Source organism: Hordeum vulgare, chromosome 2H (assembly GCF_904849725.1).
Source record: "Hordeum vulgare subsp. vulgare chromosome 2H, MorexV3_pseudomolecules_assembly, whole genome shotgun sequence".
NCBI classification, from domain to species: Eukaryota; Viridiplantae; Streptophyta; class Magnoliopsida; order Poales; family Poaceae; genus Hordeum; species Hordeum vulgare.
The window spans coordinates 428,038,537-428,110,625 of record NC_058519.1 but is presented as its reverse complement, the minus strand read 5'-3'; the positions used below and the strand labels follow the sequence as shown (position 1 = coordinate 428,110,625).

Genomic DNA, 72,089 nt, shown 5'->3' with positions numbered 1-72,089 from the left:
TATATTATATGATTTTTCAAAGATTTAAAAAAATAGAAATTTAATAAAAATAGAAAATAAAAGTGAAATTGTTATGGGTACACACACAGTGTACCCAGCTATTGCATATGAGGCTGACAGTGGGTCCAAGTTGACTGCCCACTCAGCAGTCAACTCGAGACGTTGACTCGTCATAGGGTCTAGTGGACCCCACATCTCATGGACTATTTTTTGTACTAAAGTGCTAAACATGTTTAAAAGTGATGGGTCCCTCATGTCATTGTCTATTAGACTAATTAACACTTATTTAATTAGTCAACTAATTAATCCTATTAATTATTTTTACAATTCTTTTATTTTATTTTAAATATTTCCTTTTAGGGCTGGCCCCACCTATCGGTGGCCCACTCGCCACACACTCACACACTAAGCACACACACAGAAACACTGCTCGGCTAACAGCAAGTGCAGCAGCAGCCGCCGGCGAGCGCGGCATGGCGGCAATCATCGGGCGGTAGGGGACGGCCATGGCTGGGCGGGGGCGGGCTTGGCCACAGCAAGAGGGGGTTGCGACATGCGCGCGTGGCGCGGGGAAGCAGCCATGATGGCAGGCAACACGCGGCGCGACGAGGCCGATGCGCGTGCAGGGGTGGGCGGTCGCTGGGGCGAGTGGCCAGGACATGGGCGATGCACGTGCAGGGGTGGTCGGGCGTAGGGACGCGCGGCAAGGCGCAACTAGGGGCACTCCGAGGAGCAGCGGCAGCTAGCGCGGGCGGAGAAGCGGCGGGAGGTAGTGACGGCGAGTGGCGCACAACAATGGGAGAGAGAGGAGGGAAGGCCGGGCCTCACCGGCGGTACAGGGAGGCAGGCGCGGCGAGGCTCGAGGGCGCCGCTGGGGAGGAGGATGAGGAAGCACGACAACCGGGGAGCAGCGGCCATAGCAACGGCTCAGCCGCGGGCGGGCTCATGCCGCACTGGCACAGAGCGGGCGAGGGGAGAGGGGAGGGGAACGTGGATGGAGCTAGGATTGAGGGGGGGCTTCATCCGTTGGTGTTTTAACGGGAGGGACGGCCGCCGATGGCCGGCGCGTGGCCGGGGGTCGCCGTGGCGGCCATCCCATCCCCTGGCCATTGTAGCAAGAGAAGGGAGCAGGGGGATGTAGGTGGGCCGGCCTAGTGTCCTAGTGGGCTACGACCCACGGGGAAACAGGGGATCGTCTTTTTCTTTTATTTAATTTTTGCTTTAGTTTTCGCTTTATTTATTTCTACTGCAATTATTCTAACACCAATTCTCTTTTTTTAAATAAGGCACGTAGTCAAATATTCATGTGGCAATATTAGACTCTGGCCCAAAAAGTTTGGGGACCAACTCAAATAGTTTGTAATTCCTATAATTTAAAAGGCATTTAAATAATAGTTTTGGCCTGTCTTATAGTTGTTTTGAGGCACTATAATAATTTATAAAAAGTTGGTTTCCATTTTTTAAATACTTAGGGAATATTTGAAAGCCAATCATGATTTTAGTTTTCATGTTTGCCAAAAGAATTAGTCCACTTATTAATTGAATTTTAAACTTCAAAAGGAATTTTAAATGAGATATGATTCCAAATGTGATCAACCACTATTTAGAAAAAATGTCTTAGCTAAATCTTGGCTATCACTGTAGCTTGATTGCATGGATTACTGTAGCTGGTAGCCACGGGTGTCACAACTCTCCACCACAAAAATAAATTCTCGTCCTGAGAAATTAAGAGGTAGAAGTAAAGGGAAGAATTTGGTTACGAAAATCTAACGATAATTCTTGTCTTCGTTGCTCTTCCTAAAGAAATTGACCCCTTACATTGGTGTCTTCAATCCTATGTTTCAGGTCATCCCGATGAAGTAGTCATCCTTCCTTCGGGATCTCCATCGTCCTAACAAAACGATAAGAGGAAAAACTCTGGAAGAACGTATCTCCACCGATTGGGCATCTGACCTTAATTTAGGAAAGAAGACATGAATTATTTCTTGAGTTGTAACTCGGGGAATTCGTTGGGGCCAAAAGCGATGGTACAAAAGTTTCAATGGGTAGGCAATCATTCGATGCCTTATTAGAAGGGGAAAGGGGTTCAGAGCAACGAGAATTAAATATTGCGCATGTTAATATAATAGATCATCCCTTGGATGGTGGGTCGGGAATTACCTACGAAGCCAAGTGCAAAATACACTTGGGAAAAATATGTACAGGAGAGTCAGGTTTCGATCCTATGGAACTGTGGGTTATGGGGCCATCGTGTGGGTAAGAGAAGGAAGAGGGGTGACATCTTGCATGGTCATGGTAGCAAGACAAGTAAGAGGATAGCCTATCAGTTATGTTGGCAACAACGTTGGTACCAAGGGTGTGGGACGAATAGAACTATTTTCATGGTCGTTGAAACTAGGTGGACCAATAGGCAAATTTCTCGTCCACTCGCGACTACCGAAATGTTATCCATGATAGTAACAGGGTCTTATTGACAGAGTTGTACACCGAGCTTTTTCCTAAGCAGGGAATTACCACTTCTCAGGTAAGTGAGATTACAAGAAAGGTTAAATATACCAATGGGAAGGGGAAATGTGTTCACACACAACTATTAGAATATAACTTTCCCAAGGAAAAACAAAGCATGGTATACATGATAGGTCACCAAATACATAACCATTTAGATAAAGGGCAAGGAGAAATGATGTTTACCCATACAATATTGTTTTGGTAATTGATCTAGAACATTTAGCACTGCGCTTCCAATGTTCCTGTCGACATTTGAAGTACCACGTTCGTGATTTGGGGTAGCATCGACATGGTCATCAGGTAAAGGTCGGACTTTGGGCACACAAAGGATCCATGAAGAACAACTTATAAAATAAGTCATATAATTTCCTCAAGGGAGAATCACTAACCTTACTAAGGAAGATAATATAACAATAGGTCCTCTGGCCAGGTGTTCTAGACAAGTCACCACCGTACCGGGTTACTTAAAGATCAAGGTTATAATTATTGAAAAAAATGTTCCAACCATCATATATGCCCGAGATTCATATCTCATTGGTGCCAGGATACCTCAAATGCAGGATGCTTGAGAAGAAAAAGGGGGCAACAAAAATTGACGAGACGATGATGCAAGATTCTCGGGATATGAACTATGGAAGCAAGTCTTGAATCATGAGTTGGATTGTAAGACACATGAACACAATGTCAAGACATTCGTGACCACATGGAATTCTTACAACAAAATGCAACCGAGTTCTTATTTGGGAACCATCATCGAGGATATCAAGGTCCTTGTGTAAGTTTGGATTAGCTCTTATGAAGGAACTCCTTTTCCTTGATAAAATTAGTCAGTGGCTTGGGGTGCTAAGAAAATTATATGAAGTGAAGATAGCAAATCTAAAAACCACATAACACTTCGCACATGCGTGAATGATTTGGGATGATCCCAACGGAAGCAAAACAAAACTTACTCATATTCACGGTGGCAAGAATGCACGTGAACTTTGGGAAAACACTTCTTCTATCAAACATATTCTTCATGAGCTGGGCACGAAGATAATGCCTTCAAAAGCTTCATCATGAAACATGGAGACATTAAGGGTGTGGCCGATGGGATCAGCGACAATCCCTCAAGATTTTGATAGTGATGAATTTCCAAAATTATAAGAACAAGGAGATAGAATTCATCAGATCAAATGATATAATGATGTGTGCTCGAGGAAAAATCAACAATTAAACATTGATCGGAGGGTGCACTCAAAAATACGGACTGGGTAGCACTACCAATGTTGAAATGGTGAGTTAACAACTAAGACATTAGGAATGAAACTATGAGTCATTAACTTCAAAGCAATAGGGTTGCGAGAAGTATTGGAATCACATATCAGAGTTCAGTCGGTATTCCGGTTAGAAACAACACGGGGACCAAGAAATGAATGGTGATGGCGAGAAGTATCACTATATCAAGAATTCTTAAGAGGTGCAACAATTCGCACAACATTCTTGACATAAAGGATGGTAATACTCCAAGGTAGAACATAACATAAGCTGAATAGCAAGGAACTCAAGGGACAACACAAAACATGAACAAGTTTGTGTTCTAGGGAAGGTAATAAGGTTGTCGATGATAACACGGATCATCGAGGGGCAAGGATGGTATTTCTCATCATGAATTCGACTCGTATCGTGGAAGAGCTCAGAATGCTGATCACGATCATGACACATTTGTCGAGAAGTTCCATGAAGATATAATTGTTCAGCGACGACATCAAGCAAAGGAATGGTGAAGTGAAATGTTGTCGGAATCACACATTAGAGTGCTAGCTTAGAATTGAAATTTCCTTTCAAGACAACCGACATGATCTTGAAAGCTCGACGTATGCTTAGTGCACTATTGGAATTGTGTTCCGAGGATGAAGGACATAGATAACATGGTCAAGCTCTAGCATAACGATAATGATGTAGCCTAACAGGTTGCAAAGACATGATCGAGTACAAACTCATAAGCAAAGAAGAATACTAAGAGTTGTTGAAACGCAATGCATACTTGATTCAGAATTCGGTTTCCTTGAGTGTCCAGTAACTTAGGGCACAAGGAAAAATGAATCAGCGAAATATCATAATTGAAGAGGAGCTCATAAGAAGTTACATAGCTCCATATTATTCTCGAGATACCAGGGATAATACTCGGAGGTAGATCAGAATAGGGGTTAGACTAGTGTATTGATTTGTGGAAGACAATCACTTTAACTTATCTGAGAATGAAATCAAAGTAGAACACCATGGTCGGAACCACGATTGCAAAGGGCAAGATCACAGATACCACATCAAATTGTATTGAGGGAATTTTAATGTTATGAGACTTTTCCATGCTAAGACATACACCGGTTCCATGGGCATGAACACAAATTTGAAGGTCGACTCCCACTTCATCAATGCATCACCTTTCATTTACTCCTCGCTTTTGATGAAGTAGTAGTGTTGAAATTTAACGGGAAGCACCAGTAGAGTGTGACCCGAAGAAGTTTCCAGGCTCACACACATTAGGGAAAGCCTTGGTTCACCCCATCGGGGCATCTTAGGAACATATACCACAGACTTCAAGAGTAATTAACGCATGCTTGAAGAGCATGGCTCACAAAATCATAGGATACCACTTATCAGAGGGAGAAGACATGATTTACCTATGGCATCATGTATCAGGGGAAGAATATGAATGTGAAGGATGCTATCGGATAACAACCCAACAGTGGGTCTGGCGGTCCACAAAGGACCTGATGTACAATCGGTACCCAATCAGAGGAAGGAGAAATGCAAGACATAGGATTATAGGACATATTAATAATATTGATACTTAAATACCAAAGGAATTATGATTTCCATGTTGGTGTATCAGAATCAGAAGCTCCGATCAAATACAAGTAAGTTGAATGGACTTAGATGGATAATCAATCAAGGTTAATTCGCCGAGAACGAGATCCTGTTTGGAAAGACGTCTGAGGCGGACAAATAAATTATGAGGATCAATTCATGATTGCATGCATTCACACACATGTTGAATAAATAAGATCCAAGGACAATCACAAAGGATTTTAATGGAAGTTGCTAGATATATGGAATTAACCATAATACAAGAAGGTGAGAAAGGTCAAGAGACAATAGGCTACTGAGGATTTCGGAAGATCGAGTAGCAGTTCGAAGGACTTGCGAAACCCATGAAAACTGAGTACGAACGAATCTCCGGTAATATAATTCGATATACTTGTAATAACAAGAGCCACTAGAAAAGAAAGTATGAACGACATTTGTATGTAGTCATTGAAATGGGTTGACGGAGTAAGGGAATCGCAAAAGCGATGAGCACAAGTTCTCGGGAGAACATCAGTGAGTATCTTCGGAGTCTTCTAATGAATCAAGCCATCATATGTATGAGGGGCTCTCCGGGTGGAAGTAGTTACGAGAACCTAGAGTTTAGAGTTAGCAAAATCTTTAACCCGAAATAGAAGAGAGATCAGAACCAGGAATAAGGAAGAGAAGTAAAAGATCCTAATACCACCCAATTAAGATGTGGGCCCCCAAGCCACACAACAATGTTAGTAAGGTTTTTCAATTACTAGACTCAACTTTGGCCAAGGAGTTGGAAGGGGGCTAACTACAGACAGCCGGCTCTGATACAAACTTGTGACGCCCCCAACTTAATAGTATGCTAATCATACACGCAAATGGGTATGACCAAGATTAGGGAGTCGTGGGAAGATATCACAACACAACTCTAGACACAAATTAAAGTCATACAAGCTTCATATTACATGCCAGGGACCTCGAGGGCTCAAATACATAAGCTCGAATACAAATGAGTCAGTGGAAGCACACAATATCTGAGCACACAATAAGTCATCAAGTTTTGCCTTAAGAAGGCTTGCACAAACCTAACATTGGATCGAAAAGGCAAGGCTTCTTTTCTGGGAGCCTCCAAACTACTCAGCGGTCTCCCCGTCGTAGTATGCTCCATCGGGGTAGTAGTTGTCGGCGGGATCAGCCATCTCCTAGACTCTGTCATCTGGTCGTGACAATCGTATCAAGAGGTAAAGGGGGTGCAGAGCAACGGTGAGTACTCATCCAAAGTACTCGCAGTACTGACATCATAACTATGCTAAATATGCATCAGTATTAAAGGAATGGGGCTATATCTTTGGATAGACTGATGAGGACATCTATACCATTGTTACACCTGCTATACCTATTGGACTAGTTACTAGAGCTCGCGCACGCCAATTGAATTACCAGGTACTTTCGTTTCTTGGAAATCCTTCTAATGTTCATGAACATATAATGCTGCCTAAATTAGATACTATTGTTTTGCTTATGAATGGAGGACCTAGCATGGACAAGGAGGATGACCATTGGAGCAGGATCAATCATGGAGGGGAAGGTGCACACACGGGAAAGAACATGGGAGCTTCTAGTGGTGATTTTTGGACTTTGAAGTCGCCATAAGGAAAGCATGAAGGCTTGGACGAAATATACAAGATGTCACTTCATAAATGTCGTCCATAGGCTATTATATGTGCTACGTCACCTTATTTTTGGGCCAAGCCCATGTAATTTCTAAATACTACCACATAGGATGTTTTCAGAGTCTGTACGTGTGGGGGAAAATCCCTCTCTATTCACTCATATATATACAGCCTTTTGGGCACCGTTTAGACTTGGGTTTTATTTAGATTACAAGTTCGCCATAGCTGCAACATCGCCTTCTTTGTTCGTGTTCTACGACCACACCAAGACGTCACAGAATCCCACTTTCATCAATAAAGCTTTCCTCTTATACTCGCAATATCCAGATTGCAATTTGAGTTTCTTGCTTGTTCTTTGTTTGTGTGCAGGAAATAGACCCTCGTGGTCAGGTTGATCATGCTCCGGCATATTCAATAACCTCTCGGAGTTTGTTTAGAAATTGCTAAGGCGCGACGTCTTCGCACGTTCGTAGTCAGATCGTCAAAGTCTACTCTACCAAAAACGTTAGACACCCTTTCATCAAAAGACACGGACAACTTCGCCTCTATCAAGTGGTATCAGATTTCCACGTTGCTCGGTGAGATTTTACTAGTTTTCGTAGTTTAGATCGCATATGTTGTTCATACCTATAGTCCACAAAAAAGACAAAAAAATTAGGGTTAGTTCATCCTATCCGAACCAATCTAAGCCTTTTGCAATTTTTTGTTCAGTGTTTTTCTTTGTTGAATTTACGGTTGCATCATCGTGTCGAGTTGCTGGTCTAAGAGTCTAGTCTTTTAGAGTTTTGAGTTATATTCACAAGTTATCACGCTGCCGCCGCACTATCTTCGATTTCGCTTCCACCCATCACTATAAGCCGAATTCTTTAGTTATTCAATTTGATCTCGAGATTCTTTTGTTTTCGGTTTCTTGTTTCCTTACCTCAGTAGGTTTCCAAAAAAAATTCCACAAAGTTTGGACCCAAAAAAATTCCGCAAAGTTTTGTGGCCAAAATTCCGGTGGGTGAAAAAAACTTATGCATGTATTTTTTTATTCTTTCGAAAGAGTTTTGAGATACTCGCCATTATAGTGATTTTCTGGAGAAAAAAAAGAGCGCAAAAGACAGAGTGTCCTCTTCCTTTGATTACGTGTAGCGTCATGATTTTTTTTGTGTTCTAGGCTCGCATCTCTAGTACGGTCTAGCCTAGGACCAGCACAGTACCGTCGTTGAGAATCCTTTCAACTTTGCATCTCTAAATTGATTATTGCTGACCCTTTTTGCTACCATATTATAAGCCTTCCCAGCTTCACATACACATACATCGTGTGTTTGTTACCACTTGGCAATAGCTCTATCCAAGATTTGAGAGTTTTGACTACGTCGGTTGCCGATCACCACGTGCTGCTGGGTAAGAACTGGTAAGAATTTGAGATTTGCTTGAGTGATTTGTGACACACCACCACCACCACCACCACTTCCTAGTAGTATGTAGGTGCATATTCTTATGTGTTCCTATTCCAGCTAACCATGCCAGCATCACAAGCCAGCAAGATCGACTAGGAGAGCATGACCAACCAGGAGCTCCATGATAAATTTCAGCAAATGATGGCTGACCAGGTACAAGACTTCGTGACCAGCCTTCGAGAGGCCATGGAGAAGCTAGACGGTTTGGAGAAGACATTCGATACCAAGATGGACGGCAAGTTCAATGAGGTGTGTGCCCTCTACCACCACCACCTGCAGCTTCTGTCCCTCTCCAACAACAACAACTCTGCCCGGATTTTGTGGGACGAGCGCGACGTGTGCCTACCAGCCAAGTCCAAAATTTTGGTGTTGTTGCTCTTACTACTACTACTGTTGTTGCTCCTGCTGCTACTACTGAGGTTTCTGTGGCTGAGCAGAATGAGGATTATGATGGTGATTATGATGATGAGGGATGGGTTGCTCCAAATCAACTCCAGGGACAACAACCACCACCACAAGCACCGGGTCATCCACATGGATACAATCGCAATGGTAGGGCTGCAACAGCCCCTCAGGTATGGGATCATGACCATCTCCCTAAACTTAAATTGGATATTCCTACATTTGATGGTCGATATGTTCCTGATATTTGTCTTACTTGGGAGTTAGAAATAGATCAACGTTTTACATGCTTACAATTTTCCGAGGATATACGTCTTGCCGTTGTTGTTTGTTCATTCACTAGTTTTGCTTGTGTTTGGTGCTATGAACATTGTAGAATACATCATGCTAATATTCCAACTACTTGGGATGCTTTGAAAACTGCTATGCGTACTCGTTGGGTTCCACCATCTTATCAATGTGAATTACTTCAAAAATTGCAGCATCTAAGACAAGGAAAAAATGTTGTAGAAAAATATTATCAGGAATTAGAAACTGGCATGATTAGATGTGGTATTGTTGAGGACAATGAAGCTATGCTTGCACGTTTATGGGTGAACTAAGCAGAGATATTCAGGCTATTTTAGAGTCTAAGGAGTATAACACTATCACTCGTTTGTTCCGTCTTGCTTGCAAAGCTGAACGTGAAGTGCAGGATCGACAGGCATTGGCCGGAACTAATTTTTCTATAGGTCGCACTTCATCATGCCACAAACCTCACCTACTTCTACATGTCCTGCGGCGGCACCACCTATTTCAGCCACTAACGCTAGCCGAGATAGCAGGAAACATGCACCTGCCCCACCTTCTGCCAAGAGCACACCTTCCAGGTCTGCACAAAGCGCGTCTTCATCCGTTGCGTCCACAAGGCAAACACATGAGGTTATATGTCGTCGCTGCCAGGGTGGAGGTCACTATGCGAGAGACTGCCATCCAAGCATGTGATGATTGTTACTAAGGATAGTGGATATGACTCCGCTAGTGATTATGATGGCGAGACTTTGGCTCTTCTTGCGAGTGACTAACAGGGTGTTCACAATACTCAACAGGAAACACAATACATGGCCGCTGACTACGCTGACACGTATGAAAGTTTAGTTGCTCAACATGTTTTGAGTGTGCAGGTAACACAGGTTGAGAAAAATCAGCGGCACAATTTGTTCCATACAAAGGGAGTTGTGAAGGAACGTTCTGTTCACATCATCATTGATGGGGGGAGCTGCAACAACTTGTCTAGCATGAAGATGGTGGAGAAGTTGTCTCTCACCACCAAACCACATCCTCATCCTTATTACATCCAATGGTTCAACAACAGTTGCAAGGTTAAGGTAACACGTACTGTTCGTGTGCACTTTAGCATTGCTACATATTCTGATTATGTTGATTGTGATGTGGTACCCATGCAAGCATGCTCTGTTTTACTTGGTAGACCATGTCAATTTGATAAAAGTTCTATACACCATGGTAGGACAAATAAATATACTCTTGCTCATAAGATTCACAATAAAACTTTGCTTCCCATGTCTCCTGAACATATTATGAAAGATGACGTTGCTAGAGCTAGTAAAGAAAAACAGGAGCTAAATAAGAGTGAAAATCAGATTGTGGACAAAAATGAGCAACACAATAAGCCTAATAAAACATCATCTAGCGTTGCATTTTAAATAAAATTAAAGAGTGGATGTTTGCTTGCTACTAAATCTAATATTAGTGATCTGGATTTAATTGTTGGAAATATGCCCTAGACGCAATAATCAAATAGTTATTATTATATTTCTTGTTCCAAGATAATCGTTTATTATCCATGCTAGAATTGTGTTGAATGGAAACTCGCATACATGTGCGGATACATAGACAACACAACCCCTAGTAAGCCTCTAGTTGACTAGCTCGTTGATCAAAGATGGTTAAGGTTTCCTCGCTATAGACAAGTGTTGTCACTTGATAACGGGATCACATCATTAGGATAATGATGTGATGGACAAGAGCCAAACTTTGAATGTAGCATGTGATCGTGTTATTTTATTGCTACTGTTTTCTGCATATCAAGTATATATTCCTATGACCATGAGATCATGTAACTCACTCACACTGGAGGAATGCCTTATGTGTATCAAACGTCGCAATATAATTGGGTGACTAAAAGGTGCTCTTCAGGTATCTTCGAAGGTGTTCGTTGAGTTAGCATGGATCAAGACTGGAATTTGTCACTTCGTATGACGGAGAGGTATCTCGGGGCCCACTCGGTAATACAACATCACAACAAGCCTTGCAAGCAATGTGACTAAAGAGTTAGCCACGGGATCTTGTATTACAGAATGAGTAAAGAGACTTGCCAATAACGAGATTGAAATAGGTACAGAGATACCAGTGATAGAATCTCAGGCAAGTAACGTACTGATACGTCCATTTTGCATCATGTTTTCATGTTGATATTTATCGCTTCTTGGGCTGTTATTTCACTTCACGGTACAATACTTATGCCTTTTCTCTCTTATTTTGCAAGGTTTACATGAAGAGGGAGAATGCCGGCAACTGGAATTCTGGCCGGAAAGTTGAGCCAAGTTGAGATACCTATTCTACGCAACTCCAAACACCGTAAAAATCAACGAGGATTTTTTCTGGATTAATAAAAATACTGGGCCGAAGAAGTGCCAGAGGGGCGCGTGCAGGTGGCCACAAGCCTGCACGGCGCGGCCACCCACCAGGCCACGCCATGAGGGCTTGTGGGTAGCCTGCTGGCCCACTGGGCCCCCTCTTCTGCTATGTGAATGGTTTCGTCCAGAAAAAAAATCAGGGAGGAGCTTTTTCGTGGATTCACCGCTGCCACAAGGCGGAACTTGAGCAGAACCAATCTAGAGCTCCGGCAGGACGATCCTACCGGGGAAACTTCCCTCCCGGAGGGGGAAATCGTCGCCATCGTCATCACCAACAGTCCTCTCATCGGAGGGGACTCGTCACCATAAACATCTTCATCAGCACCATCTCATCTCCAAACCCTAGTTCATCACTTGTAACCAATCTCCGTCTCGCGACTCCGATTGGTACTTGTAAGGTTGCTAGTAGTGTTAATTACTCTTTGTAGTTGATGCTAGTTGGATTATTTGGTGGAAGAGTTTATGTTCAGATCCTTGATGCTACTCATTACCTCTCTGGTCATGAATATGATTATGCTTTCTGAGTAGTTACTTTTGTTCCTGAGGACATGGGATAAGTCATGCTAATAGTAGTCATGTGAATTTGGTATTCGTTCGGTAATTTGATGTGTTGTATGTTGTTTTTCCTCTAGTGGTGTTATGTGAACGTCGACTACATAACACTTCACCATAATTTGGGCCTAGAGGAAGGCATTGGGAAGTAGTAAGTGGATGATGGGTTGCTAGAGTGACAGAAGCTTAAACCCTAGTTTATGTGTTGCTTCGTAAGGGGCTGATTTGGATCCACTAGTTTAATGCTATGGTTAGACTTTGTCTTAATTCTTCTTTTGTAGTTGTGGATGCTTGCGAGAGGGGTTAATCATAAGTGGTATGCTTGTCCAAGTAAGGGCAGTACCCAAGCGCAGGTCCACCCACATATCAAACTATCAAAGTAACGAACGCGAATCATATGAACATGATGAAAACTAGCATGACAGAAATTCCCGTGTTCCCACGGGAGCGTTTTTCCTCCTATAAGACTTTGTCCAGGCTTGTCCCTTGCTACAAAAGGGATTGGGCCACTTTTCTGCATCGTTGCTACTTTTGTTACTTGTTTCTTGCTACAAATCATCTCACCACACAATCACTTGTTACCGACAATTTCAGTGCCTGCAGATTTTACCTTGCTGAAAACCACTTGTCAGATCCTTCTGCTCCTCGTTGGGTTCGACACTCTTACTTATCGAAAGGACTATGATTGATCCCCTATACTTGTGGGTCATCAAGACTCTTTTCTGGCGCTATTGTGGGGGAGTGAAGCGCCTTTTGTAAGTGGAACTTGGTAAGGAAACATTCATATAGTGTGCTGAAATTAATTGTCACTTGTCACTTGTCACTATGGATACTAATCCTTTGAGGAGCTTGTTCGGGGTATCTTCACCTTGAACGGAAGCACAAATAGTTGCTCCTCAACCTGCTGCACCTACTGAAAATATTTTCTTTGAATTTCCTTCGGGTATGCTTGAGAAATTGCTAGCTAATCCTTTTACAGGAGATGGAACATCACATCCACACTTGCATCTAATCTATGTAGATGAAGTTTGTGGTTTATTTAAGCTTGCAGGTTTGCTCGAGGATGAGGTCAAGAAGAAGGTCTTTCCTTTATCTTTGAAGGATAAGGCGTTGACATGGTATAGGCTATGTGATGACACTGGATCATGGGACTACAATCGGTTGAAATTGGAATTTCATCAAAAGTTTTATCCTATGCATTTAGTACATCGTAATCGGAATTATATTTACAATTTTTGGCCTCGTGACAGAGAAAGCATCGCTCAAGCTTGGGGGAGGCTTAAATCAATGCTATATTCATGCCCCAATCCTGAGCTCTCGAGAGAAATTATCATTCAGAACTTCTATGCTCGGCTTTCTCATGATGATCGCACCATGCTTGACACTTCTTGTACCGGTTCTTTTATGAAGAGAGATATTGACTTCAAATGGAATTTATTGGAGAGAATTAAACACAACTCTGAAGATTGGGAGCTTGAAGAAGGTAAGGAGTCAGGTATGAATTTCACATTGATTGCGTTAAATCCTTTGTTGAGACAAATACCTTTAGTGATTTTAGCGCTAAGTATGGACTTGACTCTGAGATAGTAGCTTCATTGTGTGAATATTTTGCGGCTCATATTGATCTCCCCAAAGAGAAGTGGTTTAAATATCATCCTCCTTTAGAAGTCAATGTAGTTAAACCCACTCCAGTTGAAGAGAAAGTCATTTCCTAGAATGATCCTGTTGTTCCCAGTGCTTACATTGAGAAACCACCTTTCCCTGTTAGGATAAAGGATCATTCTAAAGCTTCAACTATGATACGTAGAGGCTACATTAGAACGCCTACACCCCTTGAGCAAATTAGAGTTGAACCTAGCATTGCTATTATCAAAGATCTTCTGTCCGACGATGTTGAGGGACATAATATTCACTCCTGTGAAGATGCTGCTAGAATTGCTAAACCTCACGTTAGAGACAAAAATAGGCATGTTGTTGGCATGCCTGTGGTTTCTGTTAAGATAGGAGATCATTGTTATCATTGCTTATGTGACATGGGTACTAGTGTTAGTGCAATACCTCAATCCTTATACGATGAAATCAAAGATGAGATTGCACCTGTTGAGATAGAACCCATTGATGTCACTATTCAGCTTGCCAATAGAGATACTATCTGCCCTGTGGGAATTGTTAGGGATGTTGAAGTCTTGTGTGGTAAAACGAAGTATCATGCTGATTTCCTCATTCTTGCTACCGCACAAGACAGCTTCTGTCCCATCATATTTGGTAGACCTTTTCTCAATACTGTCAATGCTCATATTGATTGTGAGAAGCAAACTGTCACTGTTGGCTTTGAAGGTGTGTCACATGAGTTCAATTTCTCTAAGTTTGGTAGACAACCTCATGAAAAGGAGTTGCCTAGTAAGGATGAAACTATTGCCTTAGCCTCTATTGTCGTGCCTCCTACTGATCCCTTAGAGCAATACTTGCTTGAGCACGAAAATGATATGCATCTGGATGAAAGGGATGAGATAGATAGAGTTGTCTTAGAACAATATCATATCCTTAAGAATAATCTGCGTGTTGAACTGCTTGGGGATCCACCCCCACCAAAGGGTGATCCTGTGTTCGAGCTTAAATAGTTGCTTGATACTCTTAAGTATGCTTATCTTGATGAAAAAGAGATATATCATGTTATTATTAGTGCTAGCCTCTTAAAGCATGAAGAAAAGAAGTTACTAAAAACTCTGAGGAAGAACCGTGCTGCTATTGGATATACTCTTGATGATCTTAAGGGCATTAGTCCCACTCTATGCCAGCACAAGATTAAAACTGATCCTGACTTCAAACCAGTTGCTGATCATCAAAGGAGATTGAATCCTAAGATGGAAGAAGTAGTAAGAAAAGAAATACTATAGCTCTTGGAAGCAGGTATCATTTATCCTGTTGCTCACAGCGATTGGGTGAGTCCGGTGCATTGCGTCCCTAAGAAGGGAGGTATTACCGTTGTCCCTAATGATAAGAATGAATTGATCCCACAGAGGATTATTACTGGTTATAGGATGGTGATCGATTTTAGGAAATTGAATAAAGCCACTAGGAAAGATCATTACCCTTTGCCTTTTATCGACCAAATGCTAGAAAGGCTGTCCAAACACACACACTTTTGCTTTCTAGACGGTTATTCTGGTTTCTCCCAAATACCAGTTGCACAATCTGATCAGGAGAAGACCACTTTCACCTGCCCTTTTGGTGCCTTTGCTTATAGACGTATGCCTTTTGGCTTATGTAATGCACCTGTCACCTTTCAAAGATGTATGATGGCTATATTCTCTGACTTTTATGAAAAGATTGTCGAGGTTTTCATGGATGACTTCTCCGTTTACGGGTCTTCCTTTGACGATTGCCTCAGCAACCTTGATCCAGTCTTGCAGAGATGTAAAGACACCAATCTTGTCTTGAATTGGGAGAAGTGCCACTTTATGGTTAATGAAGGCATCGTCTTAAGACATAAAATTTCTAAAAGAGGTATTGAAGTCGATAAGGCTAAGGTTGATGCAATCGAGAAAATGCCATACCCCATAGATATCAAAGGTATAAGAAGTTTCCTTGGCCATGCTGGTTTCTATAGAAGGTTCATCAAATACTTCTCTAAGATTTCTAGGCCTCTTACCAATCTCTTACAAAAGGATATTCCTTTTGTTTTTGACGATGATTGTGAGGAAGCCTTCGAAATACTTAAGAGGGCTTTGATAACTGCACCTATTGTTCAACCACCTGATTGGAACTTACCTTTTGAGATCATGTGTGACGCTAGTGATTATTCTGTTGGTGTTGTCCTAGGGCAAAGAGTTGATAAGAAGTTGAATGTTATTCACTATTCTAGTAAAACTCTAGACAGTGCCCAAAGAAACTATGCCACTACGGAAAAGGAGTTTTTAGCAGTCCTGTTTGCATGTGAAAAGTTCAGGTCTTACATAGTTGATTCCAAAGTCACTATTCACACTGATCATGCTGCTATTAAGGAACTCATGGAGAAGAAGGACGCTAAACCTAGACTTATCATATGGGTTCTCTTGCTACAATAGTTTGATTTGCATGTTGTCGACAGAAAGGGTGCTGATAACCCCGTAGCAGATAACTTGTCTAGGTTGAAGAACGTTCTTGATGACCCACAACCTATTGATGATAGCTTTCCCGATGAGCAATTGAATGCCATCAATGCTTCACCGTGGTATGCTGATTATGCAAACTATATCGGTGCCAAATATATACCACCTAGTTTCACGTACCAGCAAAAGAAGAAATTCTTCTTTGACTTAAGACATTACTTTTGGGATGATCTTCACCTTTATAAGGAAGGAGTAGATGGTGTTATTAGACGTTGTGTACCTGAACATGAATAGGGACAGATCCTACAGAAGTGTCAGTCTGAGGCCTACGGAGGACACCATGCGGGAGATAGAACTACACACAAGGTATTGCAATCAGGTTTCTATTGGCCCACTCTCTTCAAGGATGCCCGTAAGTTTGTCTTGTCTTGTGACGAATGTCAAAGAATAGGTAATATTAGCAAACGTCAGGAAATGCCTATGAACTATTCACTTGTCATTGAACCATTTGATGTCTGGGGCTTTGATTATATGGGACCTTTTCCAAAATCCAATGGGTATACTCATATCCTAGTTGTTGTTGATTATGTCACTAAGTGGGTAGAAGTTATCCCCACTAGTAGTGCTGATCACAACACCTCTATCAGGATGCTCAAAGAAGTTATCTTCCCTAGATTTGGAGTCCCTAGATATCTAATGACCGACGGTGGTTCACACTTCATTCATGGTGCTTTCCGTAAAACGCTTGCTAAGTACGATGTCAACGATAGAATTGCGTCTCCCTATCACCCTCAGTCCAGTGGTCAAGTAGAGCTAAGTAATAGAGAGATTAAACTGATTCTGCAAAAGACTGTCAACAGGTCTAGAAAGAATTGGTCTAAGAAGCTCGATGATGCACTGTGGGCTTATAGAACTGCCTATAAGAATCCCATGGGCATCTCTCCGTACAAACTGGTGTACGGTAAAGCATGTCATTTACCTCTTGAGCTAGAGCATAAAGCTTATTGGGCAATCAAAGAGCTCAACTTTGATTTGAAACTTGCCGGTGAGAAGAGGTTATTTGATATTAGCTGGCTGATGAGTGGAGAACTCAGGCATATGAGACTGCCAAGCTATTCAAAGAGAAGGTTAAGAGGTGGCATGATAAGAGGATACAAAAGCGTGAGTTCAGTGTAGGTGATTATGTCTTGCTATATAACTCTCGTTTAAGATTCTTTGCAGGCAAGCTTCTCTCTAAATGGGAAGGTCCCTATGTTGTTGAGGAAGTATATCGTTCCGGTGCTATCAAGATCAACAACACGGAAGGTAATTGTCCGAGAGTGGTAAATGGGCAGAGAATCAAGCATTATATCTCAGGTACTCCCATAAATGTTGAAAGCAATATTCTCAATACCATACCTCCGGAAGAATACCTAAGGGATATTTATCAGCCTGTTTCAGACTCCGAAAACGAAGAGGTATGTGATTCGGTAAGAAAACAGAGTCCAAAATTGGAAGTAGTCAGGAAAGTGCGCGAGGAGGCGACAAGCCTACACGACGCGGGGCCACCCCCTGGCCGCGCCGTGAGGGCTTGTGGCCACCTCGTGCGCCTCCCAGACTCCGTTTTCGTGCGGGGTACTCCTTCTGGACTGAAAAAAAATCATTATATATACTCCCGTTTGGTCTGACACCTGCATCACGCGGATTTCCTCTATTTTTTGTTTCGAGCCTGTTTTCTGCCGCAGATCTAGGTCAAGATGTCGTCTCGGGATTCAGAGGGGGAGAGCTATGTGGCTGATTACCTTGCTAACCCCAAGGTCTATGGGGACTTGGATCCTTATGGCTGGACAACTGATGAGGAAGAAGATTATGATCCGAAGGGGAAGGAACAAACAAGTTCTGATGAAGAGGAGGCTCCTCTACCTCAACCTGGACACACTCATGTGGAGTTCAAGAAGTCGAGCCTCCCTGACTCAAGGAAGAAGTCTAAGACTTTGTTTATCCCTTCTCGTTTCTTGCAGGAGAGTAAGCAGGAATTATGCCAAAGGGTGTTGAAGCTTGAAGAGGAAAATGATGATCAGAGGGAGCAGAATTTTATGCTCAAGTGGAAATTAAACAAGCTCAAGACCTCTGCAACAACTCCTCCACCATCACCACCAAAGGAAGACAACTGAGCATTGGTATGGGCAATCCCCTTGGCTTGTGCCAAGCTTGGGGGAGTTGCCCCGGTATCGTATCACCTTCACATCTTTTGCCTTTACCTTTGTTTTAGTTTGTTCCTTTTCAGTTTTCTCTTTCTCTAGTAGTTTAAAAGTCTTAGTGTTTTAGTCTTGAGTTTTGCTTTGTGTCACCCCCGATGTATTCGAGCTCTTGAGCCATATAATAAAGAGTGTCTTAGTTGAAGGTTTGTGCCTCTTGCCATGATCAAAATAGTGAGAAAAGAACAAAAGCATGAAAGATCATGTAATGATCTTATGGGAAGTGATGGCTTCACATATAAAAGGAATGATGATTGAAACTTGTTGAGGGTAGACAAACGTAGACCTTGGTCATTGTTGCAATTAATAGGAAGTGATAAAGAAGGAGAGGTTCACATATAAATATATCATCTCTGACACCATCTATGATTGTGAACACTCACTAAACTATTACATGCCTAGAAGTAGATGTTGGACAAGGAATACAACATAATGAATTGTGTTTGCTTGGCTCCGAGCAATGTTATATGATTAGAGATCCCTTAGCATGTGACGATTGCTTCCACCTCATATTAGCCCAAACCTCCCGCACTAAGTAGAGATACTACTTGTGCATCCATAAACCGTCAACCCAGTTTTGCCATGAGAGTCCACCATACCTACCTATGGATTGAATAAGATCCCTCAAGTAAGTTGTCATCGGTGCAAGCAATAAAAATTGCTCTCTAATATGTATGATCTATTAGTGTGTGGAAAATAAGCTTTATACGAACATGTGATGAGGAAGACATAAAAGCGACAGACTGCATAATAAAGTTCTCTATCACAGGAGGCAATATAAAGTGACGTTCCTCCGCACTAAGAGGACACGCATCCAAACCTCAAAAGCGCATGACAACCTTTGCTTCCCTCTGCGAAGGGCCTATCTTGTACCTTTACTTTTTTTCCTTGAAAGAGTCATGGTGATCTTCACCAATTCCCTATTTCGCCTTTCTCTTGGCTAACGTCAAATGCTTGGGAAAGATCTATATTCATATGTCAACTTGGAGGTATGTATTCATGAATTATTATTGTTGACATTACCCTTGAGGTAACCAGTTGGGAGGCAAAACTGTAAGCCCCTATCTTTCTCTGTGTCCAGCTGAAACTTTGATCTCATGAGTACCATGTGAGTTGTAGCAATTGTAGTGAACGAAAGAATGATTAAGTATGTGGATTTGCTTTACAAGCACTTATTTGACTCTTTCTGATGTTGTGATAAATTGCAATTGCTTCAATGACTAAAGGCTATCGGTTGTTACTTCTCGGTAAGGTTCTTGATCCATGCTTTACTTTGTGAAGGAATTATCACTTTAGCATGAGAGATTATATGTTGGTATTGTTGTTCTGATCTTGATCATGATGCATGCATGTTCGTATCTTGTTTTGTCGACACCTCTCTCCATAAACATGTGGACATATTTATTGAGCTAGGCTTTCGCTTGAGGACAAGCGAGATCTAAGCTTGGGGAGTTGATAGGTCCATTTTGCATCATGTTTTCATGTTGATATTTATCGCTTCTTGGGCTGTTATTTCACTTCACGGTACAATACTTATGTATTTTCCCTCTTATTTTGCAAGGTTTACATGAAGAGGGAGAATGTCGGCAACTGGAATTCTGGCCTGAAAGTGGAGCAAAGTTGAGATACCTATTCCGCGCAACTCCAAACGCCGTAAAAATCAACGAGGATTTTTTTTCCGGATTTATAAAAAATACTGGGCCGAAGAAGTGCCAAAGGGGCACGTGCAGGTGGCCACAAGCCTGCACAGCGCGACCACCCCCAGGCCGCGCCATGAGGGCTTGTGGGCAGCCTGCTGGCCCACTGGATCCCCTCTTCTGCTATATGAAGGGTTTCGTCCAAAAAAATCACGGAGGAGCTTTTTTGTGGATTCGCCGCCGCCACGAGGCGGAACTTGAGCAGAACCAATCTAGAGCTCCGACAAGACGATCCTGCCGGGGAAACTTCCCTCCCGGAGGGGGGAATCATCGCCATCGTCATCACCAACACTCCTCTCATCGAAGGGGACTTGTCACCATCAACATCTTCATCAGCACCATCTCATCTCCAAACCCTAGTTCATCACTTGTAACCGATCTCCGTCTCGCGACTCCGATTGGTACTTGTAAGGTTGCTAGTAGTGTTAATTACTCTTTGTAGTTGATGCTAGTTGGATTATTTGGTGGAAGAGTTTATGTTCAGATCCTTGATGCTACTCATTACCTCTCTGGTCATGAATATGATTATGCTTTCTGAGTAGTTACTTTTGTTCCTGAGGACATGGGATAAGTCATGCTAATAGTAGTCATGTGAATTTGGTATTCGTTCGGTAATTTGATGTGTTGTATGTTGTTTTTCCTCTAGTGGTGTTATGTAAACGTCACTACATAACACTTCACCATTATTTGGGCCTAGAGGAAGGCATTGGGAAGTAGTAAGTAGATGATGGGTTGCTAGAGTGACAGAAGCTTAAACCCTAGTTTATGTGTTGCTTCGTAAGGGGCTGATTTGGATCCACTAGTTCAATGCTATGGTTAGACTTTGTCTTAATTCTTCTTTCGTAGTTGCGGATGCTTGCGAGAGGGGTTAATCATAAGTGGTATGTTTGTCCAAGTAAGGGCAGTACCCAAGCGCCGGTCCACCCACATATCAAACTATCAAAGTAACAAACGTGAATCATACGAACATGATGAAAACTAGCATGACAGAAATTCCCGTGTGTCCTCGGGAGCGTTTTTCCTCCTATAAGACTTTGTCCAGGCTTGTCCCTTGCTACAAAATGGATTGGGCCACTTTGCTGCATCGTTGCTACTTTTGTTACTTGTTGCTTGCTACGAATCATCTCACCACACAATCACTTGTTACCGACAATTTCAGTGCCTGCAGATTATACCTTGCTGAAAACCACTTGTCAGATCCTTCTGCTCCTCGTTGGGTTTGACACTCTTTCTTATCGAAAGGACTACGACTGATCCCCTATACTTGTGGGTCATCACGTACCGAAGGACAAAGCGAATGTTATATGGGATTAACTGAATCCTTGGCATAGAGGTTCAAACGATAAATATCTTGGTAGAATATGTAGGATCCAATATGGTTATCCAGGTCCAGCTATTGGATATTGACCGGAGAGTGTCTCGGTCATGTCTACATATTTCTCGAACCTGCAGGGTCTGCACACATAAGGTTCGGTGGCGTTTCGTTATAGTTGAATTATTGATGTTGGTAACCAAATGTTGTTCAGAGTCCCGGATGAGATCCCGAACGTCATGAGGGTTTCCGGAATGGTCCAGAGATGAAGATTGATATATAGGAAGTATCCATTTGGCTTCTGGAAGGATTTGGGGCATTACCGGAAAAGTACGGGGAGTGACGAATGGCTTCCGGAGTTCCACCGGGAGGGGCCAATCACCCGGGAGGGAACCAAACATGCGCAAGGGTGGTGCACCAGCCCCTAATGGGCTGTTGGACAGCCCAAGAGGGCCTATTCGGCTGAAGAAAGAAGGAAAGGAGACGTGGGACCAAACCAAATTGGAGAAGGGGACTCCTCCTCCAAACCATATTGGAGGAGGAGGACTCCTCCTCTCTTGCGCCCGCCGAACCCTAGGGTTAATCCTTAGGGCACCACCCCTCCCCTCCCTCCTATATATAGTGGAGGTGAGAGAGACTTTTGGCACTTCAAGCCATGTCGCAGCCCTCTCTCCCTCCACCACTTCGTGACATCTCGTAGCTAGTTCGATACGGTACGGCGAAGCCCTGCCGGAGTAGCTCCACCACCATCGCCGTCACACCATCGTGCAGCCGGAGAATTAAGCTACCTCTTCGTCTCTCTTGCTATATCAAGAAGGCGGAGATCATCATCAAGTTGTATGTGTGTTGAACGCGGAGGTGCCATCCGTTCGGTGCTAGATCGGGACGGAGTTTGTGGGACGGATCGTGATTGTATCGCGAAGACGTTCGACTACATCAACCGCGTTTCTTAATGCTTCACGCTTAGCGATCTACAAGGGTATGTGGATCTGATCTGCCCTCTTGTAGATGATTATCACCATGGATAGGTCTTGCGTGTGTGTAGGAATTTTTTTGTTTCCCATGCAACATTCCCCAACAGTGACATCATGAGCTAGGTCTATGTGAAGATGACATCTCGAGTAGAACACAAAGGAGTTTGTAAGCATTTATATTCATATTGTTGTCCTCCTTAGTCTTTTCTTGATTCAGCGGTATTGTTGGATGAAGCGGCCCGGACCAACATTACTCGTACGCTTACGAGAGACCAGTTTCATCAACTAACATGCAACTTGTTGCATGAAGATGACTGGCGAGTGTCTGATTCTACAACTTTAGTTGACTCGGATTTGACATAGAAACTTGCATATCACCGTTGTGGTTTTGTGTAAGTAAGATGCGATCATACTAGTTGCCCATAGCAGCCACGTAAAATTTGCAACAACAAATTGGAGGACGTCTAACTTGTTTTTGCAGGGTATGTTGTAATGTGATATGGACAAAGACATGATATGATATATTTGATGTATGAGATAATCATATTGTAATAATTAAATATCGACTTGCACGTCGATGCTACGGCAACCGACAGGAGCCATAGGGTTGTCTTTAATTATTTTGCGCTTGGTGATGCTTTGCTTTATCGCTGGTGAGTAGCTTTAGTAGTAACAACATAGTTAGCATGATAACGTCGATGGCAGCACAATGATGGAGATCATGGTGTGGCGCCAGTGACGATGGAGATCATGCCGGTGCTTTGGTGATGGAGATCAAGAAGCACAAGTTCATGGCCATATCATGTCACTTATGATTTGCATGTGATGTTAATCCTTTTATGCACCTTATTTTGCTTAGGATGACGGTAGCATTATAAGGTGATCCCTCACTAAAATTTCAAGATGAAATTGTGTTCTCCCCGAGTGTGCACCGTTGCGACAGTTAGTCATTTCAAGACACCAGGTGATGACTCTACGTTCACATACAACGGGTGCAAAATAGTTGCGCATGCGGAACACTCGGGTTAAACTTGACGAGCCTAGCATGTACAGACATGGACTCAGAACACAAAAGACAGAAAGGTCGAACATGATTCATATAGTAGATATGATCAACATGGAGATGTTCACCATTGAAGCTAACTCAACTTACGTGATGATCGGACTTGAGTTAGTGAATTTGGATCATGTAACACTCGAATGACTAGAGGGATGTCAATTTTAATGGGATTTTATTAGTAATATGATTAACAAAACTCAATTATCTTGAAAATAGTCTAAGTAATCTTTGCAAAATTTTATGTTGTACATCAATGGCTCGTGCAATAGCAACCTTGAATTTTAATGTGTTCCTAGAGAAAGCCAAGCTGAAAGATGATGGAAGCAACTTTGTTGACTAGGCCCATAATCTGAGGCTTATCCTCACGGCTTCCCAAAAGAAATATGTCCTTGTTGCACCTCTAGGTCATGAACCACACCAACCGGCATCGCCAGAAGTTATGAACATCTGGCAAACGCGTCAGGATGACTACTCATTAGTTCAATGTGCAGTTTTGTATGGCTTAGAACCGGGACTTCAAAGATGCTTTGAACGTCATGGATCATATGAGATGTTCAAAGAGTTGAAGTTTATCTTTGAGAAGAATGCCCGGATCAAGAGGTATGAAACCTCCGAAAAGTTATATGCTTGTAAGATGGAGGAGAACGAGTCTGTCAGTGAACATGTGCTCAGAATGACTGGGTACTCTAACCGTCTGGCTCAGCTAGGAATTGCTCTCCCACCAAAGCCTATCACTGAAAGAGTTCTTCAATCACTGCCACCTAACTATAAAGGCTTTGTGTTAAACTACAACATGCAAGGGATGAATAAATCACTCGTCGAGCTGTTTGCGACGTTGAAAGTTGCTGAGTCAGAAATCCAGAAAGAACATCAAGTGTTGATGGTCAATAGGACCGCCAGTTTCAAGAAAAAAGGCAAGGGTAAGAAGGGTAACTCCAAGAAGAGTGGAAAAGATGTTGCCCCTCCGACGAAGAAACCCAGGTCTGGACCCAAGTTGGAGACTAAGTGTTATCATTCCAAGGGGACTGGTCACTGGAAGCGGAACTGCTCCAAGTATCTATCCGATAAGAACGCGGCCAACGCCAAACAAGGTATATTTGATGTACATGTTATTGATGTGTACCTCACCAGCTCTCATAGTAGTGCCTGGGTATTTGATACCGGTTCTCTTGCTCAAATTTGCAACTCGAAACAGGAACTCGGAATAAATGAAGGCTCGCGAAGGACGAAGTGACGATGCGCGTGGGAAATGGTTCCAAGGTTGATGTGATTGCCATCGGCACGCTCTCACTTCAATTACCGTCGGGATTAGTGATGAACCTAAATAATTGTTCTTTAGTGCATGCGTTAAGCATGAACATTATATATGGATCTTGTTTATTGCGAGACAGTTACTCATTTAAGTTAGAGAATAATGGTTGTTCTATTTATATGAGTAATATCTTTTATGGTCATGCACCCAATGTGAAGGGTTTGTTCATGTTGAATCTCGATAGTGGTGACACACATAGCCATAATATTGAGGCCAAACGATGTAGAGTTAATAAAGATAGCACCACTTTCTTGTGGCACTACCTCTTAGGTCATATTAGTGTAAAATGCATGAAGAAACTAAATGTTGATGGACTTTTTGAGTCACTTGATTTTGAATCACTTGACACATGTGAACCATGCCTCATGTGCAAGATGACTAAGACTCCGTTCTCCGAAACAATGGAGCATGCAAGTGACTTGTTGGAGATCATACATACGTGCGTGGTGGTTATCGTTGGTGGTTATCGTTATTTTCTCACCTTCACAGATGATTTGAGTAGATATGGCTATATTTACTTAATGAAGCATAAGTCTGAAACATTTGAAAAGTTCAAGCAATATCAGAGTGAAGTTGAAAATCATCGTAACAAGAAGATTAAATTCCTACAATCTGATCAAGGAGGTGAGTGTCTGAGATATGAGTTTGATACTCACTTAAGACAATGTGGAATTGTTTCACAATTGACACCCTTGGAACACCACAGCGTAATGGTGTGTCCGAATGTCGTAATCGTACTTTATTAGATATGGTGTGTTATATGATGTCTCTTACCGATTTGTCGTTACCGTTTTGGGGCTATGCATTAGAGACAGTTGCATTCACTTTAAATAGTGCACCATCAAAATCCATTGAGACAACACCATATGAACTGTGGTATGGCAAGAAGCCCAAGTTGTCGTTTCTGAAAGTTTGGGGATGTGATGCTTATGTCAAAAAGCTTCAGCGTGAAAAGCTGGAACCCAAAGCAGAAAAGTGGATCTTCATAGGATACCCAAAAGATACAGTTGGTACACCTTCTATCTCAGATCCGAAGGCAAAGTGTTTGTCGCTAAAAACGGAACATTTCTTGAGAAAGATTTTCTCTCAAAGGAATTGAGTGGGAGGAAGAAAGAACTTGATGAGGTTATAGAACCTCTATTTAAACCAGAGAGTAGCACATCACACAAAGATGTTTCTGTGGAACCTACGACGGTTGAAGAGGAAGCTAATGATGATGATCATGAAACTTCAGATCAAGTTGCTTTCGGACCTCGTAGGTCGACAAGGGCACATACTGCTCCTGATTCGTACAGAAATCATGTCTTATCAATCATATTGTTAGACAATGATGAACCTACGAGCTATGGAGAAGCAATGGTGGGCCCGGATTCCAACAAATGGTTAGAGGCATGAAATCTGAGATGGGATCTATGTATGAAAACAAAGTATGGACTTTGGAAATATTACCTGAAGGGCAAAAGGCCATTCAGAACACATGGATCTTTAAGAAGAAGACGAACGCAGACGGTAATATCAACGTCCATAAAGCTCGACTTGTGTTAAAGAGTTCTTCATAAGTTCAAGGAGTTGACTATGATGAGACTTTCTCACCCGTAGCGATGCTTAAGTCCGTCCGAATCATGTTAGCAATAGCTCCATTTTTCGATTGTGAAATTTGGCGGATGGATGTCAAAACAACATTCCTTAACGGTTTTTTAAGGAAGACTTGTATATGACGCAACCGGAAGGTTTTGTTGATCCATAGAATGCTGACAAAGCATGCAAACTTCCAGCGATCCATTTATGGACTGGTGCAAGCATCTCGGAGTTGGAATCACCGCTTTGATGAGGTGATCAAGGCGTTTGGGTTTATACAAGTTTTTGGAGAAGCTTGTATTTACAAGAAAGCGAGTGGGAGCTCTATAGCGCTTCTAATATTGTATGTTGATGACATATTAATGATTGGATACAATATAGAACTTTTTGGAAACATAAAGGATTACTTCAATAAAAAAATTTCAACGAAGGACCTGGGAGAAGCTGCTTACATATGAGGCATCAAAATCTATGGAGATAGATCAAGACGCCTGATAGAACTTTCACAGAGCACATATCTTGATAAAGTTTTGAAGAAGTTCAAAATGGAACCGTCCAGCAAAGGGTTCTTGCCTGTGTTACAAGGTATAAGTTGAGTAAGACTCAATGCCCAGCAACTACAGAAGATAGAGAAAATATGAGTGTCCTCCCCTATGCTTCAGCCATAGGGTCTATCATGTATGCAATGTTGTGCACAAGACCTGATGTCACCCTTGCCATAAGTATGGCAGGAGGGTTTCAAAGTAATCCAGGAATGGAGCACTGGACGGTGGTCAAGAGTATTCTGAAGTACCTGAAAAGGACTAACGAAATATTTCTCATTTATGGAGGTGACGAAGAGCTCGTGGTAAAGGGTTACGTCGACGCAAGCTTTGACACTGATCTAGATGACTCTAAGTCACAAACCGGATACATATTTATTCTTAATATGGGTGCAATAAGCTGGTGCAGTTCCAAGCAGAGTGTGGTAGCTGATTCTACATGCAAAGCGGAGTACATAGCTGCCTCGGAGGCGGCTAAAGAGGGTGTCTGGATGAAGCAGTTCATGACAGATCTTGGAGTTGTGCCAAGTGCACTGGATCCAATGAATATGTTCTACGACAACACTAGTGCCATTGCTCTAGCCAAGGAACCAAGGTTTCACAAGAGGACCAGACACATAAAATGATGCTTCAATGACATCCGCAATTACATCAAGGAGGAGGACATAAATATTTGCAAAGTACACACGAATCTGAATGTTGCAGACCCGTTGACTAAGCCTTTTCCACAAGCAAAACATGATCAGCACCAGAACGGTATGGGTGTTAGATTCGATAAATCGTAAATAACATAATGATGTGAGCTAGAATATTGACTCTAGTGCAAGTGGGAGACTTCTGGAAATTTTCCCTAGAGGCAATAATAAAATTGTTATTATTATATTTCGTGTTTCCAGATAATCGTTTATTATCCATGCTAGAATTGTATCGAATGGAAACTCAGGTACATGTGTGGATACATAGACAACACACTGTCCCTAGTAAGCCTCTAGTTGACTAGCTCGTTGATCAAAGATGGATAAGTTTCCTAGCCATAGACAAGTGTTGTCACTTGATAACGGGATCACATCATTAGGAGAATGATGTGATGGACAAGACCCAAACTATGAACGTAGCATGTGATCATGTTATTTTATTGCTACTTTTTTTTGCATGTCAAGTATATATTCCTATGACCATGAGATCATGCAACTCAATGACACTGGTGGAATGCCTTGTGTGTATCAAACGTCGCAACGTAATTGGGTGCCTATAAAGGTGTTCTTCAGGTATCTCCGAAGGTGTCCGTTCAGTTAGCATGGATCAAGATTGGGATTTGTCACTCCGTATGACAGAGAGGTATCTCGGGGCCCACTCGGTAATACAGCATCACAATAAGCCTTGCAAGCAATGTGACTAAAGATTTAGCCATGGGATCTTGTATTATGGAACGAGTAAAGAGACTTGCGGCTAACAAGATTTAAATAGTTATAGAGATATCGACGATCGAATCTCGGGCAAGTAACATACCGAAGGACAAAGGAATGTTATACATGATTAACTGAATCCTTGACATAGAGGTTCAACTGATAAATATCTTCATATAATATGTAGGATCCAATATGGACATCCAGGTCCCGCTATTGGATATTGATCGGAGAGTGTCTCGGTGATGTTTACATAGTTCTCGAACCCGCAGGGTCTGCACACTTAAGGTTCAGTGACGTTTCCGTATAGTTGAATTATTGTTGTTGGTAACCGAATGTTGTTTGGAGTCCCGGATGAGATCCCAGACAACACGAGGGTTTCCAAAATGGTCCGGAGACGAAGATTGATAAATAGGAAGTATCCATTTGGCTTCCGGAAGGATTTCGGGCATTATCGGTAAAGTACCAGGAGTGACGAATTGGTTTCGGAGTTCCACCGGGAGGGGCCACTCACCTTGGAGGGAACCAAACAGGCCCAAGGGTGGCACACCAGCCCCTAGTAGGCTGGTGGCCTACCCAAGAGGGTATATTTGGCCGCAGGAAGAAGGAAAGGACAGGTGGGGCCAAACCATATTGGAGAAGGGGGCTCCTCCTCCAAACCGTATTCGAGGAGGTCTCCTCCTCCTCTCTTGCATCGACCGAACCCTAGGGCTAATCCCTAGGGCTCCACCCATCCCCTCCCTCCTATATATAGTGGAGGTGAGAGAGGCTTTTGGCACTTCAAGCCACGCCGTAGCCCTCTCTCCCTCCACCACTTCGTGACATCTTGTAGCTAGTTCGGTACGGTACGGCGAAGCCCTACCAGAGTAGCTCCACCACCATCACCATCACGCCGTCGTGCTGCCGGAGAATTCAGCTACCTCTTTGTCTCTCTTGCAGAATCAAGAAGGCGGAGATCGTCATCAAGCAGTACGTGTGCTGAATGCGGAGGTGTCGTCCCTTCGGCGCTAGATCGGGACGGAGTTCGTGGGACGGATCGTGATCGGATCGCGAATACGTTCGACTACATCAACCGCGTTTCTTAATTCTTCCCGTTTAGCGATCTACAAGGCTTTGTGGATCCGATCTCTCCTCTCGTAGATGCTTATCTGTTGGAATTATGCCCTAGAGGCAATAATAAATTAGTTATTATTATATTTCCTTGTTTGTAATAATCGTTTATTATCCATGCTAGAATTGTATTGATTGGAAACTCAAATACATGTGTGGATACATAGACAACACACTGTCCCTAGTGAGCCTCTAGTTGACTAGTTCGTTGATCAAAGATGGTCAAGGTTTCCTGACCATAGGCAAGTGTTGTCACTTGATAACGGGATCACATCATTAGGAGAATCATCTGATGGACAAGACCCAAACTATGAACATAGCATATTGATCGTGTCGTTTTATTGCTATTGTTTTCTGCGTGTCAAGTATTTGTTCCAATTACCATGACATCATATAACCCACTGGCACCGAAGGAATACCTTGTGTGCATCAAACGTCGCAACGTAACTGGGTGACTATAAAGGTGTTCTACAGGTATCTCCGAATGAATCCGTTGAGTTAGTATGGATCAAGACTGGGATTTGTCACTCCGTGTGACAGAGAGGTATCTCGGGGCCCACTCGGTAATACAACATCACACGCAAGCCTTGCAAGCAATGTGACTAAGCGTAAGTCACGGGATCTTGTATTACGGAACGAGTAAAGAGACTTGCCAGTAACGAGATTGAAATACGTATGCGGATACCGACGATCGAATCTCGGGCAAGTAACATACCGAAGGACAAAGGGAATGACATACGGGATTGCTTGAATCCTTGACACTGAGGTTCAACCGATAAGTTATTCGAAGGATATGTAGGATCCAATATGGGCATCCAAGTCCCGCTATTGGATATTGACCGAGGAGTACCTCGGGGCATGTCTGCATAGTTCTCGAACCCGCAGGGTCTGCACACTTAAGGTTCGGCGATGTTTTAGTATAGTTGAGTTATATGTGTGGTTACCGAATGTTTTTCGGAGTCCCGGATGAGATCACAGACGTCACGAGGGTTTCCGGAATGGTCCAGAGGCGAAGATTAATATATAGGATGACCTCATTTGATTACCGGAAGGTTTTGGGGCATTACCGGAAGGTTTTTGGGCATTACCGGGAATGTACCGGGAGTGACGAATGGGTTCCGGATGTTCACCGGGAGGGGGCCAGCCCACCCGGGGAAGCCCATAGGCCCTAGGGGTGGTGCACCAGCCCTTGGTGGGCTGGTGGGACAGCCCAAGGGGGGCCCTATGTGCCAAGGATAAGAAATCAAAGAGAAAAGAAAAAAAGGGAGGTGGGAAGGAGGAGAAGGACTCCACCTTCCAATCCTAGTTGGACTAGGATTGGAGGAGGACTCCTCCTATCCCTAGCCGGCTCACCAAGGGGGGCTTGGCCCTCAAGGCAAGCCTCCCCTCCCCTCCTCCTATATATAGTGGAGTTCTGGGCTGATTTGAGACAACTTTTGCCACGGCAGCCTGACCACAAACACCATGGTTTTTCCTCTAGATCGTATTTCTGTGGAGCTCGGGCGGAGCCCTGCAGGAGTAGATCCTTCACCACCACCGGAGCACTATCACGCTGTCGGAGAACTCATCTACTTCTCTGTCTTGCTTGCTGGATCAAGAAGGCTGAGATCATCGTCAAGATGTACGTGTGTTGAACGCGGAGGTGTCGTCCGTTCGGCACTTGACCGGAGCGGATCATCGGACGGATCGCGGGACGGTTCGTGGACGGTTCGCGGGGCGGATCGAGGGACGTGAGGACGTTCCACTACATCAACCGCATTTCTTAACGCTTCCTGCTGTGCGATCTACAAGGGTACGTAGATCCAAATCTCCACTCGTGCATGGACATCACCATGATAGGTCTTCGTGCGCGTAGGAAAAAATATGTTTCCCATGCGACGTTTCCCAATAGTGGCATCATGAGCTAGGTTCATGCGTAGATGTAATCTCGAGTAGAACACAAAGGGTTTTGTGGACGGTGATGTTCGATTTGCTGCCCTCCTTAGTCTCTTCTCGATTCAGCGGTATTGTTGGATTGAAGCGGCTCGGACCGACATTCTTCGTACGCTTACGAAAGACTAGTTTCATCGATTGACATGCAACCTCATTGCATAAAGATGACTGGCGGGTGTTGGTTTCTTCAACTTTAGTTGAATTGGTTTTGATCGAGGCGGTCCTTGGAGAGGTTAAATAGCAATTTGCACATCTCCGTTGTGGTCTTTGCGTAAGTAAGATGCGATCATATTAGATACCCATAGCAGCCACGTAAAACATGCAACAACAAATTAGAGGACGTCTAACTTGTTTTTGCAGGGTATGCTTGTGATATGATATGGCCAATGACGTGATGTGATATATTGGATGTATGAGATGATCATGTTGTAATAGTTAATATCGACTTGCACGTTGATGGTGCGGCAACCGACACGAGCCATAGGGTTGTCTTTAAACTAACGTTTGTGTTTGCAGTTGGGTTTACTATATTGCTAGGACGTAGCTTTAGTAGTAATAGCATAAGTAGCACGACAACCCCGATGGCGACACGTTGATGGAGATCATGGTGTGGCGTCGGTGACAAGAAGATCGTGCCGGTGCTTTGGTGATGGAGATCAAGAAGCACATGATGATGGCCATATCATGTCACTTATGAATTGCATGTGATGTTAATCCTTTTATGCACCTTATTTTGCTTAGAATGACGGTAGCATTATGAGGTGATCTCTCACTAAAATTTCAAGACGAAATTGTGTTCTCCCCGACTATGCACCGTTGCTACAGTTCGTCGTTTCGACACACCACATGATGATCGGGTGTGATAGACTCAACCTTCACATACAACGGGTGCAAAACAGTTGCACACGCGGAACACTCGGGTTAAGCTTGACGAGCCTAGCATGTGCAGACATGGCCTCGGAACACATGGGACCGAAAGGTCGAGCATGAATCATATAGTTGATATGATTAGCATAGGGATGCTTACCACTGAAACTATTCTCGACTCACGTGATGATTGGACTTGAGATAGTGGATTTGGATCATGTACCACTCATATGACTAGAGAGATGTACTTTTTGAGTGGGAGTTCTTAAGTAATATGATTAATTGAACTAATTATCATGAACATAGTCTAATGGTCTTTGCAAATTACGATGTAGCTTGCGCTATAGCTCTGGAGTTTTTATATGTTCCTAGAGAAAATTTAGTTGAAAGTTGATAGTAGCAACTTTGCGGACTGAGTCCATAAAACTGAGGATTGTCCTCATTGCTGCGCAGAAGCCTTATGTCCTTAATGCACCACTCGGTGTGCTACACCTCGGGCGTCGTCTGTGGATGTTGCGAACATCTGACATACACGTCTTTGATGACTACATGATAGTTCAGTGCGCAATACTTAATGGCTTAGAAGGAAGGCGCCAAAGACGTTTTGAAAATGTCGCAGAAGATAAGAGATGTTCAAAGAGATGAAATTGAGATTTCATGCTCGTGCCCTTGTTTCGCGGTTCATGCCACCTAGAACATCATAGTGTGATGATGTATCTGAAAGTCATAGCCACACACTATTTGGTATGGTGCATGCTATGATGTCTCTTATCGAATTACCACTATCGTTTTTGGGTTAAGCATTAGAGACAACCGCATTCACTTTAAAAGGGCACCACGTATTTCCGTTGAGATGACACAGTATAGACTAAGGTTTAGAGAAATCTAAACTGTCGTTTCTTGAAAGTTTGGGGTTTCGACACTTATGTGAAAAAGTTTCAGTCTGATAAGCTCGAACCCAAAGCGGATAAATGCATCGTCATAGGATATCCAAAACAGTTGGGTACATCTTCTATCTCAGATCCGAAAGCAAAGTGTTTGTTTCTAGAAACGGATCCTTTCTCGAGGAAAATTTTCTCTCGAAAGAATTGAGTGGGAGGGTGGTAGAACTTGATGAGGTTATTGAACCATCACTTCAACCAGTGTGTAGGAGGGCGCAGGAAATTGTTCCTGTGGCGCCTACACCAATTGAAGTGGAAGCTGATGATAGTGATCATCAAACATCGGATCAAGTTGCTACAAGCCTCGTAGGTTGACAAGGTCGCGTACTACTACAGAATGGTACGGCAACCCTGTCTTGGAGGTCATGTTGTTGAGCAACAGTGAACCTACGAGTTATGGAGAAACCAATGGTGGGCCCGGATTCCGACAAATGGCTGGAGGCCATGAAATCCGAGAGAGGATCCATGTATGAAAACAAAGTGTAGACTTTGGAAGAACTACTTGATGGTCATAAGACTATTGAGTAAAGATGGATCTTTAGAAGGAAGACAGACGATGATAGTGATAAGTCACTATTATTAAAAGCTCGACTTGTCGCAAAGATGTTTCTGACAAGATCAAACAAGTTGACTATGATGAGACTTTCTCACTCGTAGCGATGCTAAAAGTCTGTTAGAATTATGTTAGTAGTTGTTGCATTATTTATGAAATATTGCACATAGGATGTCAAAACATTGTTTCCTCGACGGTTTCCTTGAGCAAACATTGTATGTGATACAACCAGGAGGTTTTGTCGATCCTAAAGATACTAGCAAGTATGCAAGCTCCAACGATCCTTCATTGGACTGGTGCAAGCATCTCGGAGTTGGAATATACACTTTGATGAGATGATCAAAGATTTTGGGTTTGTGCAAGGTTTATGAGAAACTTGTATTTCCAAAGAAGTGAGTGTGAGCACTATAGAATTTCTGATAAGTATATGTGGTTGACATATTATGGATCGGCAGTAATGTAGAATTTCTGTAAAGCATACAAGGTTGTTTGAAAGGAGTTTTCAAAGGAGTGCCTGGATTGCGCTACTTGAACGTTGAGCATCAAAGATCTATGGGGATAGATCGAAAGCGCTTAATGGAAGTTTCAACAAGATGCATGCTTTGACAAGTTTTTGAAGGAGTTCAAAATAGATCAGCAAAGAAGGAGTTCTTGGTTGCGTTGTAAGGTGTGAATTTGAGTAAGACTCAAAACCCGACCCCGGCAGAATAAAGAGAATAGACGAAGGTCGTCTTCTATGCCTTAGCCGTAGACTCTAAAGTATGCCATGCTGAGTACCGCACCTGATGTATGCCTTGCGGCAAGTCAGTTAAAGAGGTACACAGAGTGATCCAGGATTGAATCACTGATCAGCGGTCAAAATTTATCCTTAGTAACTGATGGACTAAGGAATTTTTTCTTGATTATGGAGGTGGTTAAATAGTTCGTCGTAAAGGGTTACGTCGATGTAAGCTTTGACACTAATCCGAATAACTATGAGTAGTGAAACGGATTCGTATAGTAGAGTAGATATTTGGAGTATTTCTGAATAGCACCTAGTAGTAGCATCTATAAGATGACATAAAGATTTGTAAAGAACACACGGACCCAGAATCGTTGACTAAAACCTCTCTCACGAGCAAGACGTGATCAGACCCCATAAATATATGGGTGTTGGATTCGTTGGAATCACATGGTGATGTGAACTAGATTATTGACTCTAGTGCAAGTGGGAGACTGTTGGAAATATGCCCTAGAGGCAATAATAAATTAGTTATTATTATATTTCTTAGTTCATGATAATCGTTTATTATCCATGCTATAATTGTATTGAATGAAGACTTATATACATGTGTGGATACATAGACAAAACACTGTCCCTAGCAAGCCTCTAGTTGGCTAGCCAGTTGATCAAAGATAGTCAGTGTCTTCTGATTATGAACAAGGTGTTGTTGCTTGATAACTGGATCACGTCATTAGGAGAATCACGTGATGGACTAGACCCAAACTAATAGACGTAGCATGTTGATCGTGTCATTTTGTTGCTACTGTTTTCTACGTGTCAAGTATTTGTTCCTATGACCATGAGATCATATAACTCACTGACACCGGAGGAATGCTTTGTGTGTATCAAACGTCGCAACGTAACTGGGTGACTATAAAGATGCTCTACAGGTATCTCCGAAGGTGTTAGTTGAGTTAGTATGGATCGAGACTGGGATTTGTCACTCCGTGTGACGGAGAGGTATCTCGGGGCCCACTCGGTAATACAACATCACACACAAGCCTTGCAAGCAATGTGACTTAGTGTAAGTTGCGGGATCTTGTATTACAGAACGAGTAAAGAGACTTGCCGGTAAACGAGATTGAAATAGGTATGTGGATACTGACGATCGAATCTCGGGCAAGTAACATACCGAAGGACAAAGGGAATGACATACGGGATTATATGAATCCTTGGCACTGAGGTTCAAACGATAAGATCTTCGTAGAATATGTAGGATCCAATATGGGCATCCAGGTCCCGCTATTGGATATTGACCGAGTAGTCTCTCGGGTCATGTCTGCATAGTTCTCGAACCCGCAGGGTCTGCACACTTAAGGTTCGACATTGTTTTATGCATATTTGAGTTATATGGTTGGTTACCGAATGTTGTTCGGAGTCCCGGATGAGATCACGGACGTCACGAGGGTTTCCGGAATGGTCCGGAAACGAAGATTGATATATAGGATGACCTCATTTGATTACCGGAAGGTTTTCGGAGTTACCGGGAATGTACCGGGGATGACGAATGGGTTCCGGGAGTTCACCGGGGGGGCCCACCCACCCCGGGGCAGCCCATAGGTGTTTGGGGTGCCGCACCAGCCCTTAGTGGGATGGTGGGACAGCCCAAGAGAGGCCTATGCGCATTGGGAAGAAAATCAAAGAGGAAAGGAAAAAAAAAGGTAGGAGGTGGGAAAGGGAAGAAGGACTCCACCTTCCAAACCAAGTAGGACTCGGTTTGGGAGGGGAATCCTTCCCCCCTTGGCTCGGCCGACCCCTTGGGGGTTCTTGGACCCCAAGGCAAGGCTCCCCCCTCCCTCTCCTATATATAGTGGGGTTTTAGGGCTGATTTGAGACAACTTTGCCACGGCAGCCCGACCACATATCTCCACGGTTTTACCTCTAGATCGCGTTTCTGCGGAGCTCGGGCGGAGCCCTGCTGAGACAAGATCATCACCAACCTCCGGAGCGCCATCATGCTGCCGGAGAACTCTTCTACCTCTCCGTCTCTCTTGCTGGATCAAGAAGGCCGAGATCATCGTCGAGATGTACGTGTGCTGAACGCGGAGGTGCCGTCCGTTCGGCACTAGATCGTGGGACTGATTGCGGGATTGTTCGCGGGGCGGATCGAGGGACGTGAGGACGTTCCACTACATCAACCGCGTTCTCTAATGCTTCTGCTGTATGGTCTACAAGGGTACGTAGATCACTCATCCCCTCTCGTAGATGGACATCACCATGATAGGTCTTCGTGCGCGTAGGAAATTTTTTGTTTCCCATGCGACGTTCCCCAACAGTGGCATCATGAGCCAGGTTCATGCGTAGATGTCTTCTCGAGTAGAACACAAAAGTTTTTGTGGGCGGTGATGTGCATTTTGCTGCCCTCCTTAGTCTTTTCTTGATTCCGCGGTATTGTTGGATCGAAGCGGCTCGGACCGACATTACTCGTACGCTTACGAGAGACTGGTTTCATCGCTACGAGTAACTCCGTTGCTCAAAGATGACTGGCGGGTGTCGGTTTCTCCAACTTTAGTTGAATCGGATTTGACCGAGGAGGTCCTTGGATGAGGTTAAATAGCAACTCATATATCTCCATTGTGGTGTTTGCGTAAGTAAGATGCGATCCTACTAGATACCCATGGTCACCACGTAAAACATGCAACAACAAAATTAGAGGACGTCTAACTTGTTTTTGCAGGGTATGCTTGTGATGTGATATGGCCAAACGATGTGATGTGATATATTGGATGTATGAGATGATCATGTTGTAATAGATAATATCGACTTGCACGTCGATGGTACGGCAACCGGCAGGAGCCATAGGGTTGTCTTTATAACTAACGTTTGTGCTTGCAGATGCGTTTACTATTTTGCTAGGATGTAGCTTTAGTAGTAATAGCATGAGTAGCACGACAACCCCGATGGCGACACGTTGATGGAGATCATGGTGTGGCGCCGGTGACAAGAAGATCGTACCGGTGCTTTGGTGATGGAGATCAAGAAGCACGTGATGATGGCCATATCATGTCACTTATGAATTGCATGTGATGTTAATCCTTTTATGCACCTTATTTTGCTTAGAACGACGGTAGCATTATGAGGTGATCTCTCACTAAAATTTCAAGACGAAATTGTGTTCTCCCCGACTGTGCACCGTTGCTACAGTTCGTCGTTTCAAGACACCACGTGATGATGGGGTGTGATAGACTCAACGTTCACATACAACGGGTGCAAAACAGTTGCACACGCGGAACACTCGGGTTAAGCTTGACGAGCCTAGCATGTGCAGACATGGCCTCGGAACACATGAGACCGAAAGGTCGAGCATGAATCGTATAGTTGATATGATTAGCATAGAGATGCTTACCACTGAAACTATTCTCGACTCACGTGATGATCGGACTTGAGATAGTGGATTTGGATCATGTACCACCCAAATGACTAGAGAGATGTACTTTTTGAGTGGGAGTTCTTAAGTAATATGATTAATTGAACTAATTGTCATGAACATAGTCTAATGGTCTTTGCGAATTACGATGTAGCTTGCGCTATAGCTCTACTATTTTTATATGTTCCTAGAGAAAATTTAGTTGAAAGATGATAGTAGCAAACTTTGCAGACTAAGTCTGTAAAACCGAGGATTGTCCTCGTTGCTACGCAGAAGGCTTATGTCCTTAATGCACCACTCGGTGTGCTGCACCTCGAGCATCGTCTGTGGATGTTGTGAACATCCGACATACACGTTTCTGATGACTACACGATAGTTCAGTACAAAATACTTAATGGCTTAGAAGCAAGGCGCCGAAAACGTTTTGAAACGCCACGGAACATAAGAGATGTTCTAAAGATATGAAATTTTGATTTCATGCTTGTGCCCTTGTTAAGAGGTATGAGACCTCCGACAAGATTCTTTGTCCACGAAGTAAAGGAGAAAAGCTCAATCGTTGAGCGTGTGCTCGGATTGTCTGAGTACGACAATCACTTGAATCAAGTGGGAGTTAACCTTCCAGATGAGATAGTGATGGTTCTCCAAAGTCACTGCCATCAAGCTCTGAGAGCTTCGTGATGAACTATAACATATCAAGGATAGATACAATGATCCTTGAGCGATTCGCGATGCTTTGACACTGTGAAAGTAGAAATCAAGAAGGAGCATCAATAGTTGATGGTTTGTAAAACCACTAAGTTTCAAGAACGGCAAGGGCTAGAAGGGATACTTCGTGAAACGGCAAAACAGTTGCTACACTAATGAAGAGACCCAAGATTAAACCCAAACCGGAGACTAAGTGCTTCTGTAATGAGGGGAACAGTCACTGAGGCGGAGAAACTCTAGATACTTGGTAGATAAGAAGCTGGCAAAAGTCGAAAGAAGTATATTTGATATACATGATGTTGATGTGTACTTTACTAGTACTCCTAGTAGCATGAGGGTATTGGATACCGGTTCGGTTGCTAAGTGATTAGTAACACAAAATGAAAGCTACGGCATAAATGGAGACTAGCTAAAGGCGAGGTGACGATACGTGTTGGAAGTGTTTCCAAGGTTGATATGATCAAACGTCGCACGCTCCCTCTACCATCGGGATTGGTGTTAAACCTAAATAATCGTTATTTGGTTAAGCATGAACATGATTGGATCGTGTTTATTGCAATGCGATTATTCATTTAAAGAGAATAATGGTTACTCTATTTGCTTGAATAATCACCTTCAATGGTTTATTGAATCTCGATCGTAGTGTTACACATGTTCATGATATTGGTGCCAAAAGATACGAGGTAATGATGATAGTACCACTTACTTGTGGCACTGCCGCTTGAGTCATGTTAGTATAAATTGCATGAAGAGGCTCCATGCTGATGGATCTTTATATTCACCTGATTTTGAATCACTAGTGACATGCTAATCATACCACATGAGCAAGGCCTTATTTTCATTGAGATGAAACAAGATAGTAACTTGTTGGAAGTGATACATTTGATGTATGCAGTCCAATGGGTGCTGAGGCACGCAGTGGATATCATTATGTTCTTACTTCACTAATGACTTGAGTAGATATAGGAGTATTTACTTAATGAATCACAAGTCTGAAATATTGAAAAGTTCAATTCCGTTTCAGAGTGAAGTTCGTCGTAACAAGAGGATAAACTGTCTACGATATGATCATAGAAATGAATATCTGAGTTACGAGTTTTGGTACGCAGTTAAGACAATGTGGAAATTGTTTCGCAGTTCATGCCACCTAGAACATCATGGTGTGATGATGTGTCTGAATGTCATAGCCATGCACTACTTGGTATGGTGCATGCTGTGATGTCTCTTATCGAAATACCACTATCGTTTATGGGTTAAGCATTAGAGACAACCACATTCACTTTAAATAGGGCACCACGTATTTCCGTTGAGATGACACAGTATAGAATGAGGTTTAGAGAAATCTAAACTGTCGTTTCTTGGAAGTTTGGGGCTTCGACACTTATGTGCAAAAGTTTTAGTCTGATAAGCTCGAACCCAAAGCGGATAAATGCATCTTCATAGGATATCCAAAACAGTTGGGTACATCTCCTATCTCAGATCCGAAAGCAAAGTGTTTGTTTCTAGAAACGGATCCTTTCTCGAGGAAAGGTTTCTCTCGAAAGAATTGAGTGGGAGGGTAGTAGAGCTTGATGAGGTTATTGAACCATCACTTCGACCAGTGTGTAGCAGGGCGCATGAAGTTGTTCCTGTGGCGCCTACACCAATTGAAGTAAAAGCTGATGATGGTGATCATCGAGCATCGGATCAAGTTACTACAAACCTCGTAGGTTGACAAGGTCGCGTACTACTACATAGTGGTACGGTAACCCTGTCTTGGAGGTCATGTTGTTGAGCAACAGTGAACCTACGAGTTATGGAGAAAGCGATGGTGGGCCCAGATTCCGACAAATGGCTGGAAGCCATAAAATCCGAGAGAGGATCCATGTATGAAAACAAAGTGTAGACTTTGGAATAATTACTTGATGGTCATAAGACTATTGAGTAAAAATGGATCTTTAAAGGAAGACAGACGATGATGGTGATAAGTCACTATTGAGAAAAGCTCGACTTGTCGCAAAGATGTTTTCGACAAGATCAAACAGTTGACTATGATGAGACTTTCTCACTCGTAGCGATGCTAAAAGTCTGTTAGAATTATGTTAGTAGTTGCTGCATTATTTATGAAATATTGCACGTAGGATGTCAAAACATTGTTTCCTCGACGGTTTCCTTGAGCAAACATTGTATGTGATACAACTAGAAGGTTTTGTCGATCCTAAAGATACTAGCAAGTATGCAAGCTCCAGTGATCCTTCAATGGACTGGTGCATTGGTGCAAGCATCTCGGAGTTGGAATATACACTTTGATGAGATGATCAAAGATTTTAGGTTTGTACAAGGTTTATGAGAAACTTGTATTTCCAAAGAAGTGAGTGGGAGCACTATGGAATTTCTGATAAGTATATGTGGTTGACATATTGTGGATCAGAAGTAATGTAGAATTTCTGTAAAGCATATAAGTTTGTTTGAAAGGAGTTTTCAAAGGAATACCTGGATTGCGCTACTTAAACGTTAAGCATCAAAGATCTATGGAGATAGATCGAAAGCGCTTAATGGAAGTTTCAACAAGATGCATGCCTTGACAAGTTTTTGAAGGAGTTCAAAATAGATCAGCAAAGAAGGAGTTCTTGGTTGCGTTGTAAGGTGTAAATTTGAGTAAGACTCAAAACCCGACCCCGGCAGAATAAAGAGAATAGACGAAGGTCGTCTTCTATGCCTTAGCCGTAGAATCTAAAGTCTGCCATGCTGTGTACCGCACCTGATGTGTGCCTTGACTCAAAGTCTGTTGAGAGGTACAGAAAGTGATCCATGATTGAATCACTAGCAGTGGTCAAAGTTGTCCTAGTAACTAATGGACTAAGGAATTTTTTCTCGATTATGGAGGTGGTTAATGAGTTCGTCGTAAAGGGTTACGTCGATGCAAGCTTTGACACTAATCCGAATAACTATGAGTAGTGAAACGGATTCGTATAGTAGAGTAGATATTTGGAGCATTTCCGACTAGCACGTAGTAGCAGCATCTATAAGATGACATAAAGATTTGTAAAGAACACACGGATCTGAAAGTTTCAGAACCGTTGACTAAAACCTCTCTCACGAGCAAGACGTGATCAGACCCCAGAACTATATGGGTGTTGGATTCGTTGGAATCACATGGTGATGTGAACTAGATTATTGACTCTAGTGCAAGTGGGAGACTGTTGGAAATATGCCCCGGAGGCAATAATAAATTAGTTATTATTATATTTCTTAGTTCATGATAATCGTTTATTATCCATGCTATAATTGTATTGAATGAAGACTCATTTACATGTGTGGATACATAGACAAAACACTGTCCCTAGTAAGCCTCTAGTTGGCTAGCCAGTTGATCAACGATAGTCAGTGTCTTCTGATTATGAACAAGGTGTTGTTGCTTGATAACTGGATCACATCATTAGGAGAATCACGTGATGGACTAGACCCAAACTAATAGACGTAGCATGTTGATCGTGTCATTTTGTTGCTACTGTTTTCTGCGTGTCAAGTATTTGTTCCTATGACCATGAGATCATATAACTCACGGACAACGGAGGAATGCTTTGTGTGTATCAAACGTCGCAACGTAACTGGGTGACTATAAAGATGCTCTACAGGTATCTCCGAAGGTGTTCGTTGAGTTAGTATGAATCAATACTGGGATTTGTCACTCCGTGTGACGGAGAGGTATCTCGGGGCCCACTCGGTAATACAACATCACACACAAGCCTTGCAAGCAATGTGACTTAGTGTAAGTCACGGGATCTTGTGTTACGGAACGAGTAAAGAGACTTGCCGGTAAACGAGATTGAAATAGGTATGCGGATACTGACGATCGAATCTCGGGCAAGTAACATACCGAAGGACAAAGGGAATGACATACGGGATTATATGAATCCTTGGCACTGAGGTTCAAACGATAAGATCTTCGTAGAATATGTAGGATCCAATATGGGCATCCAGGTCTCGCTATTGGATATTGACCGAGGAGTCTCTCGGGTCATGTCTGCATAGTTCTCGAACCCGCAGGGTCTGCACACTTAAGGTTCGACGTTGTTTTATGCGTATTTGAGTTATATGGTTGGTTACCGAATGTTGTTCGGAGTCCCGGATGAGATCACGGACGTCACGAGGGTTTCCGGAATGGTCCGGAAACGAAGATTGATATATAGGATGACCTCATTTGATTACCGGAAGGTTTTCGGAGTTACCGGGAATGTACCGGGAATGACGAATGGGTTCCGGGAGTTCACCGGGGGGGCAACCCACCCCGGGGAAGCCCATAGGCCTTGAGGGTGGCGCACCAGCCCTTAGTGGGCTGGTGGGACAGCCCAAAAGAGCCCTATGCGCATTGGAAGAAAAATCAAAGAGAAAAGGAAAAAAAAGAAGGAGGTGGGAAAGGGAAGAAGGACTCCACCTTCCAAACCAAGTAGATTTCGGTTTGGGAGGGGGAGACCTTCCCCCTTAGGTTCGGCCGACCCCTTGGGAGTCCTTGGACCCCAAGGCAAGGCTCCCCCCTCCTCCTCCTATATATAGTGGGGTTTTAGGGCTGATTTGGGACAACTTTGCCACGGCAGTGCGACCACATATCTCCATGGTTTTACCTCTAGATCGCGTTTCTGCGGAGCTCGGGCGGAGCCCTGCTGAGACGAGATCATCACCAACCTCCGGAGCGCCGTCACGTTGCCGGAGAACTCTTCTACCTCTCCGTCTCTCTTGCTGGATCAAGAAGGCCGAGATCATCGTCGAGCTGTATGTGTGCTGAACGCGGAGGTGCCGTCCGTTCGGCACTAGATCGTGGGACTGATCGCGGGATAGTTCGCGGGGCGGATCGAGGGACGTGAGGACGTTCCACTACATCAACCGCGTTCACTAACGCTTCTGCTGTACGGTCTACAAGGGTATGTAGATCACACATCCCCTCTTGTAGATGGACATCACCATGATAGGTCTTCGTGCGCGTAGGAAATTTTTTGTTTTCCATGCGATGTTCCCCAACAGTTTTATGAGAGATTTCCGCACCATTGCTGCACCTCTCAATGAGCTTACAGAGTAGGATGTCCTTTTTATTTGCGGTACCGCACAGGAAGAAGCCTTCACGGTATTGAAAGATGTAAGTTAACACGTGCTCCTTTACTCCAACTTCCTCATTTTAATAAGACTTTCGAGCTTGAATGTGATGCTAGTGAAATTGGATTAGGAGATGTGTTATTACAAGATCCGATCATTTTTATAACAGATCCGATTATTTTTCGTAAAAAAGGGTGTCAATTACATTTTAAGGGCATGTTTGGTTTCAATAAGTCAGTTGACTTAAAACCAGTGACTTATAAGTCACGCCTGTTTGGTTGTCATCTGACTTATAAGTCACCTGACCACACCTTTCCATCCTGTTTTATATTATAAAAGCCGAAAAGGTGGTGGAACCCACGCAAAAGTGAATGACTTATAAGTTTTAAGTTGGGATGGAGCAACTTATGACTTATAAGTTAGGATGACTTATAAGTTGGGTCTATCTGGCAAAATAAGTCACTTTTTACACTTTTCAACTTATAAGTTGGTAACTTATTTGGAACCAGGCCCTAAATACATAAAGGATAACAACATTAATTTTGTGTCATGCAACGTATACTATCCGATAGGGAATTGCTGGTCATTCTTTTCTCTAACTAAAATAAATAAAAATTCGCAAGCAAAACTAAAATAAATGAAGCAATACATATGTTGAACCAGAGTATATATGTCATTTTTTTCTGAATAAAGAGTATATATGTCATTGATGAAAACTAACAACCCTGTAAACACACGTAGCACACCCCGAAGCTTCCAGTGGATCACATAAATATATATTAACCTGGGCCCCACATATCTGAAATCGCCAGCTCAAAGAGGGTAAGGAGGAGGAAAACCAGGTAAGCTCGCCACGTCACCCCGTGTTCTCCCTGAGCCGCCTCGCCGCAGCGGTTTTGCTCGTCTCGTCGGCAGAAACAGGGTGGAGCACGAAGCCCGGTCTCCTGTACCGTCGATGACATGTGGTCCCCGCATTTTGTGCTCCCCACCTGTCAGCGTGCTTCGTCGATGCACGCCGCGTAGAACAGCAGTTCCTCGCACGTGGGCCCCCCCCCCCCCCCCCCCCCCCCCCCCCCCCCTCGTCGTCGTCCCCTCTCGCGTTGACGGAAGAGTAAAGAGTTTAGACAGAGATAAGAACAAGACACACTATACACTGACTGCGGAGCGGGAGTTCCAGTATTAGTAGTATCAGCGGATTTCCCATCCGTCGACGCAGCAATTTGGCTTAGAGTTCACCTCTTGCATTTCCCCGCGCGTAGGCGTAGCAGCAACCCGCAATCCGCAAGCAGAAGAGGAGGGATCGCGGAGTGGTTATTTACAGAGGTGTTGGGAGAATCCAGGAGGAGGAAGTAGTCCGGCCAAGAAGGGGGGGATACAGAGAGGAGGAGGCCGAGTTCGGGGGAGAGGAGATGGAGACGGACAGCCCGCGGAGCCCGGAGGCGGAGATCGGGCACCGGGTGGAGGACCTGTGGGAGGTGGCGCAGCCGCAGCTGTCCCCGTCGGAGAAGCTCAACTCCTGCTTCGAGGACATCCCCGTCGCCGCCTTCCCCCGCAACCACCCCTCGCAGGGTAATCATATACGCAATCCCCTCGCTCGCTCGCTTGCTTGCGCTCTTGTTTCTACTTACTATGTTTGCTGGTGTCTTGCTCTGCTGCAACAACAGTACTGCAGCATATTTCTGTGCTAGTTCGTCCGAATGTCCGAATGTGCCTGCTTGTGAGCGAGCGACTATCCTAGCGCCAAGAGATGATCTTCGAACCACCGACAGTTTCTCCTTTGGGTGACAACTGCATCTGTATCATCATTTGTGCAGATACTGTTACAAACCTGATGCTCGTCTCTTGCTGTGCCGTGCGCGCTGCGGAGCAGCACGCAGCAGCTGATGTGCTCGTCCCTATCCTGCCTGCCACTCATGTCGACCCAAGGGGGCATCAGACCAGACGTTTATATCCTTTGAGTTTTGCGCTGTCGTGGCCATTCTTGTGAATATGCCACTTCCAAGTTGATTCTTGGTATTAGTGGCAGTACCACTGTTTTGCTTTATGAGTGAAAATGCAGTGGAGGTTTGAAAGCTCCTACCAAGTGTTCCAAAATCCCAGTACGTTCAACTCTTCAGGCTAAGGGAGGCATCAATTATGCTTGCTCTGGTTGAGAGGTCGTTTTCATTTCTTAGACCACCAAAACAAGAGCCGTCCACGACTCTCTTTGCTTTATGCCAGTAATTATATATATGTAACTGACGTGTAATGATATCAGCTTATACTAAACCATGAAATGTCTTCAGTACCTGTCATGATCACAATATATCTTCTGGAACAGGAGGCCCCATCCTTCCATGGACTGTTAATCCCCAATTGAATTAGGCCAGTTTGCTTAATAAACTATTTTTAGCTTTTATTTTGTAAAAAAAGGATTTGCGTTAAAAATATTGCAACTAGATTTCCAGGGGGGTCACCAGTTCGTATGATTTTGTCCCGAAAAATGGAAACTGTACAAGGAAGGAGGTTCAGCCTTTGCGGTCAACTTTTTGCCTAAGGCCACGTCTATTTCTGTGTTGAACACACTCCTTTGTGATAAGTTTTTAGAATCAATGATGCTAACATGAGAAACTCCGACTTGGCCACTTGATAAACCAAGCGAGTTGGTAATGATAGGGGTCACAACTCCAAAACTGGAACTGAACTTTGCCAATCCCATGCTGAATGTTCTCAACAAGGGTTCTGTTCTAGCTCTGTGGCTAAGCTCATTTGTGGCCCGGATGGTGCCTATTCGAGCAAGTCTATACGGATCTTGAATTTGTGCAGTGCTTGAAATATGACTTTAGAGCTAGCTAGTCAAGCAGAGCCCCAAAAACACAACCCCCTATATCTCCACATAGGGCTTCTTTCTAGCGACATACTCCCTCCGTCCCAAAATTCTTGTCTTAGGTTTGTCTAAAAATAGATGTATCTAAATACTAAAATGTGACTAGATACATTCATCTTTAGACAAATATAAGACAAGAATTATGGGACGGAGGGAGTATTTGCAACACACTTTTAGTCTACTATGGTACTGACCCACATCCGAAACCTCAATCAACAACAACAACAACAACAACAACAACAACAACAACAAAGCCTTTAGTCCCAAGCCTCAATCAACATCATAATTATTAATTGCAAGTAAGATAAGACCTGAGAAGAAATGATCAGCACCAATTAGCATTGATTAACACGTAACTATTATTAGCACTAATTGTCACTGATTAGCATACAATCATAGATTCATAGCAGCACCCCAATCTTTTCTCTAGGTTGACACCAAGTTAGCATGGATTAGGACATAATATGATTAGCGCTTCTCGGATAAAAAATGGTTAGCGCAACGGCCGGGGCGCCAAGGGAGTCCTCAAAGATGAGGTGCCCTGAGGTCTGTTTACTGGATCCCTCAAAGATGAGGTGCCCTGAGGTCTGTTTACTGGATCCCTCAAAGATGAGGTGCCCTGAGGTCTGTTTATTGGATCCCCTCAGGATAGCAGGTGGGATAGGGTCTCTGGTGGAGCGAGTAATTTTGCACTTCACTAAAATTTGGCTGTAGGCGGGGTCAGGGTGTGCGTAGGGGTTCAGCTGGACTTGCACTTAAGGGACTAGCGACATTAGTTGTTGGATCGAGAATACATATGAATGTATGAAATGGAATTACAATGATCAAAATTGTTTACCAAATTCATGAACTCGTGATAACAACAGTCAATTGAGAGGCCGGCATTGCATTAGCTTCTACATTAGCGAAAGTATGTTGTCGGTAATGTTTGCACAACCTGTGTCCTTGGTTTCCACAGTCATCTTTGGTGTTTTATCTCCATTCATATATGTATACAATTCTAGCTAGATAAGGTTGCATCATCATAGATTGATTAGGCATGCTTTGCTTGAGCTCACTACGTACAGTGTTCAGCACTTAGCTTCTTCGATTCAGTCAAACAAGTTTTAAGAAACGCCAATGTAATTGTTTTTTAGGGAAAACGCCAAGGTAATTAGATAGTCAAACCATTTTTTTTGTATAATGATCAAATATAGAACCTTTGAATTTATAACCTTATATATATACTAAGGTGGATTTATGTGGCAACAAACTATTTTGAAGTGATGAAGTTACATTTTCATATAGGTCCAACACAGGTGCATGTTATTGAAAATAGACATGTCATTACTAAATCGAATATCTTGAAATTTTTAATAGCCGATACCATGCTTTTGTAAGACATGATTTAACTGAAATGTATGGCTGTAACAATAACATACAGAACATGTACTTTTACCACATATTGTCTCATAGTCACTTTGAATTCTAAATGTCTACCATGATGTTTCTTCGTGCAGTCATCGAGATACCTTCGGATGCCAGCCTTGCTGATACTGTTGAGACATTATCCAAAAATAAAATTTTGAGTGCACCCATAAGAAACGTCGATGCTCCAGAGGATGCTACTTGGATAGACAAATACATCGGTATTGTGGAATTTGCTGGTATTGCAATGTGGTTGCTTCATCAGGTTTACATCCTCCCTCTCTTCAGTTCAATTTCCTTTTTATATAGCTAGATAGATTTGTTCACCATGAATCCATTAGGCATTAGTCAAAACATGTTGATATGTTTGCAGCTTTGATCAATATTGCACTCATCTAAACCAAATTAATTCCATTTTTACATACAAGATCACAATGGTAGATCTAGAAGTAACAAGATTAATCTCTTGGTGATTTTTTTGTTTGTTTGTTTGTCTAGAGGGTAACCTTGGAAGATATGATTTCAGTTCTAATGTATTCTCCATGATCAGAGCTCTCTATTTCTCTTCAGATACAATTGATAAAATAATCAGATATATGTACTAATGCTCATTAAAAGCATTTTGCAATATATTGCTACATTTGTGTGAATTAGATTTTAAATACACAATACATTAAACTTAACCTAGGCCTGATATCATTGGACTGTCCATCGAGTCAATCACCTTTCTAGGCTCTTGTCAAAATGCATCTTCACATCACTGAAATGCTGATCTTTAAGTAAACTTGGAATGCTTAGAAAGGTAGGTAGTTTAAAACAAAGTAATGCACTACAATTGCAGCAAGTTATAAACTTTATTTGTAATGTCAGTTGTGGAACTGATTATTTTTACGCTGGTGCATGTCTGACTATAGTTGCTTCTTCTTCTCCTCCTCTGCATCAGTCTGATGCTTCAGGTAACGGAACAGCTGGTTCTGCAGTTGGATCACCTGTGGCCAATCTAGCAGCTAGGTTAGGCTCTTTCACATTCAGAAGAACGTCATCTGGCAGGGTAGAAACTACTACTGATTCGGAATCAGATGAAGCTGCATCAGTGGGTGGAAGCTTTTTTGAAAACCTTACTTCATCTGAGTTCTACAAGAACACAAAGGTGACTGGCCCCTTCTCACTGCAGTGAAATGGTCACATTTTTATATTCTCCTCTAGTTAGCACCCATCCATGACACAGTTTGTAATTTTGTAGGTTGGCGATATCTCAGGAAGCTTCCGATGGGCACCATTTCTCGCCCTGCAGACATCTGACACATTCCTCACCATGCTGCTTCTTCTATCCAAGTACAGGATGAAGAGCCTCCCAGTGGTAGATATGGGGGGAAATCAGATCGAGAATGTCATTACACAATCTTGCGTCGTGCACATGCTTGCAGAGTGTGTTGGACTTCCTTGGTTTGAAAGCTGGGGAACTAAGAAACTCTGTGAGCTGGGTCTTCCTCTGATGAAGCCGTACAAACTTGTCAAGGTACCTCCTGAATGTGCAATCTCATCATCCTTATAAATGTTTGGCACATTAATGTGTATATAATGAGAAGGAAAAGGTTTATGTAAAACATGCTGCTCAACAGCTATACAATTGAACATCTGTAAACTGGTTTATCTGCAACTGAAGAACGAAAAACTCGAGCGTAAACTGTTTTACCTGTAGCCAAAGAAATGAAAACTCAATGCTGCCTTGGTGTTGCCCTTTATAGGTAAATGAAGACCAGCCAGTCCTAAAAGCCTTCCAACTGATGAGGGAGAAAGGGGTTGGTGGTGTGCCTGTTATGGACACAAATGGAACAAAAGCAATTGGTAACATTAGCATCAGAGATGTACAATATCTTCTGAGTGCCCCCAAGATATACAAACAATACAGGTTTGTGACTCTGGTTTATACTTGCTGATGAGCTTTCTTCTCTTTGCAAATCCGGTGTAATTTGCACTCGGATACCATGCACTGCGAGGTACGAGCAGTCATGTGTACGAGGCAGACCATGTCAGCTGATAATTGCTGCATAAGAAGTGCCCTCTTGTATGACTCTGGCTGGATGCATTCGATTCACAGGACAATCTCAGCCAAGGATTTCCTTACTGCGGTCCGGCACCATCTCCAGGAGCAACACGAAGCGTCGCCGCTGCTGCACGACGTGATCACATGCAAAAGAGACGACGTGATCAAGGATATCATACTGAAGCTGGACTCGACCAAGATCCACAGGATCTACGTGGTCGACGACAAGGGGGACACCGAGGGGGTGATCACACTGAGGGACATAATCTCCAAGCTGGTGCACGAGCCACGGCATTACTTTGGGGATTTCTTCGACGGCGTCGTTCCCCTACCCGCAAACAGTACCGTATGACAAAACGCTGTACTCTGTAAGAAAATGTACATTATCTTTTGCTCCTCCCCCGTCTTCTTGTCAAGTTGCTGTGTAGTTTATCTTTTGCTCCTCCCCCGTCTTCTTGTCAAGTTACCGTATGACAAAACCTTTGGAATGAGAATGATGATGCCTCTCTTCTTTCTTGTTGACGGTTTCTGCCATCATTTATCATTGTTGATGAGATGGCCAGACTAACGTTCAAGGTGTAGATGATCCATCTATACAAGACCACTTTAATTTGGTTTAACTTCGATCATCGATTCTACCAACATAATATGTATCATATGTCAGCAAAATATTAGTGGATTTTGTATTTGAAAGAAGTTTCAAATGGTATATATTTTGTTGGTCAAATCAGTGATCAAAGTTGTCATATTCCATTGTGGGGTGGCCTTAGATTGACTGGATGGATGGAGATGGTAGCAGCTACGTATCTTGGAACCACTCCACCAGATGGGTGGATGGATGGAGGGAGGCAGCAACAGTGACAAGATAGTGAGTTTGGTCACTCAAGAAGTCAAGATACTACACCCTGCCAGTGCCCTTCTTAAAAAAGACGTTGCGTAAAGCATATAAAATCCTGGCTTACCAGATCCAGATGCACAACTGCTATGTTATTATTACTCTAAAACAGGAGGGGGCCAGACCAATTCCGGTTCATTAGGTGGCTACAGCCTTACGTACATGCCTCTTGGCCGGTAACCACCCCGGTACAGCAACTACTCTACAAATTTGCGAGTCTCCAGACAGATGCTACCAAATCGGTTTGGTGGACACAGCATGGAGAAATAATAAGGTATACCAGGCTACCAGCACCGTGGTCTATGGTGGCCACATGATGATTGTCGGAAAAAAATAAATTGTCCAAATTTCCAAGTTCCAGGACAACCAAGCATTGCACCAGTAACCTCCTTTGTCAAGTTGCCACTCCACTTGCCAGTGTAGTAAAGGTGCAATATTACTAGGATTCATTAACGAGTTTGCCATTTGTTTAAAATCTTTAAACTTGTTCATAGAGGACAGCCCTAGTGCAAGCATGGATGAAGCTTGGCATTTCAGGATCAGTATTGTCGATCAACACGCACGAAAAATGCATTACTAAACCATGCAGAATGAATTCCGCAACATCTTCAATCACTCTCTTCAAGGGCACTCCTACTTTCACAAGGACGAACAGAAAGTGAAATCTATCTGCTTGGGGCACATTTGATTACCTGCATGGTTTTTTGTCCATTTGCATGCTTGACTCAGTTGGGTCTGGCTGAGCATATACAAGCAAAAAATCAACATCTGCATGTTGTTTGGTTGCATGTGTTTGTGTTTTCAATGTGAGCAGATGTAAAGCACAGCTGCTTGGTTGTGTGCAAGTACTTGATCTGCTCACCTCTTTCATTTGTGATGAACTTACCATCCATTTGTCTGCACACCTCCTTCATTTGTGATGAACTTACCACCCATTTGTCTGCACACAACACACACAGCACAGATAACACACTGATCATCAGCAGCAAGAATACAACAAGAACAAAGCAAGAACACAGCAAGAACAGGCAGCTCGCAAGTACTACTAGGCATACGTTTAAAATAGCAGGGCATCCCATGCCCCTGCTAGACCCCAGGGTGCTGATCCCTGGGCAAAATATAGACAAGTTCACAGCAAAAGAGATGGTCGGACTTCAGTTCAAACCTACACTATTTCAGTTCAGTTCAGTTCAGACTACAAGGAACAAACTATATGGCATGAGCGATGTCACCGACGCAGTTGTGCTTGGAGCACCGGAACCTGCAGATGTTGGAGCTGTTGGCGTCGAAGATCCGCACCTTCAGCCCCAGGTCGGAGAGCCTGAAGACTACAAGGTCGCCGAGGACCTCCTCGTGGCCAGTCCTCGGCCTCCTGCCAGCGCCCAACGGCTTGCAAACTAACAATGTGGTAGTAAGAACTAACAATGTGACACTAACACCTAACAATGTGACACCAAGAACTAACATTGTGGCATTACAAACTTACAATGTGGCACTACAAACTTATAATGTGGCACTAACAGCATGCAAACTAACACTGCACCATCAACAATCTAGCCATATGGGATGAACTAAGTAGGCATGCACTCTGGTTCATCTCCAAAACAATGGATTCGGATTGAATCCGGTCGAATCCGGTCGAATCCACTGTGAACAATCTAATCTAACACTACTAGAACTACCCTAAGAACCCTAAGAACGAAGCGAAGTGGAGATTGGAGAGCTTACAATGGGGATTGCCTGTGTAGCATATGCCGTCCGTGGAGAAAACCCGGCGGGAAGAGGGGTGATGGCGCCGCCGACGAAGAGGACCCGACCAATACGAGGGTCGCGACCGTGGACCTCATCCTGCGCTGGCTCGAAGATGACGCCGACGTCTTGAAGCTCCCCTCCCCTTGCACCGGACGCAGAGGAGAAAACCCTCTTATTGGGGTAAAAATACTCCCATAAGTGGGGGCGGCAAAGGACGGCGCCGGCGGGTATTGGATCCCTGCCATGTTTGAGCCGAAGGTGTAGACCACCGGACCCGGTGGCGGAGCCACAGCGACCGACGCTGGCGCTGCATTGGCCTGGGGCGGCGGCATGGTGCAGAAAGGAGAGGGAGCTTGGATTGCCGCCGCTAGATCTAGTCCGGCCGAGGAGAGACCAACAACCACCTCTCTTGGATGGGATTGCTGCCGGTGATGACCAGAGTGGGTGGGGCATGGCGAGACGACGGCGTTGCCATCGGAGAAACCGAACGGACGGTGAGATGAGAGAGAGGAAGTGGGTGTGAACTGGCAAGGGAGGTGACGAGAGGAGGCGTGGGGAGTTACGAGGCGTCTCGTCGTCTCCCGCGCTTCCCCAAGCATGCAGACGCTCACCTCGAGCAAGCTTGGCTCGCAAAAAACGACCAATTCGGCCGTTTCCATGAGGTTTGTGCGGGCTACGAATCACATGCGAGCCAGGCAACCAAATGTTCCAAACTCTGCCCGTGCGGGCCTGGTCCAATCTAATGCAGCCTACCAAACTAGAGACTTCCATTGCACTAATCAAAGCAATTATAAACAGCTTAAAGCAGAGTGAAATATTGGTCTATGCACTCCTTTGATGCCCGGAGGTAGTAATTTCATTGCTATATATTCCACTACTAGAACCTCTAAATGCACGAATGGTATTCATCCTCCATTCGAAGAAAAAAATGGTATTAATCAATTATGTTTACTTTCTTTTCTTTTGCATGTGCATACAGTTCAAACACATAGAGGCTCAAAACTAAGACAGCAGAAATTAAAATGAGAAGCACTTCCAATGGAGAGAAAAAAAGGATATCTCAACAAGGTAGTTTTCAATCTGTCCGATGAACACTCGATGAAACTCTCAATCTTATATAGATGCTGTAGGGCTAGATGGGCCACAGAGCAGAGTGCAAATTGCATTTCCGACATAAACAAATTAAAGTGGAAATTGCCTCCATACTGCTACTATCATATTTGTTGCAACTTACTAAAATACCATCTATTTGACCCACTTTAATTGGTCATCTGTCGGAATGTTACCCCAAAACAGAGTACTCCCTCGTTTCCATAATATAGTGCGCATTGGTGTCAAGCTTCATAGACTCTGACCAAGTTTATAGAGAAAATTATCGTAGAACATACTTTCATATGGTATATATTTGGTACTGAAAGTGTTTGGATATTTTCTACAAACTTGGTCAGAGTTGATAAAGTTTGACTCAAAAAAATCTAATATGCATTATATTTTGGAACAGAAAATTGATAAAATTTACCTGAGACAGGCCTTATTTTCCAACGGAGCAAATATCCTGGTCCCAGAATGCATATTCCTCTATCTCCAATTCTTCATAACGAGCAATTCAAATCGTGCAATAGCATGTCTGCACAACATAAGAACATGGCTTCCTAAGTGGCCACAGGACCCATCCTAAAGTGTGACGACTAGCAAAATCATGGCGACAAGAGCAGGAACACCAGGAATAATTGTGGAGCGGTACAATTAAAATTCTTAGCTCACATACAACACTTCTCCTGTTTCATACCTTGAAGAAGCTGGGAAATACCAAACCATGACTTCAAATGGTCATAAAGGGCTTACAAAGAAGTACCAGTATAATGACATAAAAGGAAAAACAATACCACTGTTACCTAACCGCGCCATCCTCCTCCCTCCATGCTCAGCTAGTTCACAAAGCTGCTCCGGTTTTATCAAACAAGGGATGCCCAAAATGGAGTAATAGTCAAGTAAAACATTTCATCTGGTGGACTTTAATGCAAGAAACACCAAGTATTATCAAACTATCTGTTGATTTTTCTTTCGCAAAAACATGTCTTGTTGCTTTCACCATAAGCCAGAAGCTACACCAATATGAGTTACAATTTAAGTTCACTTCATATAATAAGTAACTACCCCCTCCATTTCATTTTATAAGGCATATTATGGTATTGCACAAGGATAATAAAGCCCATTAATACGAGCGAGAATATTCACCATGTTAACCAGAAATGACGATGAGAGATAGTGTAAAAAATGGGGTAAAAGATAGAAAAAATATTAATTACATATAGAAACCTACTCCCTCTGTCCCATAATATAAGAGCGTTTTTTACACCAGTGTGGTGTAAAAAAACGCTCTTATATTTTGGGACAGAGGGAGTATATTTTAAAAGAAGATTGCAAAAAAATACAGGCCATACAGAAATGAAGTGAGTAGTAACTGTTATTTTCATTATTTTGAACGTTGATAAGTGAGTACTAAGTGTGCTTTTCATGATTTTCGAGAAATAGAGAAAGCGCTGAAAATTCAACCTAGTGTGCTCCCATATGGGCAGTACTCCTACATCTTAACCTCGATTCTGAATTCTTGAAATCCATTTACCATCAATGTGCTTATTATTATTCTTATTATCACAAAGAAACCAAAAAAATGCCACCACGATGATCCAGTTTGTAAACTGTCAATTGTATCTGGCTGAGGTTAGCATAAGCAAAGCCTTCTAAAGTATAACACCAACGGTAAATAATTGGTATGGAAGACTAAATCAGTTTACTAACATAGATACATCTTGCCATGATAGACATGGAAAGGTTCAAAACCCAAAGAATGATAGATGCACATTATATATTGAATAGAATTTACTAAGTAAATGAACGATACAACAATAGCAATAAATCGTGAAGCAGAAGAGAACGGTAGAATTAAGAATATAGCAATGAACCAAGAGAAGAGTCCTAACAGTAGTAAGAAAATAGCCGATAACATATCAACAATCTACATTTTCATTAGTAAAGTAACAAGAATCATTATTAAGGTGTATGAATGACACCTCTAAATTAGTACTGCCTGAAGATCATTATTACCTTGTAGCACTGCCCTAACCGTTGTTTCAGACTGACAATAAATGTGTTTAGTTCATAGAAGTATCTTACTAGAGAAGACTTAATTCTAAGGCAACATAAATTGTATGTGAGCATAAAAAATAGAAGTATCTAGATTTTTGCGCAAGAATCCAATTAATGATACTTACTTCCTTCAACAGTACGATCAGTCGGATTTTGTACTAAGGTCAGTTTTGCAATCTGTAGCTTCATGAATTTCATAAGATATGTTTGTTCAAATTAATTTTCTCTAAGCATATGCAAATGGCAAACTCTGTTACTTCTAGTTTGCGGCCTAAACATGCCCTTTTCCCACATCTTCTGCAAGTTATTCCAACTGAAACACATATAACATGTTCAATATATTCCAAGAAGCATGCCTCTACATGGTGCCAAATCTAGATTTTGGACATTGCAATGTGCAAAGAAATGAGTACACTGGAAAAACAATACATGTACATTATTTCTTGTTACACATAATCTGACTGAACCAAAGGATCCTCCTGTGGACTCCTGCGGTATTACAGCACCATACCAACCAGGGAACATGCACCAATCCAATACATGTAACCAGCAGTTCAGCAGTATACTGCCCATTGTAACAAAGATATACCTGTAACCAAATTCTGTCATAGGAACTATAACCTTCTTCTGGAATGGTTGGCAGACCCTAGTGACCCTTCGAAAAGATCAGACAGTTGATTTTCCAAGTCCTCTGGGGTGTACTTTATGTATTTACCAGAATTTCTTCCATTATCCACTAGACTACCATATCTACCCAGAAAAGCACGATATGCTGGAATCACATTTTCCGATATAGATATCTTGAGCTCTTCGCGGAGTTGAGGATCCGGTACCTTCCAAAGCGTTTGACTCCTGTAAATCTCATCAAAGGCAAAGTTGAAGTTCTTAAATTTCTCTTTGACCCTCGAGCTTGAATTCCCAAGGCTTCCACTCCCGCTGCTATGACCATCATCCTTGAGATAGGACAAAACCTTTGTCCACGATATCCTAAGGTAGCTCTTGGAATTTTGCCGAATCTTTCCACGGCGCCTCCGTGTCCAATGATCACCTAAAATCCTCCCAAGCTCGGAATCTTTCACCTTTTGGACAATATAAAGTGTATTATTCATGGAAAATATACACTGGAGTGCAACGTCCTCGTACAGTTTAGATTTTTCCTCCAAATTGGCCTCCAAGTAAGACATCAGCTTCACCAAACGATGTCCAAGTGGCGTCAAGCTCTGCAGATACTCTTCGTCATCATCAGCACCTCCATTTGAAGCATTATGATCAACATCTCTGGCAGCATCCTCATCCAAGAGTTTGTCAAGCGTATCACTGTAAACGACCAACAACCGAAGGTAGTTCATCACATAACGTGTGATTGGGTGGATCTCACCAGCCATCATAGGCCTCCTTGACGACTCCTGCTGTAGAACTTTCCCAAACTCAAGAAGGTTACCCTTGACTGCATCCCCAAGCCTGCCAAGGACCCCCTCCAAATCACAGATCACATCATCCCCAGGAGTCCCATAGTACAGTTCCTTGAGCTCAGGAATCACCTCAGCAAGTGCCTCATACATATCAAGAATCCGGGACACCTTCTCAGGAGAACGAGGGCACACAGCCACAGCATCCCCAAAGTTAAGAATCTGCATTATGCAAACCTTGGTGGATTCAACAAAGCACTCGTCCCGCAGCTCATCGGACACTGCAAGCACCTGATCGCAGAGCCGGCGCTCGCCTGTCAGAAGGGAACGGACAACAGTCTTGACGCCATGCACCCATTTCTTCATCTTGTCATTCAGCTGCTTCCACTCCACACGCTGAACCTCGTCGATGCTGAGCCGCTCGACGCCCAGAACTGTGAGGCATTCATCAAGCAGGTCCCGTCGGATGCCGCAGTAAACCTGCACGAGCTCACTTGCATAGCCAGCGCGCCCCATCCGCTCAGCAATGGCGCGCAGCTCATCAACAGCGTCAGGCCGCACCAGGTCGAACAGCTGGTCGTCGAAGGGGTTCCCCACGAGACTGGCGCTGCGGGCGGTATCTGGCGCGCCCTCCTGGCTGTGCGGGGTGGCGGGATCGAACTCGGAGGAGGTGTCGAGGTCGTCCATGGACTCGAGCGAGAGGCGGCGGAGCGAGCAGTAGAGGCCGCTGGCGTCGAGCGGCACGGCGTGGCGGAGCATGAGGTGGCGGAGCTCGTCCTCGAGGCGCGCCATGGCGAGCTGCACGGCGACGCCCGCGCGGCCCGAGGCGGCGGCGGGCCCCCCGGCGGCGAGGTGGTCGACGGCGACGTCGACCGCCGCGAGATAGTGCGCGGCGTCGTCCTCGGGGGCCTCGAAGACGAGCGCCTCCGGGGTGGTGTCCCACAGGTGGATGAGCTGCGCGGCGTCGTCGAAATCCGACAGGGAGGGGGCCTCCGAGGGGTCGGAGTGGGAGTGGGAGTTGGAGGGCGAGGGCGAGGGCGAGGGGAAGTGGTCGGAGGTGATGGTGGAGAAGCGGTAGTCGAAGCCCGAGAGGATGCGGATCATGTCGTCGGCGGCGTTCTTGGAGGTGGCGAGCGACTTGACGATGTGGTGCGCCGCGGCGAGGACCCTGTCGTTGCCAGCGACGGCGACGGCACCGACGCCCGCCAAGGGCACGGCCTCCTCCTCCTCCTCCTCCGGCGGCGGCGGGGGCGCCGACATCGCCGACATCGCCGGCGGCCCGCTAGGGTTTGATCCGGCCCGGCGGCGGCCTGCTGACACGATACTCGGGAGGCTGATACAGTTACGTCACGGCTAGGAGGCTGATGGCCGCGGTAAACAGAGCGCTCCTACTCCTGCCAGTGGAAGTACTAGTAAAGGGGATACAGATATCTGTGCCGGTGCCAGCGAAGGGGCGGACGGATAGAGGAGAGGGAGAGGAGACGCGGGAGGAGGGAAGCAAATGGCACCACTTTGCCGGCCCGTTTGCCGTTTGGTGGCGACGCTGGCTGGCTGGCGATTCACGGTGCGCAGCTCATCTTTGTACTTTGTAGCATCTCCCACCTCTGAATCTAAAAGTCCAACTTGACGACCCCATCCCCACCTCTTTCTCTTCCTCGCATCGCACCACTCACGTGTTTCATCTTTCGCTCTTACTATTGCCACAAGTAGCATCTGAGCTTGATCATGACATGTTTTTCTTCTCTCCTCTCCTAACAAGAAACCGCGCAATTCACCACCATTACACATCGGTTTGGCTTGGCCTCGCATCTGTCGAAATCTAACCCCCGTTGGAACTGCAATGCACTGCACGATTATGTAGGAGTATATCTTCTTAGTGGTCGCTGTCATCTTTTGTTGCGTACATAGATCTCGACGGCTCTCCTCCTCGTATTAGATCCCCGTCGTCATCACCATTTCCATGCTCTCAAGGGAACTGCAGAGTCTCTACAAAAATATCCATCGAAAACTTTGATCACACACGTACGGCTTCCTGAAATCTTCTTGTAAAAAGCTTAGGATAAGTCTTGGGAAACATGACATTCGCGTCACTCAGGGTAAAATGGCATCGCTTAGCATGGATGTTCAAAAACGTCTCTCCAAACATTGTGGAACTATCGTATGCATATGTACGACTCACTGTCACTATGAATGCTTGAAGCAAGCAGGTTTATCCGTGTGTGTGTGTGTGTGTGTAACGATCGTGTCATGGGTTGCCTGTCCTACCATGATTACCCCTCGGGCTTTCGGCGGGACGCTTCACGCACTGCAAACCAAAAGGCTACGCTCGTGTCATTGGATAAGAATACGGCATCACTCAATTATTCGATGAGCTGGCGTCACACCTCTGCTACACGCTCAAGCATTTCTTCTAGCTACAGAGACTGGTTTTCGTTAGTGGATTTCGTTTCAGATCTTGCACTTGCCAACAGTACATAGTACTTCCTCTGTAAACTAATATAAAAGCATTTAGATCACTATCACTACTTTCGTAATATAATATAAAAGCGTTTTTGATATACTAGTGTTTTGACACTACAACAGTGTTAAAAAAACTAATATATTATGAGACAGAGGGAGTAGTATAGTAAAAGGAACGTCGAGAAATCTCATCTATGCCCGGGATGACACTATGTAATGTCATCTGTATAATGTTAACAACTGATTATTCGCAACAACAACAAAATGCACGCATCCGTGGTGACAAGCCGACAGTTTCTCAAACTATGCTACTGACAGTAGTATCTCATGTATAATAACAAGTCATTGATACATTTCACCTTTTGTGTAACAGCTCGGAACAGACGTTTCAGAAGATTTCATCTTTATTTCGTTGTCGACGTATGATTTATTTATTTATAGCATTCATCATGTCATTATGTCATCATGTCATTAAACTTTTGCAACTCAAATAAATTTATGGTATTGATCTTTGATCCATTTAAATCGAGGGAAATTCATATGATGATTTCTCTTTATAACTTATAAAATATCCTCCCAATATTTTAGGAAGAAAAAATATATATTCCATTGACTTGGAATTATCCGCAACACACTTGCAAAAAAATTATATGCCTTTTCTAACTCAAATCTTGGCCTCAAACCTTGCGCATAAGTTGTTTCATCCCTTTCTAAGCTCCACCAAATTTTTCAACATTTTTCGACCTTCCGATCACCTGATCCTTATTCAAACCCATTTGAATTAAATTTAAATGTGTTTGAATCTAACCATGCATCGATGCCCACTTCTATTTTTCGTTGGTCAAACTCACATTAAAAGTCCACGCGAAATTAACACCATGCCTAAATTCCTTCTCTAACTTTTTTTCCTCTCTTTTCTTTCTTTCTTTTTTTCCTGCTAATGGAAAGTGGTGAGAGAGAGGGATCCCACACTATAGCAAAGTGGGCCAAAGGCCCATCCGCCCCCACCTATCGAAACCCTAGCCTCTCCCTTGATCCCTGCCTGATCCTCACTCCTCTCTTCCCTCAATCCCATCTCCCTTCCTTCCTCCTAGAAGCGCGCCAGGGAGAGCAGCGCCACTCCCGACCCTCTCTGCCTCCTCCCTACGATCCCCACACACTCGCACCCTCTCAAAACGTGACCAGTGGCGCCCGATCCCCTCGTCGCTTCTAGCCGCGTCGGCGAGCACCGCTGTTGTGACCGCACCTTGCCACGTTGTGCTCTGACACCCCAGCGCTCTGCCCACCCTTACCATTGCTCACCTCGCCGCGCCTTCGCCCCATGGCGTCGGGCCCCCGTCGCTGCTCTTGCTGATAAGTGGTGTCGCATGAGTCCCCGTGCTCCTCCCGCTGGCCTTGACCTCCCAGCCGTCGTTGGCACCCAACACCCGCTCCTCCCTGCGCTTCACCCACGCGTTGCCCGTCCCGACATGCTTTCGCGCAAGCCGCCTCGACCATGACCAGTTTGAGCTCCTACCTCCGCTGCAAGCTAACTCGTTGCCATGGGCGTGCCCTTGCTTTGTTGCAACTCCGCCTCCCGAGCGTTGTCCATGGCCTCGCCCCTGGCTCTAAGAGTTGTTGCTTTCTCGCCTTGCTCGGCCTCCACCCTCTGTAGAGCCGACCCCGTCGGCCATCTCTCTTCCTGTTGTTCGCAGGAACACCATGGCTGCGTGAGCTCTTTCCCAATCTCAACCCCAAGAAGACTGCTGCTAGCTAACTCCGTGGTCTTAGGGAGCCCCTTCGCTGTGCCTTATTGCTGCCGCGAGCACCCCATCCGCGAAACCCACGGCCTTCATATGCAGCCGGATCTTTTGCCCTGTTGAATACCGACACCCGAAGGCTTTTGTGTCATTTCATTTGGTTCAGGTCAAATCCCCTATCGCCAAGCCCCGAGCCTGGAAGTGCCAGACCTATTATCAAAGACCCCGGAATCGTCAAAGTTCCTCTCTAACCGTGTACGACTGCCGTCGTCGTGGAATCGACAAGATCGTCGAGTACCACTACCTCCATGACGACACGTGTACAACTACTTCCCTTGACGAACATGATCCACCCCAAATGCACGCTTTGAAGGTATAACATCGAGTTGACCGCCCATGCATGAATGAATTGTTGCTGAGATGTGACGATGTATGTTCTATAGATGTTGAGTTAGTTGCACGTACCCTGTCAGATGTTTTCTCTTGCACATTCCTTAATTGACATGCCACGTGGGACACCCAGTAATAGGGATCACTCCCCGTCGCTCTTGCACATTGCGCGCATCCCATGTTTCTTTTGCACCAACATCTCAATGAGTTGTCGGAACCGAAAACGTTGTCATGCCATCGTTTTCGTTTTCATCGCCGTGGCACCCAATTCTTTCCTCCATGGCAGCAAATGCTCTATATCATGATATATGCCAACATTTTCATAAATTTCATATAACTTGTAAATGTCATCCTCATGCATGTTAAAAACAATTAAAATGATGTTTGCATTAAAATTGCCTAATACCATGCTAAACGATTTGTCTGATAACAAAATAAACACAGCTCCGAATTTAATAAGCTATATATGTAACTTGCTTAGAAAAATGTGTAGAATAACATGGTGCACTTTATTTTTCCATTTAATAAATTGAAAATGTGATTTATTCAGATCTGGTCCAATTTTGAAAATTGCATATGGGATCATTTCGGAAATGCTATATGTTGTTTCCGACCTTATTTAAAACGCCTCGATAGTGTAGTTGTTCATGTTTAACTTCTTGCCATGATTAACAACATTTAAAATGATTTTTCAGTTAAAACAACATTAACCGCATTTCTCCTAAATATGGAGAGTTATTATTTTGTTATATGTATGTTCTCCTTCTCCATTTAAAATTGCTTAATTCCATCTTCACCTTATGCCATGACCACCCATGTTAAACGACATTTCATATTGATGAGTACCTAAACGAGAGTAAACTAAGTGACTAAAATATGGAGTTTCATCAATATGCAACTCATTGCATATTGAGCTTCACTTAATGTGTAGTATTCAATGTGGTGATTGTCATGCCTTGCATAATTAAACCGGGCGTGCATCATGTCATGAATATGTTGTGGTTCGTTCGACTACGTTGGTTCGTCTACTTCACGGATTCGTTCTTCTTCCAAGCGGGATCACATGCAAGATGATCATTTCCCTATATACCATTACTATCATTGTCGTGCTAGTTGTCTCATTTTTATGCTATGCCTTGTTGCCTACCATATGTTATGTCCACCCTCCCAACATTGCCATGAAAAGCCTCTAACCCCTCCACAACCCAGCAAACCTTGTTTGGCTATGTTACCGCTTGCTCAGCCCTTCTTATAGCGTTACTAGCTGCGGGTGTAGTTGCTTCCATGTGAAAACATGGGTTCCTTGTTATATCACCATATTATTGCTATTTAATTTAATGCACATGTATACTTGGTAAGATGTGGAAGGCTTGGCCTTCTAGCTCGGTGTTTTGTTCCACCTTTGCCGCCCTAGTTACTTGTGTACGGGTGTTATGTTCCATATTAAGCGCTCCTAACATGCTTGGGGTTGTTATGGGGACCTCCTTGACTTTCGTTTTGGGATAAAACTCATCTGGCAAGGCCCAACTTTGGTACTACATATTCCTAATAACTAATGAACCACATAGGGAGTAATTATCTCGATCTTCATGCAGGCAGGTACACTATTATGCCCGCGGACATCTACGCATATTGGGGCTTGGCCCAACCACAGGCACCCGTACCTGAGCCGCCAGTCGAGTACCAGACGTCAGTTTATCAGTGGGAGCCAGAGGAGCTCACACAGCAGTGGCATCCACAGTCTGCTCCGGAGTATCCTGGAGCTGGTTATTTCCCACCATAGGAGTAGACCAAGCTAGGCCAAAAGCCTAAGCTTGGGGGAGTACGTGTTCTCACCGACTTTACATTCATGCTTATGCTTTCACTTTGTTAGCCGGTGTTTATACTTTGCCACTGTATTATCCATGCTAGTTTCTTTTTTGTTTTGTTGTTTTCTTGTTTTGTGTCCTTTTGAGAAAACCCAAAAAGATTTTTCTTTCTTCTTTTGCTTGTTGGGAGCTTTCCCGTGTAAATAGTTTTCTTTTTCTTTGTGTCAAGGTAGAAGATATTGGTTACAATGCTTAGTGGTTCTTACATGCTTACCTGTTTAGCTTTCAAAGAGCCATATTATTTTGTCTTCTCCTTTGTGTTTGCCTGCAGATTCAGCTTAGTCCAATGCACTTGTTATTGTTCACATCGTTCGATCGTGCAAATGAAAGGCAACAATGATGATATATGATGAAGTGACTGAGACTGAAAAGCTGGTATGAACTCTATCTATTTTGTTTTTGTAAATATGACTAGCTTGTCGACCCAGATTTAGCTTTGTTGTGAGAGAACCATGTTTGCAATGACAACTTAGAGATCATAGTTTCCGATGCCATGCTTATTCAGCTGGGAGCTTATAATGGTTTGTCTTGATTGCCAACATAGATTTTGAGATGACTATGATGTAGTATGATAGATGGTATTCTCCTTTGAATGTTTCAAGTGGCTTGACTTGGCGCATGTTCATGCATGTAGTTGAAACAAAATCAACATAGCCTCTATGATATTCGTGTTCATGGTGATTTATATCATGTTCATGCTTGCATTCAATGTTAGTAAAACTCATTGCATCTTGATGACTGTTGTCGCTCTCTAGTTGGTCGCTTCCCAGTCTTTTGCTAGCCTTCACTTGTACTAAGCGAGAATGCTGCTTGTGCATCCACTTCCATAAACCCAAGGTTTTTCCATGAGAGTCCACCATACCTACCTATTTGCGGTATCTACCTGCCGTTCTAAGTAAATTTGCATGTGCCATTCTCTAAACCTTCAAGAAATAAATCTGTTTTGCATGCCCGAACCGCTCATGTGGTGTCAGAGGGCTATTGGTATCTTCCATGCTAGGAGTGTTATCCTCGACATGTGTTTACTCACAGTCCTTCACGAGAAAGGGGCCGGTATTTGGGATGCCCAGTTCCATGCTTAAATCGAAAACATAACTATAAAACAAGACTCCCTCCGGATTGGTGTTAGTATGGACGGTACCCAAGGATTCGGCTAGCCGTGGAGTGTGATTGATTGGTGGTGGGGGAGTTAAAACTTTACTTTTCTGTTTGGGAATCGCCTATAGCATGAGTAGAATGGAAGATATTGAGAACTCTTGGTCATTGCGTTGACAATGAAAGCATGCCACCCAAAATTATTATCTCTGTTTTCAAAAGCTTGAGCTCTGGCACCTCTGCAAATCAATGCTTCCCTCTGCGAAGGGCCTGTCTATTTATTTTCCTGTTGAGTCATCCTCCTCTTATATAAGCACCAATTAGAGAGCACCTCTATCATTTTTATGCTTTGCTTTTGATTGATATTGAGTATGACTATGACTGGATCTTCGTTGCTATGAATTACAATGTTTAGTCAGCCCTTGATCTTTGAAAGTGCTCTGCATTTATGTTTTGCGGTCTCAGAAAGAGCTAGCGAGATACCACATATTCATATTGCTTCATGCTTGTTTTGATTGAAGTGTTGGTATTTGAAACTCATTATTATTTGCTCGTTAGCTGATTATGCCATTGATATTAGTTTACCGTGAGACCTTTGTGTCATTTGCTTTTGTGGTTAACTTGTGATCTTGCTGAAATTCTGGTTATGAGTTAGACATAGTTGCAACAACAAGATCAAACAGAGTGTGTCAAAGTTTTTCTTTCTCTCTCAGTTTGTCAACTGAGTTGCTTGAGGACAAGCAAGGTTTTAAGCTTGGGGGAGTTGATATGTCTCCAACATATCTACTTTTCCAAACTCTTTTGCCCTTGTTTTGGACTATAATTTGCATGATTCGAATGGAACTAACCTGGACTGACGCTGTTTTCAGCAGAATTGCCTTGGTGTTATTTTTGTGCAGAAATCAAAGTTCTCCAAACGTCCTGAAAATTTACGGGGAGCAGTTTTGGAAAATATCAAAAATATCTGCGCCAAGTTCCACCTCAGGGGGTGGGCCAGTGGGCCACAAGCCCCTGCTTCGCCACCACCCCCCTGGTGGCGGTGGGCAGGCTTGTGGGGCCCACAGGCACCTGCCGCACCCAACTCCAGCTCTATAAGTTGCCTTTCGTCCCGAAAAAATAAAAAGAGAAGTTTTCGTCGCGTTTTCGATATGGAGGCGCCGCCACCTCCTGTTCTTCATCTGGAGGGCAGATCTGGAGTCCGTCTTGGGCTTCGGAGAGGGGAAATCGTCGCCATCGTCATCATCAACCTTCTTCCCTCTCCAATTCCATGAATCTCTTCGTCGTTCGTGAGTAATCTATTTGTAGGCTCGCTGGGCGGTGATGAGTAGGATGAGATCTATCATGTAATCGAGTTAGTTTTGATGGGGATTGATCCCTAGTATCCACTATGTTCTGAGATTTGATGTTGCTACTACTTTGCCATGCTTAATGCTTGTCACTAGGGCCCGAGTGCCATGATTTCAGATCTGAAATTATTATGTTGTCACCAATATATGTGTGTTTTAGATCCGATCTTGCAAGTTGTAGTTACCTACTATGTGTTATGATCCGGCAACCCCGGAGTGACAATAACCGGAACCACTCCCGGTGATGATCATAGTTTGAGGAGTTCATGTGTTCACCAAGTGCTAATGCGTTGGTCCAGTTCTTTATTAAAAGGAGAACCTTAATATCCCGTAGTTTCCTTTTGGACCCCGCTGCCACGGGAGGGATGGACAATAGATGTCATGCAAGTTCTTTTCCCTAAGCACGTATGACGACACACGAAATGCATGCCTACATCACATTGACGAACGGGAGCTAGCCACTTATCTCTCCGTGTTATAGCTGTTGCATGATGAATATCATCCAAACAAATCACCGACCCATTGCCTACGAGTTTGTCCTACTGTTGCTACTGCTGTTACTTGTCTTGCTCTGCTGCTACTACTGTTGCTACTGCTGTTACTTGTCTTGCTCTGTTGCTTCTACTACTGTTGCTACTACTGTCGCTTGCTACTGTTGCTACTTGCTACTGCTGTCACTACTGTTGTTCCTTGCCACTGCTATTGCTCGTTACACTGTCGTTACTCGTTACTTTGCTGCTACTATTGTGCTTGTAGATACTAATCTTTCAGGTGTGGTTGAATCTGACAAATTCAGCTGCTAATACTTGAGAGTATACTCTCACCTCCTGACTGGCTTACCTACAAATTTGGGTCGAATACTCTACCCTCGAAAACTGCTGCGAACCCACGCGCTGGTGGGCCATCAACAACATTCTTCCAGTCTCATTGTCGGGGAGTGCTATCAGCATTCTTCTTGTGCCGTTGCAGGAGAAGGTTTGTTGTTATAAGCATTCGTCTAGATAACGCCAGAGATTGCAGGATCATCCCTTTTCTAGAGCCATTGCCAGGGAAGCACAGCTGACGTCAAAGATCTACGCATAACGGACGTGACTACTGATGATCAAATGAATGATCCTGAACACCTACCTACGTCAGACATAACCCCACCATGTACTCGATCGAAGAAGGAACTCACAAAAGAGACAGTCACGGTTACTCACACAGTTGGCAAGTTTTAATTAAGTTAACTTCAAGTTATCTAGAACCAGTGTTAAACAAAGTTTCCACGTTGCGACATAACCGCGGGCACGGCTTTCCGAAAGACTTAACCCTGTAGGGGTGCTCCAACTAGTCCATCACAAATTACCACAAGCCGCATAGAAATCCTCAATCACGAAGCTCGCGATCTCGTCGGATTCCCTAGTGGAAAACCTCAACTCTAAGATTACCCAAAGCATCACCGGAATCCCGATGCACAAGATATCTCGTCAAAGGTAAAACTAATCCAGCAAGGCCGCCCGACGTGTCGACGATCCCGATAGGAGCCGCGTATCTCATTCTCAGGACACGACGGATGAGCGATGGTTACCACGCCAGACGCCGAGTTGCCCCGGGTAGCGTTAGTAAGCTGCTCTGTTTTGGACCAGCACCATCAGCACTGGCCCTCCCTGTATTATGTAGAATTACTCCTCGGGTAGTGATAACTCCCTATGCATTCAATATTATCAAATTATTATGTTGGGCAAATGTAGTACCAATGTTGGGCCTTGCCGGACCAGCCTTAATCTAAAACGAATTATCAAGGGGGTCCCCGTAACAACCCCGATCGTGTTAGGAACGCTCAATTATGGAACATAACACCAGTAGTAGAAACTAAGGGGGCAAAGGTGGAACAAAATACCAGGCTAGAAAGGCCGAGCCTTCCACCTTTTACAAAGTATATAGGTGCATTAAATTAAATAGCATTAATATGGTGATGTAACAAGGAACCCATGTTAACACATGGAAGCAACTACACCTGCAACTAGCAACGCTAACACATGGTTAAGCAAGCGGTAACATAGCCAATCAGTGGTTTGCTAGGTTGAACAGGTTGAAGGTTTTCATGGCATTGTTGAGAGGCTGATATTTAACATGTGGTAGGCAACGAGACATAATCGACAGAAACGGTAAACTAGCATGGCAATGATAGTAATGGTATCTGGGGAAATGGGAATCTTGCCTGAGATCCCGCTTGGAAGAAGAATGACTCCGTGAAGCAGCCAAACCGATGTAGTCGAACGGGTCCTCACAATCCGACACGCTTGCGGAACTCTATCGAGACGAAGCAAACCGGAAACAAGAATCAACACACGAAATTCACCACACGATGCACAACACAAATGATGCATGAGCAGCTGAATACATTCAAGTCACGGCATGACAATTCATGACAAACAAACACTACACATTAAGTGAAGTTCAATATGCAACGAGTTGCATATTGACGAAACTCCACATTTAATTATTTAGTTCTATCCCAATTAGATACACGACATTATTAAATGTGATTAAACATGGCAAGAGGTGAAGCGCAATTAATCTACCTATCTAGGCATTTTAAATGAGGTCGGAAATGACATATAGCACCTCCGAGACGACCTCACATGTTAATTTACAATTCTGTCCAGATCTGAACTAACACATTTAATTAGTTGTTAAACATCAAAACAAATAGGTTCACGTGATTCTACGCGTCGTTACAAGCAATTTACACATAGAGATCATCTCCAACGGAGCTACGGATCAAAAGATACGAGCACCGCAAGATATGATGGCATGAATGCAATATGTGTGCAACGACGGTCACGAGCACTTCAAAACATACAACCAGCAAGAGAAAATGAAACTACACAAGATTCTAAGCAAGTTTCATATAGGATACGATCAAAACGGAGCTACGGATCAAAAGCTACGAGCAAAACAAGAAATCACTACAATCTGCAAAAATCAGCCACATAGCATCTTCTACACACGACAACTACGAGCTACAAAATCCCAATAGGCTCAAGCAAGGCATGAGACGATAGAGATCAAGAAGCACTACAACAAACAACTAACAACAACTAGCATGGCATCATGGATCACTAGGAAAAGAAGTCACAAAATGGCTTCTCACACACAGTTTCAGACTTAGTGAAAATAACACTTCATGAAAGTGCAGTTTTCGGTCTGAAGGCATATTGACAGCAGCAAAACCATAAGCTACAGGACTCCAAATGGCATGAAAATTCACAGCATGCTAGAGAATCACAAAGTCTACAACTTACTCCATTGCACCAACCTCAAAAGAGTTACAGAGCACAAGATAGAAGCAAAACAAAACAGCAACAAAATATAACAGATCTCAGACTTAGAAATATTTCAGCTCCTCCAAATCAGCACTATTTCTAGCAACTTGAGAGCAAGCAAACAACACCTAAACATGCATTTCTATTGCAACTAAAAATACCAGGGGCTAGACTAAACATCAAAGAACAACTCCCTAGTTGACAACTTAATCAAACGAAGCACGGAATAAATCCTACGAAATAGACAAGAGGGCAACACGACAAAATATCACGCAAACTAACTTGCTCAAAAGCTAAAACTAATTGCACAGAAAAATCCTATGGATTTTTCTACCCCGAAAACGTATAAAACATGTGGGGTTGCAACACAAAAATATTACCACACTTAAATGCGAGATAATAACCTATACACGGAAAATAAACTAGCGGCAAATCCATACACACAAAATACCAACGTCTACACTAAAATACATGGAAAAGTGGTTCCTAAAACATGGGCATTTCTACTACCGGCATTCGGGCAATCCGGTCTTGCGCGAAAAATAAATACGGGCGTCTATCCTATTGGAACAACACGTTAATCTATGCATTTGGCACGTCAAAACCACGTCAAACAAATATGCAAGTTATAAATTCGGATTGTACGCGAAATTCTACACCAAAACCATATACAATACGCCTTGATCCGACTAATGGTTTAAAAGATACGGGCATCTAAATATATACCTATTTTTTCTGAATTTAAATAAGAATCCAAAAACCTAAAAAAAACTAACGGCATAATCTGCCTACCGGGCCAAAACTGGGCATTCGGTGCCATATAACAAAATCATGCGCGCGCGCAAGATAGGGGAACAGGGCGACTCACCTAGGGCCTGGGGAGATGGGCCTTGGGGAGGAGCCGGCGGCCTGTTGGAGCGCTGGGACCTGGCCTCGCCTGGTTGGTTGCTGGCGGAAGCAGGGAAGGCCCAGGCGGGAGGAGCCGGCCTGGGAGGGCGCTGCGGCGCCGACCCTGGTGGCGCTGGCACAGGGGCGCAGGGAGGTGACTGCCTCGGCGGGTCAACGCCCCCTCGCTCGATCAGATCTGGCCCGATCCAGATTGAGCGGGAACTGCGGCGCCTGGCTGCGGGATCGAAGCCCTCGACCGGAGGACCGGCTGGCATAGGGAACTGTGTGCTGACGCAAGGACGGAGGCGGGGCAGAGCTCGGGCAGGGGCTGCATGCAGGAGGCGGCGAGATCGAGGGAAGGGCTGAGCGTGGGCTCTCCATTTTGGGCAGGAGCCGGCGCTGTCGGGACGAGGGGAGAGGTTCGAGGTGAGGGGCTGTGTACGCCAGGGTTAGGTCTAGGTTGACTATATATAGTAATTGGGTTAGGGACCCTCCGATTAAATCGGACGATCAGAAATAGCTGGGTTAGGGAGTTCAATGGACAAACCGAAGACGGTTTGCGGTAAAACCGGGTTGATCTGGACCCAACGGTCACGAGCACCCGGTTCGGGTTTCGGGAGGTTTCCGGACTAAGCTACGCATATGGTCGTTGCACTGTGTTGAGGGGCTTGGCGGGGATGAGAGGGAAAACGGGCGGCGCGGAACCGAGTTTTAAAATATCAAAAGACGTCCGACGATAGACCGACTACGGTGCCGCTACGGTCGACCGTTCAGGTACCACACGGACTCCGATCGTGACGAAATTTGACACACGGCCTAACTATATTAAAATACGACCGCACGTCAAATCTCAACCCAATCAGAGAAGGTTTTACACACACTTTTAAAAACAAGGTTTTGACAATGCCGCGGGCGCGTGCGTGTGCGGTCGGGCTCAGTACGGACAACGACGAGAACCGACAACTAACAACGGATGCAAGTTTTGAAAACTGGCGGCAACGGAATGTTGATGCAATGCTGATGATGCGCATGATGCGATGATGATGCAACAAAAGAAAATACACACACGACGAAAACGCAATAGACGGGGAATCTTCTGGAACGTCGGCATCGGGCTGTCACAGGTTATATGTTGACGGATGTGATACACTGGACAGGTAGTGTTATTGTTGGAAATATGCCCTAGAGGCAATAATAAAATGGTTATTATCTTATTTCCTTGTTCATGATAATCGTCTATTGTTGATGCTATAATTGTATTAACAGGAAACAGTAATACATGTGTGAATAAATAGATCACAATGTGTCCCTAGCAAGCCTCTAGTTGGCTAGGTCGTTAATCAATAGATGATCATGGTTTCCTGATTATGGACATTAGATGTCATTGATAACGGGATCACATCATTGGGAGAATGATGTGATGGACAATACCCAATCCTAAGCATAGCACTAGATTGTATTGTTCGTATACTAAAGCTTTTCTAACATCAAGTGTCTTTTCCTTCGACCGTGAGATTGTGCAACTCTCGGATACCATAGGAGTGCTTTGGGTGTATCAAACATCACAACGTAACTGGGTGACTATAAAGGTGCACTACGGGTATCTTCGAAAGTGTCTGTTGGGTTGGCACGAATCGAGATCGGGATTTGTCACTCCGTGTGACGGAGAGGTATCTCTGGGCCCACTCGGTAGAACATCATCATAATGAGCTCAGTGTGACTAAGGAGTTAGTCACGGGATGATGTGCTACGGAACGAGTAAAGAGACTTACCGGTAACGAGATTGAACAAGGTATAAGTATACCAACGATCGAATCTCGGGCAAGTTCTATACCGATAGACAAAGGGAA

General features: G+C 43.7%; 2 protein-coding genes across 2 annotated transcripts; one reads left to right on the top strand and one right to left on the bottom strand.

The window, feature by feature from the left end:
• Positions 1 to 44,738: 44,738 nt before the first annotated feature.
• LOC123426520 (SNF1-related protein kinase regulatory subunit gamma-1) lies at positions 44,739 to 50,452 on the top strand. Its single transcript, XM_045110360.1, has 6 exons — positions 44,739 to 45,185; positions 47,982 to 48,154; positions 48,833 to 49,039; positions 49,133 to 49,408; positions 49,638 to 49,801; positions 49,991 to 50,452. Exons 1-6 carry the CDS (start codon positions 45,026 to 45,028, stop codon positions 50,286 to 50,288), a joined length of 1,278 nt encoding a protein of 425 aa, XP_044966295.1. The 5' UTR covers positions 44,739 to 45,025; the 3' UTR covers positions 50,289 to 50,452.
• Positions 50,453 to 56,040: 5,588 nt separating this feature from the next.
• LOC123426519 (exocyst complex component EXO70B1-like) lies at positions 56,041 to 58,728 on the bottom strand. The gene has a single exon (XM_045110359.1). It carries the CDS (start codon positions 58,409 to 58,411, stop codon positions 56,348 to 56,350), a length of 2,064 nt encoding a protein of 687 aa, XP_044966294.1. The 5' UTR covers positions 58,412 to 58,728; the 3' UTR covers positions 56,041 to 56,347.
• Positions 58,729 to 72,089: the final 13,361 nt, after the last annotated feature.

What these genes read in the sequence shown, in the direction of transcription:
- LOC123426520 (XM_045110360.1), top strand. Translation starts at nt 45,026, where the DNA reads ATGGAGACGGACAGCCCGCGGAGCCCGGAGGCGGAGATCGGGCACCGG. An exon ending in CCGCAACCACCCCTCGCAGG is followed by an intron (nt 45,186 to 47,981) that starts GTAATCATATAC and finishes TTCTTCGTGCAG; the next exon opens with TCATCGAGATACCTTCGGAT. An exon ending in CAATGTGGTTGCTTCATCAG is followed by an intron (nt 48,155 to 48,832) that starts GTTTACATCCTC and finishes CCTCTGCATCAG; the next exon opens with TCTGATGCTTCAGGTAACGG.
- LOC123426519 (XM_045110359.1), bottom strand. Translation starts at nt 58,411, where the DNA reads ATGTCGGCGATGTCGGCGCCCCCGCCGCCGCCGGAGGAGGAGGAGGAG.